This window comes from Grammomys surdaster, unplaced genomic scaffold, assembly GCF_004785775.1.
Source record: "Grammomys surdaster isolate TR1022 unplaced genomic scaffold, NIH_TR_1.0 125767, whole genome shotgun sequence".
Classification (NCBI taxonomy): Eukaryota; Metazoa; Chordata; class Mammalia; order Rodentia; family Muridae; genus Grammomys; species Grammomys surdaster.
The window spans coordinates 1,536,260-1,606,607 of record NW_021620598.1 but is presented as its reverse complement, the minus strand read 5'-3'; the positions used below and the strand labels follow the sequence as shown (position 1 = coordinate 1,606,607).

At 52.9% G+C, this 70,348-nt stretch overlaps 1 protein-coding gene across 1 annotated transcript; it reads left to right on the top strand.

The window, feature by feature from the left end:
- The first annotated feature begins 29,231 nt into the window (after positions 1–29,231).
- On the top strand, positions 29,232–46,461 carry Shisal1 (shisa like 1). The gene is made up of 4 exons (XM_028788776.1): positions 29,232–29,322; positions 32,475–32,688; positions 43,629–43,946; positions 46,392–46,461. Exons 1-4 carry the CDS (start codon positions 29,256–29,258, stop codon positions 46,459–46,461), a joined length of 669 nt encoding a protein of 222 aa, XP_028644609.1. The 5' UTR covers positions 29,232–29,255.
- Positions 46,462–70,348: the final 23,887 nt, after the last annotated feature.

Below are 70,348 nucleotides of genomic sequence, written 5' to 3'. Positions count from 1 at the left end.
GACAGAGCTGAGGCCTGATGCAGTCTTATCCTTTCTTGGGTGAACAGGGACCTCTAGTCATCTTGACTCTTGTTCTACATGTACTGCATGCACACTGGGGAATTGGGGCCCAGGGTTAGAACCCTTGAAGAGAAGGAAGAGACTGATGGTCCCTGGAAGGTGGGGCCACTCCCTGAAGGAAGTCTGGGGGGTTGGGGAGGGAGGAAGGAAGGGACGTGTCACAGCTGGGGAGCCAGCTGGTTCTTGCCCCCTGGGGCTGTGCCTCCCCCTCAGCCTTCCCCAGGAGGATTCCAGAGAGAGCAGGGTGGAAAGCCTTATGCCCCCAACTTCTAATTAAATGGCAGCGATTTTGACGTGGCAGGTGATCTTCTCGGGAAGCCTGGCTTTAAATTTAGCTTCCTCCCCAGCCAGCCCTTTGAAAAAGGCTGCACTCCACGGAGAGAGCATGAGTCATCGCCAGGCCGGCCCGCCTGCCGCCCGCCTGCCGCCCGCCTGCCGCTCGCCTGCCCGGTGAGCAGGTTGCTTTTGCGGGGGAGCAGGCCTCCCGAAGGCTGAGATGTAGTAAATAAGGCCGGAGGATGAGGGTGGAGCTGGGGTGCAGAGCAGGGCTCCCCACTGCAGGTGCCGAGATAGGGTGAGAGCAGCTGCCTGGTCAGCTGGGAAGAAACCAAGCCCACCTCCCAGCGCGGCTCCCCGTGGGGGAGGGGATTCAGCACAGATGTATTGATGACTCCTTACGTGACCCCTGAGCTGCCTGCCTCACCCCGTCCTCCCTGCTCTGGCAGTCTGTCTCTGCATATGCAAGGAGGAAGGAAGCTGAGAAAGGCTCCCCTTCCCCCTGACATCTCAGCACCCTTCCAGAGCCTGTGGTGGGTCCCTCGAGAGCTGGCAAGATGGTGCAGTGGGTAAAGGCCTTCCTACCAAGCCTGACAGACCCAGAGTTTAATCCCTGGGACCCTTATAGTGCGGTAGGAGAGAACCGACTCCTGAAAGTTGTCCTCTGACCTCCGCATGCGCACCATGGCGTGTAGGTGTGCACATATACAGATGCACATAGAAAAATAAACGAATAGAATGTAATAAAAAGAAGGGAAACAAACGGAGGCTGGGGTGTGGCTCGGTTGGAAGAGTGTGTGCCTAGCATACATACTTAGATTCCGTCCCCAGCAACACATAAACTGTGCAGTGGTGGTGCATGCCTATAATCCTGACTCTTGGGGAGTGGAGGCAGGAGGATCAGGAAGTTCAAGGTCACCCTTAGGAGTCTAAGCCCAGTCTGGGCCACTTAAGATCCTATCTAAAATAATAAGAAAGGAACAAAGAGAGAAAGAAAGGAAGGAAGGAAGGAAGGAAGGAAGGAAGGAAGGAAGGAAGAAAGAAAGAAAGAAAGAAAGAAAGAAAGAAAGAAAAGCTTGGAGTGGGGTTGAGTTTAAGATCTGAGATGAGGAGTTAACAGAGGTAGTTGAGGTGGCCTCTGGTACAGGCTGCAGCAATACAGTCACCACGGAAGGATACTGGGGTCAGCTGGCCTGAAGGTGTAGCAAGGGCCCTCTCCTTGAGCCCTCAGGGAAATATGGTCTCAGACACACCTTGATCCAGGGCAGTGTGACTTCAGAGCTGTGGGGCGTGGAATAGACTCGTTAGGCTGCCTAGCATGTGGTCATTGTTAAAGCAACCACAGGGCACCGGGATGCAGAGGCAACCACAACAACAACCACAACCACCACCACCACAACAACAACAATAAAAAGGACATGGGGTGGGGCCATGCAAAGACAAGGCCACCTCCCCCCACCCCCACCAGAGGACAAGAGGGCGTTGGCAAGACCAAAGACCCATTAAGCCAGCACTTGCTTGTTGGCCGACCAGGGCTGTTGTGATGCGGTCTGTCATTAATGTTCTCCTTGGTCCTGGTGTTCACCCTACTTTACAAACGAGGCTCAAGGAGACTAAGGGATTTTGTTCAGGGTAGGGACACCTGGGGAATGGGGTGCGGGCAGAATTGGGCCCTGTACCTGTGGAGAAAATATGTGTGTAAGAGGTGTGGGGGACCTCATGTGCCCATGCTTGCCTCAGTGTGGCTGGCACAGGCTGGCTGCAGAGGAAGTAGTCAAAGGAGTAGTCAAGGGCCTTGAGCTGTGTCCTGTGGAATTGGGCTGGCCAGAGGCAGGCCATCAGTGGTCACGAGCTACCATGTGCTCAGGTGCCTGCAACCATTACAACATGAGACTGCTTGGCTTCCGTGTTGGAGGGAGGGAGGGGACGCCTCCACCCAGAAGACACCATAGACAGATCCCTCTCACCAAGCCATCCTGCCTCGTACGTGGGGACACACACAGACGTGCCAAGCATGGAGGTCACATGGGAGCGCCAAGCAAAGTGAGATGCCCATTCATCCCACCTACCCCTTGTGTCTAAATATCTGTGGATACATCCCCACAGATACCGTGATCTACGCCATGACATTCGCCTAACACACACCACCCATGTACAGACAGAAAACAAGCTACCCACAGTCACAACACACACACACACACACACAAAGCAGGCTACATTTGGCTCCCTGCACATATCACATACACCATACACACGTCCCACGACACCTAACACCCCCGTCACACCAGACACCTAACACCCCACATACGAAAACATGCCACACCATGCCATGTAACACATATACAGATGAGACACACACACAAACATACAACACACAGGCACAACACACTGCACAATACCGGTGCCTAACGCACACGTATCAGATGTCACACAGGCATCCCACTTAGTGTACCCCATGCTATACCCCACTTCTCCCAGCCTGCCTTGCTCCCTTGCTGTCCACACTAGAGTGTCTCTGGTCTCCGCCTCCACTGCAGAGAGCTTGAGGCCAGGGTCTCAACAGGAGCCAGAGAGCCCAAACCTCACCTAACCCTGCTCCTACTAAGACCTGTAGTTGTCACAATCTGTCTGGTCCCCACACTGACACAGTGTAAGACAGAGGGCTCAGAGGAGCATCCTGCCGTCTTTGACTTCAGCTGAAGTAGGGTCTTCCTTAACTTCCTCTTTGGAAGGTTTGCGTCAGCAAGAAGGAACACAGACTTGCTCTGGTTTGTGTTCATGATCACACACACACACACACACACACACACACACACACACACACTTCTTGCCCTCCCCCAGTTACCAAGCAAGATCTGCCTCCCCTCTGGCCCTCTCAGAGCCTGGTCTTACCTATCCTGGCAGCTTTGGTGCCCTGGCCATTGACTTTCCCATGGGCAGCCTCAGCCTTAGATGAGTCCAGTAGGTCAGTTCAGGCTACATTCACAAAGGGAACCAGGGCCTGGATGCTGTGACAGATGGGAGCCACGGCCCCTTGGCCTGCAGAGGCTTGGGTGACAGGAAGCACTGGTTCTCCCCAGCTGGCACCTCCCTGAGCCCCTTACCCTCGAAAGCAGCAAAGAGCCAGGTAGGTTCCAGTATTCCGTGGGGTTCAAGAGTCTGCAGTGAAGAAGGGAGATGGTCTGTTCTGGAAGAATCTCTCCATGTCAGCGAGGCACCTGTGAAGAAGACAGAGATGCTTGGGTTTCAATTTGAGCTTTGATTCTGTCCCTTGTCAGCTGTGTGCCCCTGAGGTGCTTTCTCAATGTCTGTGAGCCTGGGTGTCTGTCTGCAGAGTGCAATGGAACCACTCAGTGCCATGACAGGAATTAAGTTCAGAGTATCAAGGGCTCAGCTGTTTTTCTTGAGGTCCCACTGAGGTCTCAAAAGTCAAAGGTGACCCCGAAATGTGGGTGTCAGCAGTTGGGCCTGGAGGGGTGGATCTTGGGGGGGGCGTCTGCCTTTCCAGATGCTCAAGGGTATTCTCCTTCAGTGAACAGTGAAGAAGCTCCATCCTGGCTGTCTCCTGGGATGAATGCAGGGTTGTCACATGCTCCCACAGGACTTTCTGAGGTTGTCCAGGCAATGAGGAAATATAGGCCCACAAGCTTGAGGGTGGAGTCCAGTACCTTCTTGCCCTGCAAGTCAGCAATGAAATAGGGGTGAAGTCAGAACTAGGGGAGTGCCGGGGAGAATGAGACATGGGGTGAGGGTTTAGACCCAGGTCTAGGAGGCTGGGGATGCAGGGCTTCCCCTCCCCACCCCACCCCCAGTGAAGTGCAGATCAAGCCTGCCCTCGCCTTGACTGCCTGCCTCAGAGGTGGCTGACAAGGATAGATCTCCCAGCCAGAGGCTGGGGAGGTGCACAGGGTGGGTGGGGCAGAATGTCCCTGGCTGCATGGGGCTGGGATCTGTCCACCTGGAAGGAAAGGCTACATCCCCTCAGGCAGTTGCTGGTGTCGGGAGTCTTTCGGAACAGGTACCGAGCTGGGGAGCAGGTGGAAAGGAGATGGGGTGGGGGGTGGATTGAAGAGAACCCTCTGGTGGAGGTTGAGAAGGAGGGATCAGGGAAGGGAGAAGGAAGAAACTGGAGAGGGAGGTGGGGGAAGACGGAGTGGGGAAGGAAAAAGTAAAAAGCTAGGAAGAAAGTGAAGGATGAGAAGAAAGAAAACGGAGGGTAAGGAGAAAGGCAGGAGAGAGAGATGGAGAAAAAACAAAGGCGGAGCAAAAGCAAGGTGGAGAAGGGACTGGGACGCGCGCGGAGGGGGGAAGAGAGAGAAAGAAAGGGAGAGAGAGAGAGAGAGAGAGAGAGAGAGAGAGAGAGAGAGAGAGAGAGAGAGAGCGAGCCGAGCCGGCGCGGGGCAGCAGAGGGCGCGGCGGCAGAGCTGAACGCGGCGCGGGACGCGCGTGGGGCTCAGCGGGCGGAGCGCGGCCGGAGCCCCGGAGCCCCACGCGCCCGCAGCCTGGCGGACAACTGTTGCGGCGGCGCGCGTGGGCAGCCCCGCGCCCCTGCAGGCGGCTCCCGCGGGCGCCGGCTCCCGGCTGCATAGCGAGGAGCGACCGGCGCGAGCACGAGGTGAGCGGGGCGCGGGGCTGCCGAGTCCACGCAGTGCTGCGGAGCGCGGGCGGGACGGCGTCGGGGGAGCGGGAGCGGGGCGAGGTGGTGGTCGCCAGGACCGGGCGACAGCGGGGAACAGCAGCGGGGCCGGACTGGGAGTCGCCGCGGAGCGCGGACGGCTGGGGAGCCAGTGCGCGTGGGGCAGGGCGCTGGAGCCGCGCTGGGAGACGCTTGGCTGCCCTGGGTTCCCATTCGGCGACATCGGGAACCCCGAGGCTCAGCTGCCGCCGCCTCCCAGGGCCGGATCCATAGTGATCCCGCGCCCGGGGCTGGGTGGCCCGGCAGCGGCCTCCGAAAAGCTCATTAGCGCCAGCTGTTGTCATAGCAACGAGACCCCAGCGTCTTCGGGTTCTATTTATTCTAATTATTATTATCATTATTAGTATTAGTATTTCTTACCCAGCCAGGGGGGAAATAAAGGAAAGGGGGGCAGCGCATCCTGGCGCCTCCAACTGTTCTCCTTGGAAGGAGCAGCGCCGACTGGCTGATGGGCCAAGCAGAGTCCGGTTCTTGACGGGGTCTCCCAGGCTAGGATCCCCGGGTGGGTGCTGAAGTGGGTGCTTACTGCCCCAGTCGGACCCCTGGGGCCATAGAGGGACCAGGAACCGGAGTTACATAATTTGTCCCGAGAGTATTTACATGTAAGCATCCTTGCCCCCCCCCCTCCACGACTTTTCTGTGTTTTCTGGTGCCCTGGGCTTGGTGGGTGCTTCTGCCAGGGAACCCCAGCCTCGCATAGGAAGAGAAAAGTGCTTTGCATGGGAAACTAGAAGGACCTCTCTTGAGGCTGTGTGACCTTGAGCAGGGCTCTCAACTCCTCTGAACCGGTCTCCTCACCTAAGATAGAAGGGGAGTGGTTCGCATCAGCAGAGGCTGCTGTAACCCAGGGCGTAGCTAGAAAGCAAGGCTAGTGAAGTTGCTATGGGCTGTGTGACCCCAGGCGGGTCTCTGGTTCCGTTTCTCAGGATGCTGTCTAAGATGCCTTGGCCACTGACACTCTGTGACTCTGACTGCAAGTTGGGATCCACCCAGAGCCAGGCAACCCAGAACTTCCCCCCTCTGTCCCTTTGTTCTCTTGCTTGATTTCAACTACCCCAAAGGTGCCTGGGAACCTTTGAGATTGTCTACTCCCGACTGCTGAGGGAGCTGATTGGAAATGTCCTTTGGAACCAGACTCTGAAACCAGACTTTGGTCCCTGGTATCAACTCAGGCTGATCAGAGCTGCCCAGAACCTAGGTTTTCCCCTAATGCTAAGACCTCCCTAGGACCGACCATCTTTCTTTCCTCTACACAGGGCTGCCTGCTGGGCCGCTGTCCTGGTGGAGGAAGAATCTGGAACAGAGCTGGATAGAAAGTTCTGTTACCCAACAGCCCCTGAGCCTCCAGGCTCAAGCTAAGGCAAAAGCATCTGATCAGAATTCCTTTTTAAATTTTGTTTTAGTTTAGTTTTTTGTTTTGTTTTGCTGAAACATGGTTTCACGTTGTAACACAGGATGGCCTAGAACTCATGATGTACCTTAGGATTGGTTCAAACTCACTGCCATCCTCCTCCTTCAGCTTCAAAAGGGTGGGTTTACACCGACAGGAGCCACTGCTGCTGGCCGGCCAGGGGGTAGAGGTGGGGTGAGGGGATGGTAGCGTTACCTTCACAGTCACTCTGAGTTCTTGTGCTGATTCAGGTTTCTGTCAGGGTGAGCACAAAGCTGGTAGACTGGGAGTGAGGGGGGCCATGTTTCTGGGGGCAGCCACCCTGCTGTCCTAGGCCATTCAGCTTGGAGCTTGTTGGAGCAACTGGGCAAGAGGAAGGGGCACGGCTGGGGTTGGGAGCATTTCTGCCTACTCAGCCTTTTATGGAGGCGAGAGAAAAGAAAGCGCTTGGGACCTGTCCAAGAGGAAAGCAGCTGAAGGCCACTCCCCCATCACCTGTCATCCCTCTGTCCATCCACTGCTCCCGCCCTGTCCATCTTTAGAGGCCCCCGTGCAGCGCCTGGGACTTGGTGGCTCTGGAGAAAGCAGCTGAAGAGAGGCCCTGCTGAGCCATTTGATCGTGGGGCACAAGAGGTGGGCACACGGTAGGGTTTCAAAAGTTGTGGATCAGTTAGAAGGGAGATAAGCTAACTCTCCACAGCAAAGTTGCAGACACCGAGGAGGGGACAGCCCCTCCTTGGCCAGGCTGGGAGGCTACACTACAGGATCAGGAGGTGGCTCAGGGGGGCCCTAGCAACCAACAGCTGACAACCGCATCTTAAGTCTAGGGATGGAGATAGGGCGTAGGGGGTGGTTAGTGAGGAAAGAAGCTTCCTAGTTCCAGAAGCTCCCACCGAGGAGCACAGAGAAGAGGTGCCCAAGAGGAAGGGCTGTGTCCCTCTAGCACAAATGTAGCCCTTGGCTGGCCCCACTCCTGCTGCCTGCTGCCTGGGGCCTGGCTTCTGGGGGGAAGGTGGGAGGTGGACTCTAGGCCTAGCTGTGTCAGCCACTGGTGCCTGCAGGAAGGGACTTCGCTGACACAGACTCTAAGCTGCGCCTGCAGCGATGGGATGCCGTGAGGCTGGCACACAGGACCATTGTTCAGAGCAAAGCCCAGCCTTGTGACTGGAGTCTTACGGATGCTCATCTAAGTCCTCAACGGTACCTTTTGCTGGTTCTTTTGTACAAATGGAGGACCTGTCTTGGGGGAGGCTGCTAGTGAGAGCTCAGCGTGTACCCTGCTCCTGAGGACAGGCCTGGAACTCAGCCTTCGACCCTCTGGGGGAGAGAGGAGTTGGCTTTACAGACGCTGTGTGACCACTTGAGGGGGTGGGGTAGGGTCTGGGGCATCTTCTTGCCAGCATTATCCTCTTGGCTTTCCTCAGGATGGTCTCAGAATATGACTCTTTTTGTGCTCGAAGATATTATCTTCCTGTACTCTACCTCTGTTAATTCGTCTTCCATTGCTATGGCAATCTCTAGGCATAGTGGGGGCTTATTTCTCAGCCACTGTCCTATACGGAAGGTTCCAGAAGCTCAGTGGCCGGGGTGAGTGAGGAGGTTGTCCTGCCTGTTCTGGGTCACACCTCCTTGGTGCATTGTGTGGCCCCTGCCCTGTAGGTGCTCCTCATAGGCCTGGTGGATGAGGTCATCTCTTTCTTCTCCTTCCCTTTCTGCCCTTCCCTCCTTCCAGCAAGCTCATCACATTCCAGGGACCGATTTTAAATGATACCCCCTTGGGATGGTGGCAGGAACCTTGGGCCTGCTCAGACTTACCCCTAAGAAGCTCCATCTAGAAACAGGGCCAGGTCCTCATTCAGCATTGGCTGTCTGAACAGACCATCTCCAACTGGGCCTTGGCTGTCCCAGCTGTCCCGGTCCTGTTTATTTTATCTCCACAGACACACTCGTCAGCCCACTCCCTTCCTTTGAGGATTTCCAGTGACTGTCTCTGGGGGTTTTGACTTAGCCTATCCCTGGCAGGTTGGAGACACCTGCCTTTGGAAAGTGCTGGACACACTGACAATTGGAGCTGGTGAACCCTGCCCTCCATAGCATATATTGGACATAGGTAGATATGGACACTGGAACTCTGAGTGGACAGGGGATGTCCCCAGGAGGTCCTTGAGGGCCAAGGTTATCTAGCTGGAGATGGTGGGTGTCACTCAGAGCTTGGGGGAGGGGTGCAGATGCTTCATAAAGTCCGAACTTTCACTGCAACCACCCCACTCTCCAGGCCACCTCCTGAGAGTCACCTCTGGAATCCCTTTTCTGTCCAAGGGAACACTCATCCATCTGTATTTTCAAGTAAGCCTCCATGAATAGGACATACAAGTTACCACGTGCCCAGCACCCAGCTCTCACCTTCCTGTGTGTGTGTGTGTGGGGGGGTGCTGAGTGCCCCTCAGCTTCCTGCCCAGCTGACCTCACCAGACATGGGTACACACACCTTGGAGATTAGAGAAATAGTCCTCACACGCTTCAAACGACACCTGTTTAACATCAAATTAAGTTCTATGAGCTTGTGAGAGAAAAAATTATTTTTGTGGTTCACACTTCCATGGAAAACAAGACCAATCGTGGTCTCTTAAAAGCCAGCTCCCTAATCTGCTTATTCCTGCCTGGCGGCCTCTTAGGAACAGGGAGAGGGTAGGCTGGAGGAGGGACATAGCTGCCCTGGCTGAGCGCCCTGCTCTGAGAGCCAGCCTGGGAAAGTTCAACTCCCGTGCCAGGTCCCAAAGCTCCTGGATGAACGAGGGGCTCGGGATAAAATGTCATTTTCTTAGACATCAGCACAAATTAAAGGCAGATCCCTTCCAGCATCTAGTCCACGCTACCAGGCATGCTTCAGCGGTGATGGGGACTGCTTCACAGAGGCTTGTGGGAAACCTGCAGCTGGAACCCAGCTGAGAACAAGCATAGTTAGCGTCCATTCACTCCCGGCTCCCAGAGCACCTTGCAAGCCTGCTCGCTCAGAGCCAGGCTCAGAGCGGCAGAGAGAATTTGACCCACTTGCCCGGCTGTGCTGGGTAGACTGGAGGCAGGAGAACAGAGGTACCTGAGGGGGGCCAGGAGGGCGGTTAGAAAAGGGAGCTTTGGCTGGCGTCTTGAAGGGTGTGCAGGAGTGAAAGGCAGAGTGTGCAGGCAGAGGAAGCAAAGGACATTTCTGGAAGGAATGCTGTATGTCCCACAGAGACCTGGCCCCAAAGTGACATCTTCAGGCTTGAATACATTCCTTTGTCACAATCTAGCCTGACATGTGTCTGTTTCCTAGACCTTTGTGCCCATTGTCACCTGTCACCTTCAGACAGCCTGAAGCAGATCTCTGATTCTCTAAGGAAAACTGAATCCTGAAAGCAAGAGAGGGAAGGTGACTGGTTATACTCAGATCCAGCATGACCCTGGACTGAGTGGGCTCTGTAAGGATTGGGGACAGCATACAGGCTGTTGTTGAAACTCATTACTAAACTGAAAAGCTCCAGACACTGGCTCTGGAGCCCTCCTTTCTGGGCTGTGGCAGGGCCTGGGGCTTCGGGATGTGGGGCCTGAGGCTGCCTGAGTCCTACTCTCTGCACACCTGGGAACAGGCTGATGTAGCCTTTGTGAATCGGCAGACAGGCTGGCATCCTCGCTACCCCCTGTACCCTCCTCCCCGCCCCCTGTCAGCACAGCAGGACGCCCCCATCAACTTGTTTGTTCCACTATGGTGTTTAGATAGTTCAGGCTTCTACGAGCAGGTCTGGGATGTGGCATTACTGGGTGTAACTGCCTGGAATTGGAGCCCTTTTGGGACTGAGCCCAGCTGCTGTGCTGGGGCCTGTCACCAAGGCAACGAGCCCTGGGAGTCACAGAGGCTGTACTGGGCTCCATTCTGGACAAGTGTCTCTTTTGCATGCTGCTCGCTGGGGGACCTTGGGTAAGTTATGTGGCCCTGCAGCCTCAGTTTCCTCTCCTGAAAAATGGGTGACTGTTTAGAATGCATTGGTTGTTGCCTTCAGTGCCTAGCCAGAGATTTCAGAAGCCCCATTCTGTGATGTAAACCAGTTACTCTGTTGCCATGGCTGCCTTGGCATTGAGGAGACCCAGAAGAAGCAACCCATGGTGCCTGGACCCCCGAAACAGGGGCATCCACAATGATAACTGGCATGTCATGGAAGGATATTGAAGCCCAGCATCATCCCTGTCCCAGCATAGTGGTGACTGCCCAGCAGGGGGGTGAAGAGGCAGTGAGGGACTGTGACTCTCTTCCAGCCCCACCCCTGCTAGCCAGCCAAGGGCCTTGCGCCTTCTTCTGAGCTCCAGTGTCTTCAAAGTCTGGTGGATCTGGGTGAGCATGGTAACAACTGTCACATGCATGCCGAGAGGATGGAGGCAGGGACTGTAGCATTCTGAGTACCCCACCAGTTCCATCGGTGGCTCCTCTGCCCCACCCCACCTCTGACTCTCTCTGATCCTCAGTTTCCTTGTCTTGGGGGGGGGTCTTGTGGGATTTAGATGAGTCTGGTCTACAGTAAACACAGTCATAGGATGACATAAATACCACAGAAGCAGGGGCAGGGCTAGCCTTCTTTATTCTGGAGAAGTCTTCTGCTTCTACTTAGACCCAGCAGGTTGGACAGGTTTGCTCTGACTGAAGGGAGATAGGGATGGCCAAGTGAATGGGTGGATGGATGGATGGATGGATGGATGAATGAATGAATCATGGCAGGAGAAGCACTACAGCTTCATGTCAGGGTAGCCCAGGGAAACTTCAAACAGCTAGTGCAGAGAGGCGGCACACCCTGTGTTTCTCCCTGTCACGATTTGTTCACTGGGTTGGTGATCCAGCTTGGGGCCAGGTGCCTTGGCGTCCCAGAGTTTGATCCTGCAGCTGGGCAGAGCCACACTCGGCTTCCTCCCTCCTTCCTCCTTCTTTCCTTCTTCCTCGTTGCCTTGGAGTGGCTCTGACTCGTTTCTCCCCATCACGCAAGAGGCCGCCTTGTGCTTGCTGTCTTTGCTCAGAGCCCTGGGAGCAGAAACAGTGTGTTCGAAGGGCACCTGCCGCCTGCAAGGGAACAAAATCAGAGGAGGAGCCTGGGCTCGGAGCTGCAGCGATGCGGGCAGGGGAGGCTCGAGAAAATCATGGCACAGCCGTGAGGACCACACAGCCCTCAATGCCAGTTCTGTTCAAGAGCCCAGGGGACAGAACAGAGATGGGATGGCAGAAACCAGTGATGCTGAAAGCCATCCACAGGGCTGGGCAGCCTAGCCAGCTACCCTGCGGCCCGATGGCTGGGAGAGCCCCTTCCTGACCACAGCCCTATTCTGCCACTCTGCAAGCAGCAGGTCCCAGCCAGTTCCCTCCTCCCGCCTGCAGGAGAATGCCTTGGTCAGCTAGCGAGGAAAGAATGGTCTCTGCCCTGGGCCCAGCCCTCAGGATGCTGGTGCTCCTTCACCTCTCTACCTCAGTTTCCTTCTCTGTAAAGTGGGTCCACATCAGACTGCTGAAGGCATAGTGTCCATTTATTACCTCCTGCTATCTAAATGCCTGGGACAGCAAGACAGGGTAACAAGCCCTGAGGAAGGACGGGCCTGTATGAGAGGTATGGAACCCTGCTCTGGGGAGTTCTGGCATTTCTGGGGTGTCTGACAAATGAGGAAAGGCTGGCACACTGAAGCCTGGTTCCAATGACTAGAAGCAGGACAGGGAAGCAGAACTGGGAGGGCCAGTTGTCCCACGTGTCATGGGTTCTTCTGATCTGACTGACCTCTAGGGCTTACCCAATGGAGTCAGAGCCTCTGGTGCAGATGGGACAGTCACCTTCTCTGCCCTGGGATGTGACTCTTTGTGAGGAAACTCCCAAATGTTGGGCATGACAGATATGGAGCAACTCTGTCTAGCAGAGGTAGGAGCATCAAGGAGGCCTGCCTGGAAGAGGTTGCAACCCAGGTGCTGGTGAGGCTAGAGAGGCAAATGGAGCACCAGTAAAGCATTGAGGAATGAGCTGGAGACTCTCTTAACACTGTGACCTGTCTATCCCTGAGCAACCATGGAAAGCTGAATGGAAGTACAGGCCATGGAACTCCTACCCCACCCATGCAGCACGGAGCTCTAGTTTCACCCTGGAGACTTAGAATGACACGAATACCCCTACCACCCACTGATGTGCCCAGAGCAGACATTACTAATCAACCTATCCAACATAGCAGGACAGGTGATTCAGTCCTCTGTGCAATAATGGTCTTGTTAGTCCCTAAGAAGGCACATATCTGCTGTGCCTGCTATGGACACTGGAACCACAGTGCTGGCATGGTCCTTTGTGTCTGTGGCTCAGTCCCACACCTACGGTGTTCTTCTGGACAAGGGAGTTGGAGGGTATGGCTCCATGGCCCCAGGTCTGGAGGGTCCTGTCCTTCCTAGGGCAACAGAGATAGCCCACTAGCGACATCATGTCATTATGGATCCCTAGGTAAGGGTGACCCTGTGGAATGCAGAGCCTTCCCTTCTGGAACCGGTCCCTCACCTGCAGGTCCCAGGTCCCAGGGTGAGCCCAGACAGCCTTGGGTGTCCATCTAAACCCTGGCTAACAGAGGAAGGGGAGAATGTCACCAGGAGAGAGACCAGCCAAAGGCGTGTGACTTCTCTCCTGAAATCCAAACAATCGGACAATCTGTTCGGGATCGATTTAGAAGCGGCAGAGTGAAAAAAAAAATCAGCAAATACAGTGTGAAAGCTATTTTCTCTCCCTCCGGCACGGCTGGGAAGCGGCTGGGCTGGAGTTTATTTGTAACCTGGCCAAGGCTAGCCAGGCCTCTCCCCTCCCTGTTGCCCACTCATGCCCCCCTGCCCACAGCCGCCTCCTCTACACCCACTTCCAGCTGGACACCCGGGGGGCTCTCTGAGTGACAGCAGTCTGCTTCAACCTCAGGAAGTCAACACTGGCAGAGGCCGCAGAGACAGCCATGGGCCTTGTGTTCCCCAGGCACCTGGTGGGGGTAGCTCCCAGAAAAAGCACGTCCCCTGCCCCTCCACTGACCCAAGGCCCTGCACACCAGGGCCTCAGGATGGCGCATGATCCCCAAGACTAGTCTGGCATGTTTTCTCAGGCCCTGGGCTGGGGCATACGTAGTAGCTGTTCCATAAATGGTTCTAATCTGAATGGTGAGTGGAAGGGCAGGGGGAGGGAAAGAAAGACAAAAAATGAAGCTTTGATTCAAGGATCTGCTTCTGGACACACTGTTCCTGGTAGAGGGTGGCGCCGAAGCCAGGTGAGTCTTTAGTGCCTCACCTCGGGGGGCCAAGAGGCAGGTCTTGAAGTTTTAGAGCCACCATGTCTATTACCCCCCCCATCCCCAGGTTATGTGGGGTATCTCATTCTTTATTACCCAATAGCTGGAATCTGAGCCACAAGCTAATTAAAGTGACCAAATAAAGAGCCAGAAAGTTGACACTGAGACCAAGAGGTCTCAAGGGCTGTTCTGGGCAATGGGAACACTCATGGTTTAAATGTCCCTGCTCTTTCTTTGGTCTTAGGGATGGGAGGGGACTCCTGGTGACCAAAGCTGGTTGGTTTGGGGACACAGGGACTGAGTTGATCTCCCTTAAACCACATCTTTTTTTCCTAAAGCCCAAAGCCATGAGCCAAGGCTCAGAAAGATTCTGGACTGTGGAGATCAGACAGGCTTAGGTCTCAGTTCCAGGAGCTCAGCTGCTGTGTGATCTTAGGTAAGCAGGCCTGTCTCTCTGGGCTTAGTTTTCTCTTCTGAAAACTGAGAACAGGGCCCTACTTTAGAATATTTAAGGTGCCAAGGTTTAGGGAGCTGTGCACACAGTAGGTGCTCAGGGCTGTCTTTCCCTCCTGGTTCCACTGTTAACTGGTCCCACTGGAAGCAGTTAAACCTCTACCTGACTCTAAGGATTCTAGTCTCTGGGGCAAGAAGGTGTTTCCCCAGACAATAGGATTAATGTAAGACCACAGGAAGCCTTTGGGCACCCAGTATCTGAGTTCCCACCCTGAGCCACTCAGGTGTCACATGGATGGGGGCTGGACTTGCTAGAGACTGTGTAGAGACACTCAGTGCCCAGAAGTCTGAGATGTGGCTCAGTTCCCATCTGCCACATGTCATCTGCTTCAGGATGTGTGGCCCTCCAAAAGTTGTGGTGTCTCCTCTGAGACTCATGAGTGGCCCTGGCTACTCCTTGCTTTCCTTGAGCACACAGGGGCCCAGCAGGGAGAGGGACAACTCCGAGATCAAAATCCACCCTCAAGCCTCCCCCCATCGGGCCAAAACTGGCACCCTACTTAAAAGATTAAGTCATGTGTGCAGGGTCATTCCTCCCAGGTTGGCTTCGCTTTGTCTTCAGTGGTTGTAGCTGTGGCCACCCTCTGCAGGCATGCCCCCCAACCCAGATCCCCCTTGTTGCTGATTCTCCTTGGGGTTTTTGCAGACCAAGCTTTTTCACAAAAGCCTCTGATCTTACCTCCCCGGTGGAGAGAACTTCTGAGCTGACGGTCTCCCAAAGCGATGCTAATTAGACTTCCAAAATGTTTATTGTTTACCCAAACATCAACTGAGACCACAAGACTGCAATTTTCTCTCCATAACCAGACCCTTTACAGTTGGGAAAGGGCAAACTTTCTAGGGTGGACCAGGGGGGGACCCGTTTCCCTCTGAGTGTGCGTGATGGGGCTCTTCCCCCCAGGTCCCCACCTAGGGTGTGAGCCTCCTAGGTAAACGTCTTTTTTTTTTTTTGGTTTACACGCCCTAAGTCACACTCCATCACTGAAGGAGGAGGAGGAGGTCAGGGCAGGAACTCAAGGCAGGAACCTGGAAACAGGAACGGAAGCAGAGGCCATGGAGGAACGGTGCTTATTGGCTTAGTCCTCATGGCTTGTTTTCTGCCCAGGGGAGGTCCTGCACACTATGAGCTGAGGGCTCCCCCATCAATCCCCATTCCAGAAAATTCACCACAGACATGCCCACGGGCCAATCTGATGGCAGCCTTCTCTCAGCTGATGGTTCTAGATAACTCTAGCTTGAGTGGAGTTGATGAAAATCCTAGGGTGAGCCCCCCCCCCATACACACAAATAAACTAGGTGAGTATCCCCAAAGCTGTGCGGGTTGTTGAATGGTCCCTTCTTGATCCCCTCTTGGCATCTTGGACAGTGGTGGGAAGGACAGGCCCAGTGGCCGTGGAGGAATGCTGTATTGTTGTGCTTGCCCTAGTGTGATTAGATCTCTCGGCTCCATTGGTGATGCAGGGTTGAGGCTGAGGAGACAGTGAAGGAGGAATTCGTAGCTGATGTGAGGGGGCAGAAGAGGGAGTCCATGGGACAGGAGTTCAGGGATCTGACCTAGGAGGAAGCACAAGCAGGAGAAGAAAGCCCTCGGGAGCTGGGTATCTCCCACTTCTAGGTGAGACAATCAGAGCTTTGGTCTGGTCCTGAGGGAAGCTCTCAACTAGAACCAGTGACTCCAGCCATGTCTGGGTAAGGAGACATAGGGGTCCCAGGCTCTACAGCCCACCCCCTCAGCCCAGTAATTCATCCTGGAGTGAAAGGCAGGACAGGGAGGCAGCAATCTGAGATAGAGGAGTTGGGGGTGGACTGATGAGGAATTCTTTTGAGGGCTTTGATGTATTTGGGGTTCCAGGGACTGCAGAGCTGCAAGCCAGCAGGGAGAGACTGTTGCCTGTTCAGATCTGGGCCAGTAAGAGCTCACATGTGCTCACCAAGGGGATCAAGAGTCACTCCTTGTAGCCCTTGAAAGTGCCTGATCCTCTCTGTGCCCGGCCATGCCTCTGAGAAGCCATCCTGGATGACAGTTAGTGAGAACAGGTAGGCTGGCCCACTGAGGGCCTGTCATAGGTCATTCCTGAAGCCACTGCCATCATTGAGGGGTGCATTCAAGTCTTGTCTAGCTCATGGTGGCTGTTTTTGGTGCCAATTTTGGGGACTGTGCTTGGGGACTCATTAATTTCAGCCACGGACCAGGTTGGGGGCAGATGTGTGAGTGGCTACAGTCCTCCAGGCCAGCTAAGAGACTGTGACTGTGACTGTCGCCTCTGTGGCGGTCCAATTTGCATAAATCTGAAGTTGATTGGCCTAGAGGCAACTTCACTTTATCACAGATGACAAGCCTCTGGTTGGAACAGCAGCCTCTGTCAATTAGCTGCCTTGGTGACTTGGTTTGTTACAGTTGGCATTGTTGCTCCTTCTGTCCCTCTCCCTGGATTCAGTGTGCTCCCGCCAGGGTACTCCAGCCTAGGGCAGCTTAACCCTGCCGACACTGGGAACTGTTAGCAAGTAGCCAGGTTCCTAGGCAGAAAGGGACAACCCAGAGCCTGCACTTCCAACCAGCTCCCAGGAGAAGGGAGCTTGCTGGGCCAGGGGTAGCCTGGGAACTTGCAAGCTTGGGCTGATTGTTTGTGTTAATAAAACTTTATTGAACATAGCACCTGCCTTTCACCAGCCCTGTCTACAGCCACTTCTTGACTATAGCACTGACAGAGACCTAGGTGATTGACCCTCTACAGGAAGTCGCCCAGCCTCTGATTAGACCATCAGTGTTGTATACCAGGTCTAGGAACAGTGATGTTGCCTTCCTGACCCATCCCCCAATATCTAACAGCCACACTCCAGGTACTGTGATCATCCATGTCTGGGGAACTGCTGTCCGTACTGTAACAAAACACCTGAGACAATCAACTTAAAACAAGGAAAGGTTGTTTGGACTCATCAGTTTGGACCATCAGCTCATGGTCAGTGGCCTTTTTGCTTTGGGCCTCTGGTAAAGCAGAGCATCACGGCAGGAATGTATGGTAGAGGAAATTCCTTTACTTTCTGACTGGAACAAAAGACAGTAAGAAGAAGAAGGGCTGGGGTCTCAGCAGCCCTTTCACGCATGTCCCCACTAGGCCCTATCTCTTAACTACCACCTCCCAATAGTGCCAAGCAAGAGAAAAATCCTCAGCACATAGACATTGAACGATGGAACCCAAGCACCATCCCATTAGACAGATGGGAACACAGAGGCTGTGAGAGGCTCCTCATTTGCCCAAGGTTCCAAGCTGGTAAGCCATGCTCATTGGCATCCATGACATACTTCCCTTGCCCCAGAGCACCAGCCAGCCAGCTGGCCGGTCACTCTCATCTCTTGCCAGTCTGGATCCAAACAAAAGCCTCTGCTAGGAATAGTCCCCCCGCCCCCCTCCCACTTCAGGCAGGTCTTAGAATGACCTATGTGGTCTCCCTAGGGACGTGGGCAAGGCATGTGATCCGGCACCAACAAGGGCTATTTTCTCCCTGCTTCTAACAATCTGCAGAACTGTATTTCTGCTCCCAGCGTCTGTCCAGGTATCCACCCCTGTGAGCTGTGAATTCATGGAAGGCCAAGAAGAAGACCAGATCACAGGCTTCTCCCTTCCCCTGAGCTAAGAGGGACTATTCACAGAGGAAGGAGTGAGCTCCCAAGAGGCCAAGTCTTCCTTGGCCATTCACTGGGACCACATAAGAGGTGACCTGGGCTCTGAGAGCAGAATCCCCATGTTAGGCCAAAGCACTGAGATATGAAGTCATTTGTTTCTGTTGGCCCTGGCTAATAGATGAGGAAACCCAGACATGGAGTCTCTGACCAAAGAGTCTCCCAAAGGACAGGGTTCTGGGTTCCCTTGAAGGAGGCTGGGGATCACTAGGAAACAAGTCCTTCTTGGGATAAGGGCATCTGAGCCCGGCCCCCAGGAAACACGACCTCAGTGAGGAGGATCCAGTGTCCCAGTGTGGCTGCCTGAGGAGGCATGATAATTTATATTTTATTTTTAAGCTTGAGTGTGTGTAACTGTGTAGGTCAGAGTTCAACATTGGTATTTTCCTCAATTGCTTTTCCATCTTAAGTTTTGAGACAGGGGTGGCAATGGAGGTGTCATTTGCTAACTCAGCCTGGTGCTCACCAATTCAGCTGTCTGCTGAGCTCCAGGGGTCCTCTCATCTCTTCCTCCTCAGTGTCAGGGTGACAGGCACCCACCGTTGCACTTGGCTTTTTACACAGGTGCTGGGTATCCAAAGTCAGGTCCTTGTGTTCATGTGCGTGACAAAGCACTTTATGCACTGAGCCGTCTCCCCAGCCCCGCTTTTGGTTTTTATGTAGGGATTTTCTCTATTGCTCTATATTTTATTTGAGGGACCTAGACCATGGAATTAGATCTGTTGCTGCCCTTGCTTCTAGCTCATTCCTACCTAAATCCATGTGTTGGCCTTGATAGTTTATCCATTTGTTGTTGGTCAGTGGTAGAGCAAATATCCCTGTCAGTCTTCACCAGGGCCAGCTGCCAGCTGCTGTGCGTCCCACAGAGCCCCCCATCCACCCTGGTAGGCCTTGTCACAGCCGGCTGTATTCCGATACATCTAGAAGATCTACAGCTTAGAGCTCTCTTCAGCCTTGTAAAAGAGCATGGATCTGAATTCGGTTTGGGGAATGTAAGCATCTCCTTTGGCTTAGCATGGCTGGGGTGGTCTGGGGTGTTCAGTGTGACCATTCTTTACTTTGAGGAGGTGCCTTGAGTCACCGTTTGATCTTTTGGCCTTCGGTCTATTTCCAGGTCTCTTTCTTATAAACAGTGCTACTGTGAGATCATTCTAGAACCTGGTGCCCCTGAACCAGTGGGGTCTCTGATCAGCCAAGGAGGGGTGAGAGCCATACCTGGGGTCTGGGTGGGTAGAGGGTGAAGGACCCAGGATGGGATATAGTAAGCCTCCCTAACAGGCTCCTCTCGGGGCTCTTTGCTCGGCTGGCATGCAACCGGTTTCTGTGAGGCTCTAAATCTGTCGAGGGGGGAAGAAGATGATCTTAAATGGGGTATCAACTTTGTACCATGGTCCTCAGAAGGCAGTGACAAAAGCAGCCGGGTGGCGCAAGTTCAGACAGGCAAAGGGACTCACACAGGGCAGCATAGCTAAGAAATGGCGGAGCTGAGAGTTGAACCTGTGTTCAGACTCCAAGCTCAGAGCCCTTCCCGCTCCTTGTCAGCCACTTAGGTTTGGGTCTCAGCTTTGTGACAAGATGACTGGGTATACCCTGCAGACCCTGTGCTCCCCTGTACACTGACAATCAGCACAGCACCCCTAGCCTTAAGGATGATGTAACCTGCCAGCCCCTACCACAGGGTTGTCACATGGGTGCCCTACATGGCACGCAGCCCTCTGGGCTGCCATGGTCCATCTGGATTATGGCTAGATAAGGACACACAGACCCATGTGTGCTGCCTGCCAAGACGGATAAAAAAGGTTTATCTCTGGCCTGGCTCAGGAGGGTGGATTCCAGGGGCAGCGGGAGGGAGTACAGGGAGCTGGCCTCCTTTATGGCCTGGCTCTAAATGCCACCCAGAAGCTGCAGTGCAGGCTGCTGTAGGAATACCAGCCCAGGGCAGGCCCGGGGGCTGAGCCACACAGATCCAGTCTAGGAGATGTTGTGAGGAGGGGCATGCAGGAACAGGGTTGACCTGTAAACTGGGATGCAGGGTCCAGGGTTGTCCCCAGCCTGGAGTACCTCAAAGGGCAGGGAAGGGTGTCTCTCCCTGCAGAGGGGACATACACAAGCCCCTCAGGCCTGGCCATGTCCTTGCTGTGTGATTTGGGGCTTGTGTTGACCCTCTCTGTGCCTCAGTGTCCTTATAGTAAGGATCTAGAATTGAAGGGGATGGGAAGAGAGAGCTAGGGGAGAGACCAGAGCCTGGTCCATGCTAGGGCTGCAGGCCTGAGGCAGGGGTAAGTTGAATGCTCCATAAACCAGCAGGACATGATTCAACCCTGGGCAGTGGGCTGGAGGGTGAGAGATGACAGTCATTATGGAATCAGGACAAGGACGGGCCAAGCCAATACAGAGTCAACCAGTGATAACCAACTGCCTAAGGTCCCAGACATCTCTCTGGGCTCCAGAGACATCTGTCCTTATCGCTGATGCTGAAGCTCCTTTTTTTCCTGCATGCCTCAGGGCAGTGAGGGGACAAGAGGGGCCCGTGCCATGGCACCCTAACTCCTATCTGTCTCCTCTTAGCCAAGATTCAGGGGGTTCACATGTGGGCTGAGCCCCAGCTAAAAGGCCTCAGAACCCCAGCACAGCTGGGGCATTTCACGGGGCTGCTCATCTGAGAACTGACTCTCACTGGGAGTGGATAAGGCCCCGTGGGACGGTGAGCCCAGAGTCTGGCCTATGTAGAGTATGATAAGGGGTCACCGGTGACAAGTTCCTAGCCTCTGCATCCCTGAGAGCAGACGGAGTCCTTTCAGCACACGCAAGGGGGGTGTGGTGGCAGGCTGGCAGACTGGAAGCCTCTTTTGCCTATACAAGGCCTGACCCAGCCTCTTGCCTTTGTTGGGGTTTAGGGGCCGATAGTGACTGGAGAGCCAGGAGAGAGACCAACGGCTGCAGGGGGATCGCAGGCAGTATATACAGGTGTTTCTGGCCCCCTGCCTTACAGAACTCTGCCAACAGGGAAAGTCTTATGGAAGTTTCCAGAAGAAGGTAAAGACAGTTGGGGTCTTAAGTGGGAGCCTGGGTAGTAGCCCTGTAGGGGAACATAGGCAGCTCACGGCCTGTCTATGTCCTAGCTCTGCCACACCTTACTTTGTGACTCTGAGCTTGTGCTGACCCTCTCTCAGCCTCAGTGCCCTGGTGGCAAGAGCCTAGCATGAAGGGTAGCTGGGAAGAGAGAGCCAGGTGAGAGACCAGGGCCTGGTGTGTGCCGAAAGCTACAGGTCTGAGGTGGGGTAAGTTGAATGCTTTGTGGACCAGCCCACCATGGTGATGGTGTTTGTGTGTAGGGGTCGGGGGGATCAAGTTCTGACCCAGACTTTGCACATCCTCGATTTCTGGAAAGTTGACCACCTTTAGAAGCCCTGACCCTAATGACAAGTGGCTTTAGACACTTGCACTGTTCCATGTGGTCCCCTCCCTACCCAGTGTCCAGGGATGGCTTTCTCTTCCTCTGTGTACAGCCAGTAAGCCAGCCAGGGTTGCTAGGCAGAACACAGTGGGGGCAAATCACGTCCCCAGGGGACAGTGGGCCATACCCACCTCCTGCCTCAGGACCTTTGCACAACTGGGCTCACTGCTGGCTGTGTGCCCCAGCATACAGACTCAGTCTCCTCTGGTCTGATTCTGGCCTGCTTACCTACCAGACCTCAGCTTTCAACCTAGACCAATCTGGAACCTCCCTCTGCTATCAAGAACCCTGTTTAGCCCCACTGCAGATTTCTGGTATCCAGGCTAGTCTCACACGCTGTGTGAAGGAGTGAATGAATGAATGAATGAATGAATGAATGAATCAGTCAATCATTGTCTCATCTCTTCCTTAATCCCTCTTATATCCATTAGGATGGGTAGGCTGCCCCACTGTGAGAGGAAACAGGCTCAGGGCCGTAGCTTCTCTCCCTGGTGAAGGCCCCTGACACCGAGGAGGTCTTGGAAGAGAAACCAGACCATGCTCCAACAGGCAGTGGGTATGCCTACCTCTCCTCCTGCCTATCTCTATAAGGGACATCCCTCAAGTCACACCTCTTCCCGAGAGCCTGGGCTTCCTGATGCTGGTCCCCCTCCTCTAAACAGCCGATTGCTGGGAGGCCTGAGGCAGAGGCTGGCCTTTACTGAAAAAGCCAAGGGTGATCTCAGTCAGAATCTTCTTTAACTGGAGCAGACGGATAGTGAGGTACAATGGGGAGCTGGTGGTGGCTCCCAAAGAGAAGAGCACCAGGCCTGGAAAGCCACAGTTATCTGTCGACACAGCCTACCTTCCTCGGGCCTTAGTTTCCTCACCTATGAAATGGGATGGCTGGCAGTGGGGACCTGCCTTAAACATCTAGCAAGCGGCATGCACAGAACCACTGATGGGTGGAGCGTGGGGAGCCTCTGGAAGGGGCAGCCCTGCTTGGGCTCAGAACTTGAACCCTCTAGAGCCTGGTTGGCTGTGAGGTAGGGAGCAGTCACTGGGGGAGAGGAACCTTAAATGGGGATAAAATCATCTCTGGAAGGGAGGGCCTAGGGAGACCAGAGGCAGTAATGCTGAGTTCTTCCCCAGTTAGACCCAAGTGTTCAGAGCCTTCACCTCTCCCTCACCTGACAGGGGCTCCTTGGGAAGACGGCTTCGTACACACTGGGGCTCTGGGGCCTATGCCAGTCCCATCACTCCAAGCCAAGTAGCTCGGCAGAAGGAGCTAGCCATTCTCACCATGCCTGTTTGGCCTTTCTTTTTCCTATCTAGAAGTTTCTAAAGCTTTGCCAATGTCCAGGCTGAGTGTCAGCAGGGTTCCTACTCTGCAGGGTAGGGGTGATATTTAGTGCCTGCTGTGTGCAAAATATATAGGTGTGTTAAGAATCTGGGAGACTGCCAGCCTGGAAAGCCTATCACCAGCAAGCATAGTAAAACGTAACTGACTGAGGAAAGCCTGAGCAAAACTGGGCAGTGAGTGCCAACCATGACCGGCATGGTCGGCACATGTTTGAGAGAGGGCAAGGAACCTCTCAGGACTTAATCGTTGCCTTTGGGAGCCGCTCCACCCATGAGCTCAGAGCTGCAGCTGATGTGTCTGATGCCCTGCTAGCTACAGCCCTTCTGTCTAGCCCCACTGTGATTCTCAAGGTGGGTGGCATGGGTCCAGTCACACACCAGGAAACAGATCAGTGAAGCAACTTGGGCCACCTCACCTAGCTAGTTCAGTGCCAAGGTATCCATACTGGTGCAGAGAGATCACATGCCGATTCAGTGTGAGTCCCTCTGTTGTTGGGGATGAACAGCTTCAGTCAGCTTTTACGGTGCACCACCCTACAGGTCTGGCACATCCCTAGGCCTCTCTGAGCTCTGACTTGTAAGTCTCATAAAAGGAGATTGGACAGATGGTGATGCACCCCCTTAATCCCAGCACTTGGGAGGCAGAGGCAGAAGCAGAACTCTGCGAGTTCAAGGCCAGCCTGGTCTACAAAGTAAGTTCCAGGACAGCTAGGGCTACATAGAGAAGCCTTGTGTATGGTTGGGGGAGGAGAAGATGACCTCAGCCAACTTAACATGAGTTTATAAGATACCTACTATGAGCCACACTCAGTGCCCCACAAGGCAAAGAGCCAAAGCAAACTCATCTCAAACAGGATGAACTGGGCTGGGACCAACAGTGATAGACACACAGTAGCTGTCCTAGGGTATGAGGGGCTAACCTGCCCCTCCCACTGAGGACCATGTGTCCTGGTGGCAGCTGGGTAAGTCACCTCTCCTGCCCCTTCCCCCATCCATACTCCGGCTAACACTGTGAGGGAGTGCACCTTTTTTTCTTCCTACTACCCAAAACAGATCAGAGGCCCACGCTTTGATCTGCCTTCAGACACTCAGTGACGTGTCCCAAGTCCCAGGTACATGTTGTCCTAAAAACCAAAACTCATGCACCTGACATCAGGCTGACTGCTGGGAATTTGAGTGACAACTATCCCTGGTGACACATATTCATAAGGCTGTCAGCGGGCTATTGGGCGTGGGGCATACATACACACGCCTCTGGGTTGTTTTGGGGGTGGATACATGTTTCCTAGGTTGTATATATGTCAAGGAGACATGAGGGCATATGCGCTTTCTTGATGTGTGTGTGTCTGAATGCATGTGGGCCTGACCCTGTCAGCCAGCTCTGCAGCCTCACATCCCGGTGTCTGGTGTACAGACCTAGGCTTGACACTTTTCTCCTGCCCTGTTATTCCCTCTACATGTACACAGGCTCTGCCACAGACAAGGATGGTGAGCCAAGGTGAGGGGGGAAGATGCTGTCCTAACACAGATGGGTCCTGTCAGCTGCCACCTGTGACCCCTCTTTGCGGCTCCTCTGTTCCCCTGTTTATGTCTGGCCATAGCACTGCTGTCCACAGGGAGACTTTGGAGACCTTGGAGAGCCTTGGCCTGGTGGAATTATTTATATGAACACTAATGTCACTACCGCTATTAGCACTGCCCAAGTTTAATCACTAGCTCAGCACATGACTGCTTTAATGCCTGTCCCTACCAGGCCCTTCATCCATGGCCATGAGACCGTGTCTATCAGGTTTGCTTAACGGCCAATGGCAGCTCACAGGATACCATGGCTACTTCAGAGGCAAGATGGTGTTGACCTATGCCACATAGGCAGATCTGATAGAGATGTCCCAGATGGTTCAGAAGAGAGTGACTGGGCATGGCAGGCTAGGACACAAGCAAGGCTCTGGACTTCCCTGAGGCCACTTGGAACCCAGAAAGCAGAGCAGTCCATCCTCTCCATAGCTCTCGGCTTCTTTGTGTGCGTTGAGGACTGGAGTTAACCGGGGCACTTTTCCTTGTGGCTCCCGTCTGCAGAGAAGAAGACCTCTGACCCCTCACTTCACTCTCAAGACAGGACACAAGCCACATGAACCACACAGCCCCTGCCCAGAGTAAGCATCTGGACAGTTAGGGTGGGAGCCATTTTGGGAGGCCCTTGAGGGGTGAGAATCAGGAAGGAAAGCTGCAAGTGGGCTCCACCCTTTGAACCTCTAGACCTGGCTGCAGGGTCGGGAGGGTGGCCTGGGGTTGGGAACTAGCAACTGTAAAAGTTCAGGGAAGACACAGCCCCTAAAGGCAGAAGTCCATGCAGCAGGCGGAATGGGTGGTTAGGCAGAGCCAAAGCCCCAGTATGGAGCAAGGCCTTGATTTCTAAAGTGGGTGAGTGGTCTGGCATGCTCTGTGGAATGGGGACCATGGCTGCCTGGGAGCTGTGTTGGTGGGTGGTACTTATGTGGAGAGTCAAAGGCAAGGACAGTGGCCGCAGCTGCATATGAGGGTTTGATGCTATGAGAAGAATCTTGGGGCAGCACAGTGATCCTGTAAGTTTGCACCATTTCAGCCTTTGCCCTAGGGCACATAAGATTGAAGGTGGCTCTCCCAGTCACCAGAGATGTGGTTACGAGAGGTGGCAAGGCCAGAAAGTAGCCCCAGGCAGAGTGGCTGGCCTTGAGGGCTCCACCCACAAGTCTGTCTGACCTCTGCCTCTATAGACCATCGGAATACCCTGCTCCTGCCTGGCAGGCTGGCGTCGGGACTAAAGACAGGCAGCAGGAAGCCACTGAAGTTGCTGGGTGTCCAGGCCATTGATGAGGTCCTCCAGTATCTCCCTCAGGTCCTGCTGTCCCTTGCTCAGCATGTCCTTGCCCTGCCGAGCCCTTATGATGGGAAAACAGATCCATTCTTGGCGGTGGGGTCTCTGTCTCACCAAGGTCTGTTTCTCTTCACATGCCCTTCTTCCTCCCCTCCCGGCCTCGCCAAATTCAGTGTTTAAAAATAACCCTGAACTCTGAGAGCAGCAGTCCCCAGCTGACCCACAGAGAGGGTGGGCCGTGGCAGTGCGTGCCGACCATGGTCCTGGACTCTGTCAAACCTCAGTCACTCTCAAATACTCAGGTCTTACTGTTGGTGACAGAGCTAAAATCTTAGGCAGTTGACCATTTTTTCCAAAGTACTGGAACACACAGGGAGAAATCTCAGATGAGCCTATGCCTTGCACTCCCAGGGAGACCTCTTGAGCCTCTACACTGTTTTGGCCCTTGGAGGTAGAATGTTCTTTGCCTCCTGTCTCAGGGCTGAATGTCTGTGTGAGATTGGGCAGTTCACTCTACCTCTCTGAGCCTTTGCTTCTTCTATGATGAACTGGTCTGTGGGTATTGGGTTGGTGTGGACATTAGCCAAGGTAATATAGTTGTGTGCAGGGTAGAGCATGTCCTGTGAAGACCCAGCCAGCATAAGGCAGCCACCTCTAGGGGTGTTACAGTCCTCAGAGGCAAGACAAACCTCTTTCAGTCCCTGTCCCTCTGCAGTGCAGTGAAATCCAGCAGGTGTCACTTTCTGCATGTCCCAGATCAGAACATCTGACTATGATACTCTCTCCTGACCAGGGGTGACAATCCTGGTAGACTTCTCTGAGGCCACACCCTGATGAGGGTTGAGCGTTCAGTTGAACCATGGAGCTGAAAACCATAGAGACCATTGCAGGCTGGGTCACAGTCAGACTCAGACATAGGGTCACTTACTATGGGTAGGAACTGCTGGGCCACAGGGTGGAGTATACACAGCTGTATCCTAGGATGGCATCATGTCACTGTCTTAGAGATGCCTGTAGATCTGAGGCTGGGATCCTATAGGGCCAGGATTCCCACAGGCCTGGGAACCCTAAGCTAAGCCCCCTTCTTGGGGCCCTGCAGTCAGGCCCTAGCCCAGGACCCTTCTGGCCTGACAGAGGAACCCAGGAACAAGCCCTCTAAAGTCCAACTTTGGACACCAGAAATCTCCCCACCCCCACACCTTGGACAGTGACTTCCACCTCAGTGTGCTCGGCACCAAACCCAGGGTCTGGTGTATCCTCAAAGTGCTGGGATACATGAGCGTAAGTCTCAGAGGAAGCCAGTGGCATACATTCCACAGAAAGCCTCACAGGCCATGGGTGCCGTTTCACTCTGGGAAGTAGAGTGTGTTCTGAGTTCATTTTGCCTCCTGTCTCTGTGGCCAGCAGAGGGAGGAGAGCCTAGCAGGGAGTAATTGATGTCAGGAAGAGATGGGGTCTCATGGGTCTGGGTTGAGGGGCAAGTTGAAATAAGGGCAGACTTCCTGGAGGGGGCTGTACTTCTGTGACCCCCCCAAGATAGCAGGAGTCACCCCAGTGCGAAGGACAGCCTCAACATCAGCCAATACACTGGGCCTTTGCAGGGACTGGAAACTGACCAGAGGACTGAGATGAGTATCTCATGCTCAAGCCCAGAAGCTCTGAGATTCAGTGCCCTCCAACACCCTTCCATACAGAGACAGAAGTGGTGCAGCCCCGCCTCTCAGGGCCTCTCATGCCTGGAGGTGGGGATGGGCATCTGGAGGCCCAGGCAGTCTTTGGAGGCCTTCCAGAGACTTCCCACCTTCCCTGCCCGAGTCTATAGTGTAAGGAGCCCTGAGGGGTGTGGGCATCTCAGAGGCACTTTTTTCTCGAAGTACATTTTTCAGAGCTGACCCTGTGGGTTTCCACATGGAAATCCTTTCCTAAATGTTCTCAAAAGCCTTAATCTCTGTTCTTCCTCCCAGGAGGGCCAGGGGCGGGAGGCCAAGCACAGAGCAATTAAGCTGCTTAGGGCTCTAGAGGAAATGGAAAGGCAAGTAGGGTACAGAGAAGTCCTCCCAAGGGCTAGAGGAGTCCTCCCCGAGGCTATAGGAGCCGTGCCACCATCAGGACTCAGTTCTGAGCTTTCGTCACATTTGTGTGAAAGTCAAGCTTGTCCTCTCCCTCGGACAAATTAAGCTGCCCAGGGTCAGCATCTGTCCCTGGAATTACACGTGTGTGTGCGCGTGCACACTCACACACACACACACACATACACACATACACACACACACACACACACACACACACACCTCAAGGTTCAGGCTACTAGGAGAAGTGGGGCTCTTCACATATATGCCTGGCCTAGAGCTAGTTGTCAACCTCCGAATTACCCCAGTGGCCGTCAGCCAACCCTGACTCTCTGATCCAGATGGAAGCAGAGTACAGTGCTCCCTTTGTGACCAGGTATCCCCTCTGTGACCAGATGGAGATTGTCTGAGGGCAGAAGGCTAAGCTTGGGTCTGGGACAGTGGGGGCTGAGAGGGGCACTTCTCTGTTGCCTGGGTGTGGCTCTTCCTGTGCTGAACTGTTCTATTGGCAGTGCACCTAGACATTGTCCCAGACTGTCCCTGGGAGGCTGATCTTTGCTCTGGAGACACCAGAACCCTGTGAAGGGGCTGTAGGCTGCCCTGAAGATGGCAGGGACTGAGGGGAGGGCATAATACAGTCAGGATATACCCCTTGCATCACGTAGGCTCTGGTCAGCAAGTCCTGGGTCCCTTTTTCTATGATATGACTCTTCTGGGCACTTTCCCTGAGAGATAATGAGGTAGATAATTCCATGTTTGTATTTCTGGGTCTGTTGTATTTTCACAAACACAACGGCTGACAAATTCTTCCATAGGGTAGATTGTTTCAGAGTCCCCTTTTCTGTCATTTATGCAATATGGAGAATCGAACCCAGGACCTTTCGCATGCCAGCCAAGCACTCTCCATTGCCTTCCTTTTTAAGGCTGAGCAATATTCCACTGTGTGTATATGCATGTGGTCTGTTTATCCCCTCTTGTCTGTGGAGAGTTAGGCTATTTTAGCTGCTGTAAACAAAAGCCTTGGTTATGGGGGCTGTGAGTGCACAGTGAAGCCTCTGCTGTGGTCAGAGTCTCCTAGCGCTGTCCTGGGAGTGCTGTCCGTGGTTCCTCTCTGGGATACACACCATCAGGAAAGGCTTATTTGGCTTGCTCTTTCTTTCGTTAGCTGCTGTGTCCCTGGTGCCTAGAAGGGTCTATTTGCAGAAAGGTAAATGGAAGTCACCGTCACCCTTAGAGACAGAGCACAGAGGCAAGGTCCCTAGCCCTGAGATGGCAGAGGTAGAAGACTTGTCGTCCTCCTCCTCCTGGACACTTTGGATGGATGGTGATTTCACCACCTGAGCCATCGGCATCCTTTGATTAAGTCTCATTTTGCCGTGAAAAGCAAAGGAGGTGCCGGGGCTGCTGGGGGAAGGTCACTCATTCCAGAGAGGAAATTGGATGGAGGAGTTTTTTATCCTCCATTCGCCCGCCCCGGCTCCTGCAAGCTCCTGCTGGCTGCTGCCTGTCTGCTGTCCCTCCTCTGCGGGTAACAAAGCAAGTGTGGGGAGACAGTTGCCGAGACTCTCTGTCTTATACAGGCAGCGCCGGACGGGTCAATGCCAGCCGGATGATGACCAGTTGTGGCCAGCGGTCCCGGAACGTGCTCGCAGTATTCTCTCTGTTGTTTCCTGCAGGTAAAACTTCTGTGGGGCTCGGGGGCTTGAGGGAGAGTGTGGGGGGTCCCTTCCAGGTTACAGCTGCTGCTGGGGCTCTGCATGTCAACAGGGCAAGGGTACCTCAGTCTACGGATGGTGTTTCCCAGCCCTGAGATAAAAAAAAGCTGAGGTCTGTTGGATGTTGGGGGAACAGTGGGGCTGCTAGGAACCTGCAATTCACGTTTGCTCCTCTAGTTCTGCAAGTCAAAACTAAGCCTGGAGATCACAGCTAGTGGAGGGGCCAGGATTCAGACCCAGGGCACTGTAGCCACACCCTCCTGGTACCTGGGCTGACACTGCATGCACGCTTGGACTCACAGAAACCAGATCCTCCATGTCTCCAAACTAGAGCTGAGCCAAGACCAGAGACAGCCCAGTATGGCCAGCCAGGACCTAGTCAGAGCCTGGCCCTTCACAAAGGCCCTCATGGCACTGGCTGTCTGTCTCACTCCTCACTCTTCATATCGTTCTGTTACTTTGTGTATTTTTCCAGGTCTCTGTGCATCTGTCTCTCTTATGCGCCCCTCTGTTTCTCTCATATATCTCTTTCATATGTCCCAGATCTCTTCCTCGTTCGCACGTCTCTCTGTCTCTATCTATTGTGTGTGGCTCTGTCTCTTCTCTCTGACCCTCCCCATGCCGTGGCCAAGCCATTGCTCGGGACTGGTGGCTTCCTTCCCTCATCCTTTGCTTGAGATGTAGTTTGGAGGGAAATTGTGATAGGACTCTCAGGAGAGCAGGGTAGAGGCCAAGCTGAGGCCAGAGTCTGGGGCCACCACCTCCCCAGCTCTTCCCATGTGATGGAGACCCTGGTCCCCACCTCCCCAGTTCCTTCCCATGTGATGGAGACCCTGGTCCCCACCTCCCTATCTCTTCCCATGTGATGGAGACCCTGGTCCCCACCTCCCCAGTTCCTTCCCATGTGAAGATGAACCTATGAAGGGAGGCCTGACTATGTGCTGCTATGTGCTGTGTCTTCGTAGCTCTTCCCTATATAATGGGGGGCCCTGGTCCTCACTTTCCCAGCTCTTACCCACGTGGTAGAGGGCCCTGGTTTTCATTCTGCTGGGTGTGAGGACCCAGTCATCTCTTATTGCCACTGGGGACAGGGACTCAGAGGAGACATGTGAGTGAGTGGTGGTCACACAACTGAACAAGAGCTGGCTCTGCCTGGGCCACCAGAGCTGGGGTTCATCATGCTTCACATAAGTGCTGGAGTGCTGGGGTTCACGAGAGCTGCAGGCAGTGAACCTGTACCCACTAGTGTTCAGAGCTCCTTGGAGCCCCACCGTAGGGGCTCCGATCCTTCTCCAAAGAGGGGAAAAGACAAGGGAGAGGTTTAATCCTAGTCCCCAGCCCAGGAATCCTCTGTCACTGGGGAAGTGGCAGGGTTTCCTGGTCACTAGCTAACGACTAAGGCCGGAGCATCCAGGGACAGCTATGGGCTTGTGAACTAGGTCCTGGGCAGGACCTGCCAGTCTCACCCCTATGTCCACAATTGCCTCTGCCAAGGCCTGACAGCCCCCTGCTATATGTGGCGTCTCACAGTCAAGAGGGCAGTCCTAAAGCTAGGCTTGGTCTTTCTGCTAGCACCCTAGGTGTGCCCAGAGTTCCTAGGTGCCCATGCTGAGAACACAGAGCCATAGCAGGGCTTCAAGCCATGCAAGAGTCATGGGAGTCATGGCTTGCTAGAATAGATCATGTCCCATGTTCCCTAAAGCTCTGTGCTATGGCAGGGCCAAAGAGCTTCCATTCTGACTAGCATGCTTGGTGGGTCAAGGCTCGGAGCCTTCCTTCTCTCTTCTGTTTGGTGGCAGTAGATGGACTCGGTGGTATGTCTCCCTGGGGCACCACACCAAGTGGTCTCTGTGTCCCTGGATAGGTTCTTCTCAAGATCGGGGTGCACTAGAGCCTAGAGAGTCACTACCTCCCCACTGCGTCCACAGGAGGAGAAAATATCCTTCAGGCAAGGGCCTTTGGAGCCAGCCTAGGCCCCAGCTCTCAGGGCGTCCGCCCCCTGCCAGCTGGCCCGCTGGGGTCCCCTGTGGTGGCACTGTGTGGGCTGCAATCTAATAACCTCTCAACCGACAGCGCTTCTTGTGGGAGCTCGAAGAAGCCAGGGCCTTTGTGCCTGCGACTTGCCTGTGCCAAGAAGCCCCTTTTCAGTGATACAAATTAGATACAGCAAGCCCTTTATGAAGATACTAATTAAACCAGAGACAGCCGCTCTGCTTTTCCATTGTTGCTGTGTTTGAATTCGGTCCTGTTTATCACTATCAGCTCATCCTGCTTTGAGGCAGAGAAGGCTGAATAGGGGCCTCGTTCTGTGGGCCAGGGAGAGAGGATCTCGGGCCAGCACAGCCGTCTCACTGTATGTGTGGAACCCAGAGGGGACCTTGCTCAAGTCAACAGCTTCTATAATGGAGTTACTACCTTCAATATAGGTGGACCCCAGGTCATACACTCCTTTGTCACCTGACACCCAGGAAAGCCTGGCTCACAAACCTGCTCTAGGGCAAACAGAGAGAGAGAGAACAGAAAAGAGGGAGAGAGAGAGAGAGAGAGAGAGAGAGAGAGAGAGAGAGAGAGAGAAGAGAGAGAGAGATAGAGAGAGAGAGAGAAAAAGAGAGAGAAGAGAGAGAGAGAGAGAGAGAGAGAGAGAGAGAGAGAGAGAGAGAGAGTTTGCAGAAGCTGGCTTTGAGTCCTGTGCCATCACCACTGACCAGCTCCTACCTAGTCCTTTAGGCCTTCCAGGCTCAGTGTCTCTACTTTCAAAGTAACATCACAAGCCTGCTAGGGTGACCATGTGGATTTAGTGAGGAGACCCCCGGTACACAGAATAGGTACCTAGTCACGATGGGCTGAGGTGTTGGAGGTGACCCACCTACAGGTGAGCTTCAAGGAGCCCCAAGGAATATCCAGCCTGAGGTATTAGTGCTGTTGTTGTGTCAGAGCTGGGGATCAGAGGTCCAGGAGGCTTTGGGGCAGAAGTGAGGCTTTTTCTGGACCCTGAAGAATTCCTAAGGAAGGGAGGGGCCAGTAGGACCCCAGAGCAGGCTCCCAGTACCTTCTGCTCATCACCTGTGGGCTGTCAAGTGGTCCCTGGCAAACCGGGTGTCTCTGTATTCCAGTCCTGTCCGCACATTTCCGGGTCTGTGAGCCTTACACAGACCACAAAGGCCGATACCACTTTGGCTTTCACTGCCCCCGGCTCTCGGACAACAAAACCTTCATCCTCTGCTGTCACCATAACAACACGGTCTTCAAATACTGCTGCAACGAGACGGAGTTCCAGGCGGTCATGCAGGCAAACCTCACGGCTGGCCCCGAGGGCTACATGCACAAGTGAGTACCAATCCCCCACCTCCCAACTGCTCTGGCCACTGGCCACTGCCCACTCCTGCCCTGGGGATGCTCCAGACAACACACGCCAGGAGGCAGGCCTAGAAAGAGCTTTACAAAGACTTGAGGCAACCTGGGTTCCTGTTCTGACTGCTCTTTGAGCTTTACAGCTCCCATCTGGGAAATGGGCATAGGGTGCCCACCAGGCGAGGCCTGCTACAGAGGTTGAGGTGGGTCATGTCGGTGAAGTTTGGAATTCCTCAGAACTATTTGATGTTTTTTCACTCAATAATATTAGTAATAGCATTGATGCTGAGTTCGATCCTTCAGAGGTAGTGAAAACACATCAAGATCAGATCTCCAAGAGGAATTTGCTGGCACAGAAGCAGAGGCTGTACTGCATGGGGCATGGCGGGTTAAAGTGGTACACAATTCTATTTGAACGGAGTTGACCTTCCTTTACTGTGTTGGGGGGGCGGGAGTCATTGCGTTTCTTGTGTGCTGGCTGTTGATGTGGTTTTGCCAATTTCTTTTCCTACTACATTTTTGGTGTTCTTCTAATTTTTAACAAGAAATCTTGATATATGACAGAAACATGATATAAATATTTTTCAGTGCGCGTCTTTCACTTTGAGGTGCTTTTTATGCATGCTCAGCAGTCTTGGGAATCACAGGATACCTATTTACTTTTTTGGCATCTAATGTTTGCCCTTTTGAGAAAGGCCTTTCCTTCTAAGAGCATTGAAAATTTCTCCTGACTTCTATTTTGTGTTTCAAATTCTTGCTTCCCAGTTTCTTATCTGTTGTTAGGGTCAGACTTATTCTAATGTAAATTATTCCAACAAGAACTGGGTTTTATTGTCTTTTGCATGCCGCGGACATCTTAGTTTCTTTTCCCATCACTGTGATAAGATACCCCGACTAGAGCAATCTACGGGAGAAGGACTCAGTTGGCTCACAGTTCCTGGGAACACAGTCCATCATGAGGGAGTAGACATGGGAGCAGGCAGGGGAAGTCCGGCAGAAAGAGAAGGAAGCTGGCTGGCCACATTGTACCTGGGAACAGGGAGTGAAGAGGATCTGGGTCCAGGTTCTAAGGACTGGAGGCCAGCCCTGGTGACTCACTTCTTCCAGCAAGTCTCCCTGTCCTAATGGTTCCACAGCCTTCCCCAACAGTGCCATCAGTTGGAGACCAGCGTCCAAGCATGTGAGCCTGTGGAGCCCCATGTTCCTGCTGACCTGTCTGCCTTCTTTCTGTCTGCTGATGTGACCTTCAAGCTCACCCTATGCTATAATGTGCCACACGTGAGCCCCAGGGCAGAGTATCACAGATCTATATAGCCTTTGCTGGTCCATGTCATATGGTAGTGTTACACTGTGTGAGCTGCTGACTTCTGCTCTGGTGTCATGTTTCTATGGTTTAATCGTCCCGGGCTCTTTAGACCCCAAGTTTTAGAACTTACTTATGTGATTCTCCCACTCTGCTGGCCCCATCAGAACAAAACCAAAAGGCCCTATTAGTATCCTCCACTGCAGTTAGCTTCACATAAGGACCAAGTTCTTTTGATACTGTTTCTTTTTCAGTTTTTGGTGTTGACTGCTTCCACTCAAAAACACACAGCCTGTTTACCCATTGATTCAAATTTCCTAGGCAAATGTTCCACCAATCGAGCTATCTCCAGCCTTTCAGATTTTCTTTTGTAATGCTTTTGGTTTTCTATGTAGGGAAGACGTGGGTGACGTCTGCGTTTGTTTCTAGCTTGTTCTTTTCACGTTGCTTTCAGAAATAGCCTCTTTTCCTTTTACCCTCCTGACTAGGGATGATCAAAAATTAGGAATCTTTATTCATGAATTCTGTCCTCAGTTTTTGTAACACGTTTCAATCGATGCTCTCCTGTTTCCAGTTATGCCACTTGGAAGAAATAACCCTATATCCCCTTTTCCTGGCTTGTGAGGCAGGGTGGTCCTGAACTTGCGAACTTCCGTGCAGCCTCCTGAGTCCTGATGCCAGCCTTACTTTCACATTTTGTGGCCTCGGGTTTTTGGTTGGTTGGTTGGTTGGTCTTTTCAGACAGGGTTTTTCTGTGTAGCTCTGGCTGTCCTGGAACTCTCTCTGTAGACCAAGCTGGCCTTGTACTCATAGAGATCCACCTGCCTCTGCCTCTCCAGTGCTGAGCTTAAAGGCATGCCCCCTCCCCCATCACCAACAACTGGCTTTTTGTTGTTCTTGGTTTTGCTTGCTTTTATTTGTTTGGTTGGTTTTCCTTTTCCAGCTGCTTAGGCTAGAGTCCCTAAAACATGCCAACGGTCAGGCATTCTTATTATCCCTGACATTATAGGAAGCTTCAGATCTTTCCCTGGAGGTTGAAGGATTTCCCATGGCAGGAACGATGGACTGGATGGGGGTATTATGGAGTGCCTATTGATAAGACGTGTGGTAGCGCTGGGAGCAACAGGGCCGAGGAGCTGAGCCTCTAGCTCTGTCTGCCTCTGGAGCTTGAGGCTTTGCTCCCAGGCTCTGCTCACTCTGGAGAAGGTGCCTCTTTTCTTTGGGTGGGCAGGAGATGCAGACTCTGACTATCATCCAAACCTCTCCTCCTCCCACCATGGCCAGCTCCTGAGAGCTCCTTTCTCAGATGCACGGTGCTTCCCCTGAATATCCTGCCATCTGCTAGGGCCTCTGAATAATCCTGTGTGTGAAGTGGCTCAGCAAGCCCCGTCCATCATAGCAGGGGCTGGAACCGAGCCTGGAATTTGGCCTAAGTCTTTTGAAAGATCACGGGCTATTTCCATGAAGGGGGAGGGTAGTGCCAGGACTGGGGTTGAGACTCAGAGTGCTACAGGTGCCCTGTGAAAGCCAGGCAGAAGCTGGGCCCCACAACTAGACTTCCTCGAGGTCTGGCACCTGGGGTCTGGGAGCCTCCGTTAGAAGCCCACAGGTTTCTATAATCTGCTCCCACAGGGTTTCCCACAAAGCAGGCACAGGGGCCTAGCTGTTGCTGCTGGCTGCCAATACCAAGGGCCTTCCCCCAGAGGGAGTGGGAACCGCGATGCTCCTCGGAAGCTTCGCTTGAGTTTTTAATCGTTGGCTTTCAGAAACACTCCCGGGGCAAGGCATCTGTGAGTCTCTGTGCTGTCTGCCCTGCCGTGCTGATCACAGGGAGATCCCACACGCACCCTGCTGACACCAGTGCCCCTTGACAGATGTGGGGCCTGCTGACTTAGGGCGTCCACCTTTGTAAGTGTCTAATCGTCTTCCTGATACTTCTTCTCCACGGTTGGGGATGTGAGGTGAGACAGCTGGAACCTGCTCCTCACCACCGAGCCAGCACCCCTTCTCAGGGAGCCGAGGCAGCCAGACCTAGAAGTAAAGCAGAGTAGACACAGGTGGGGATGAGTAATTCTGGGCAGAGTCCTCGAAGTGGAGGAGGGGACATAGATGAGACCGTGTTAGCCCTGGTCTCCCAGATGGAACAGGGCTTCCTAGGCAAGGTCAGGGCCTCCCAACCAGGGGTGGGGCTTCTCAGCCAGGGGCAGGGCTTTCTAGTGAGAGGTGGGGCCTCCCAACCAGGGGTGGGGCTTCTCAGCCAGGGGTGGGGCTTCCCAGCCAGAGGCAGGAAATCTCAATTGGTTGGGTTAGGAATTCTCTTCTGAAAGCTCTAAGCTGCATTTGTATCATAGAGCGAGTTATTGGCATGAGGACCCTGGGGACCTAATCAGTCCACAAAAGCCAGAATGTGGCTTAGAAGGGAATCAAGCTCCACAGAGGGGCAGTGGGATCCCTCTGTCCCGTTTCCAGGTTCAGGGGCTTTGTGGAGAGGACCCGGGCCCAGGGACCTGTAGCAGGGATTGGCTTCCAGGTGGACTCAGTTATAGAGGGGTGACGCGAGGTGAATCTTTGGGAGTTAGAAGTCAGGATGACAGCCTGAAAGATGGCCAAAGGAGGTCACTGTAGGGTGGGCTCACAATGTGGAGACCCCTCGTGGATTCACTACCATTTAGGGTCTTTGCCATACCAAAGTCATAGCTACCCTGGGTCTCCATCAGCCTCAGATTCTCTGGGAGGGAGAAAGGAGGGATCCAAAACATGTTGATGAGGTCCCTTGTCCTAGACCCCAGCAGGTTGACAAGAGTTGAGGCTGGGGACACAGACACCCTTGTTCTGTCATCCAGCCACAGGTCCAGAAAGCTGTCTGAAGCTAAGCTGTCCAGTCTCCACTGAGGCTGGAGATCCAGAGTCTCAGGCCTATCCTAATGGTTCAAGCCCGTTGTGACCCCCAGAGGGCCTTGTTCGGAGTGCAGGCTCCTCCCCCTCCATCACAGTGAGTCAGCAGGAGGTGGGCTGGTGACCTGGTCTTATTTATTTGTGTTTTTTGGATGAACGGAGTGTTGTGTGGCGACTCCGGCTGCCTGGCAGAAAAGCAAGCCACTGAACGAAAGGAGAATGCTTTGCCAATTCCACCACCGCAGCAAGATGCCTGCTTTCAGCCGAGCAGGCAGCCAGGGGCCAAATGAGGGACAGCCAGGCATCCTGCACCCCTCTCAGGCAGGCCTTGTCTCTGACAAGTCAGGGGAGACCTTTGCTCAGAGCTGCAGGAGAAAGCAATCAGCACCCTTTCTTTGTCTCTCTGTCTTTGTCTGTCTGTCTTTCTGTGTTTCTCTGTCTCTCTCTCGTGCCTGCATGCATGCCCTCTCTGTGTGGGTGTCTTGTGTCTGTTTCATTCTCTGTCTATGTCTGTCTTTCTCTCTCTCTCTCTCTCTCTCTTTCTCTCTCTCTCTCTGTTTCTTTGCCTCTGTCTCTCTCTGTCTCTCTCTGTCTGTGAATCTCTTAGTCTGTCTCTTTGTCTCTATCTCTCTGTGTGTGTGTGAATCTCTCTTTGAATCTGTCTGTCTCTGTCTCTCTGTCTCTGTCATTCTCTGTGTGTGAATCTCTCTTTGAATCTGTCTCTGACTCTGTCTCTCTCTGTGAATCTCTCTCTCTGTCTCTGTCTGTCTCTGTCTGTCTCTGTCTCTCTGTCTCTCTGTCTCTCTCTCTCTCTCTCTCTCTCTCTCTCTCTCTCTCTCTCTCTCTCTCCAGGGGCAGAATGCTAGACAGTGGCTAGGGAAGAGGAGCCTACAGGTGTGGAAATGTGTCTCCAAAAAACAAGCCAAACCAAACCAAACCAAACCAAAACAAAACAAAACAAAAAAACCGGAGCAGTTGGCGCTCCTGGGCCTCACAGATACGTCAAGGCCTTTTCTTCCTGGGCTCTGCCAAAGCCCTCCTTTCTCAGTGGTCATAGTGAAGCTTCCAGTGTGGAGTTATCAGTCTGAGTCCCAGCACCCTGGTGACCTCATGTGGCCTATCCTGTGACCTCCAGCTTTGAACTTTGATCCTGGCTACCCAGAGTAAGGTAGGAATCACTGAGTCACAGTCTCGCCAAGGCTTGTCAGGTGTAAAACCTCTTTATACAGTATCATTCTTGAAAGGACTTTCTAGAACTATCACAGTTTCTTGCCTGAACACCTCTTCCCCTAACCCTACAAATAGATACCGTCCCCCAGGACTTCCCTGCCATCCATACAGAGTTATTACATGTGAGCAAGTCCAATAGGCAGGTCTAAGACCCAGAGAGGGAAGAAGTATGCCTGAAACCACGCAGCTCACAAGGCCATAGCAATACCTACCCAGTTGTCACCTGGACCCAGCTGTACTGAGGTGACATCCTCATGGGACACTTGGAGCTCTGCACATGGAATGTCATGGCCCAGGCTGGTGTCATAGTCCCCATCCAGGGCAGGATGATCTGTGGCAGAGGAAAAGCCGCAAAAATGAAGTGCCACGTGGCTCTGGCCAGTGCTGACCGCATCACACCCAGTTCCACTCCAGCTCTGGAGAGAGGCATCTGCATGTCTGTTCAGGGACCGAGTCTGGGTGGGCCACTGGGTAGAACTGGCTCTGTGTGCAGCATCCTGCCTCCTGACCCTGTGGTCCTGCCCTTTGGTTAAGCCTATTAGCAGCAAGGCCAGAAGAGACAGCAGCTGACCCCACTGGAACATCTCCTGGCAAGAAAAGGGACATTTTTTATACAAGTGAGCTCTACTTCCCAAGTAACTAAACACAAGACCCATGCCACCCATGACTGCACCAGCCAACCTTTTCCTGGACGTGGGACCTTAGGTAAGGTCCCATGCTTGTCTGCACCTAGACCTACTGAGGCATCCTCAGTGATTTTAATTTGTGATTGTTTAGATACAGGGCCTCACTCTGTAGCCCAGGTTAGCCATGGACTAGAGATCCTTGTCCTTCAGTCTCCCGAGTGCTGGGATCACAGGTGTGCACCACCACACCCGGCTTCCTCTGTGCTTCACATGAGCCTGCCCTCATAGGTTTCTTCTCTACCTGTTTTGTTTGAGACAGGGTTCCATGTAGCCCAGGCTAGCTACCAACTCTCTATGAAGCCAAGGATGACCTCGAAGGCCTAATCTTCCTGCTTCTACCTTCCAAAAGCTGAGATTAAAGGCATGTGTACCTTTGATGTAGTACTGTGGATAAAATCCAGGGCTTCCTGCACCAGAAAACAAACAAACAAACAAACAAACAAACAAACCCTCTACAAGCTGAACTGTAGTTCCTGCCTCCAAAGTCTCTTCTTTTTTCTGGACCTCACAGTTACACCCCCAAAACAGGACACATACTCACTCCTACTTCAAGAAACTGAGGCTCATCTCCCTAAGACTAGTGGAAAGTGAATTTTGAAGAGCTGAATATAGGTCCCAGTGGCTCCCACCTGCTGAGCCTGAGTCTGCGTTGTAAGGCTGACAGGGCCAACGTCCACGATATTCTCTGTGTTCCTGCTTTATGGGTGAAGTCTGCACAGGGCTGTTTCCATTTTCACCTGCCCAGCCCAACTAGCAGGACAAGACTTCTGGAGCCAGGGTCCTCTTGCTCTGACTGATGGGCTGGGCCACTGCTCCCATGACTTCCGGGTTGGGAGGGGAGGGGGGGGATTTCCATCCAAGGCCCGGACAGGCTGCAGCTGTCTACTGATGGCTTCTCTGCTCCGCAGACACACTGCAAGTCCTCCAGTGGGAAGGTTCTATTATCGCTTTGGAAACCCCAAGAAAGCTGACTCACACAGACCTGCACACGGGCGCCTGCCACCGTCTGAGGCTGGGCGGTCACAGAAGCCCCGCCCCCGCCGCAGCATCTGTCTTTTATCTTTGCCCTCCACTCAGGCGTGGCCAAGGCCCCGGCATCTGGGTGCAGTTAATTTCCAGATTGCATATTTTAAATGGCATTTTAAGACTTAAAGACTCAAATCCTTGCAGCTGGCAGGCCTTGGAGAACATGGCCTGGGGGGCGGGGGTTGCAAGCTGTCATGGAGAGCTCTGTGGTCCTGGGACCCCACCCGCCACACACAGGGCATGTTCCCTGTAGGCAGCACCTTCTGCAGAATTGGGAATAAACAGACGGGCGGGGATACTGTCCGGCCACAAAGGCCTAAGGCCAAGCCCCACACACATAAAATAGCAACCTTTCATTAGAGAGCATGCTCAGACAAGAGGGGACAGGACTTGCTCTTCGTCCCTAATACAGGCGGAGCCAGGACAAGAGCGCAGAAGCTGGGGACTCCCTCTCTGGTGTCTGTTTTAGATTTGACCTTGGGATTTCCTGGGATTTAGCACACTCTGAGGTTGTAGGGACCTGACTCCAAACTCTTGGCCTGGGATGGAAATTCCTGCCCTCCTCCAACCGGAAGTCATGGGAGGATTGGTCCAGCTCATCAGACAGAGCAGGAAGACTCTGGCTGAAGCAGTCCAGCCCTGCTGGTTGGGTTGGCCGGGTGGGAATTGTGAATAGCCCTCTTCAGACTTCATCCATAAATCAGGAATCACAGAACATACTGTGGAAGCGGCCCTGTCAGCCTTACAACGGAGATGCGGGCTGAGTGGGTGGGAGCCACTGGAACCCAAATTCAAAAGTCGCTTTCCATAGTCTTAGGGAGATGAGCCTCAGTTTCCAATTCTGTGAAACACGAATGGCTTTAGTCACTGTGAGTGATGGCATGCGGCTGCCTATCTGGGGCTCATCTATAAAATGGGGTCCTCACTCTGTGCCCAGAGCACGGGGCACAGGGTCAGATCTGAAAGTGTCCCTGTTCATCATGGGCGTGGTGATCACACAACTATAGCACCTGGCCAGCGCCAGTCGGTATCATGGCACCTGTGTCCTGCCCATCCCCAGTTCTCACGGTGTCCGTACCACACGGGTGTGTTTGACATGCAAGGACAAGGTTGACTCCAACCTGCCTTAGAGCTGTCTCATGGGGGCGACTACAGTCTTACAAATGGCCACAGGGTGATCTCAGAAACCCAGAAACATTGTGACCCACATGAAGTTTAAGGAGGCTTCCTGATGACCACACTGCGACTTAGCGTCAGAATCAGCCGGGCACAGGAATCAGGCAGAGGTATGTCACAGGCGTGGGGATAGATCTCTAAGTCTCCTGTGGTAGCTTTGGAACTGCATATGTTGGGCTTCGCCAAGGTGCTCTGGGGAATTCAAATCTTCATACTGCTGTCACAATTGGGAAATCTTAGAGAAGTCTTTGGTCCCCCAGAGGTGACTCTCCCTACCCAATTTCCTCCTTAGACGTGACAGGTCTGTTTCCTTCCATCTTAGCACAGTGAGGGGCAGAGGGGTCCTTCAGCTGCCCCTTTCCCTGTGCTCACTTTTCTGGTGTTTCTAGCTTCACACAGGGCCACCACCCCTCCTGCTCTGGATGCCAAACAGCATCTGCAGAGAGCGGCCCTGTTCCCTCCCCGCCTCTTCAGCCCCCAGGCTGCTGCCATAGGAACCACCAGGAACAGCCTGGTTTTCAGAGCCCTGCCATGGGGGCTGCAAGAGAGAGAAATCTGGGGAGAGCTGGGTGCCTGGGACCAGAGCCCACCTAGACATCTGTTTCCCAAGCGACTCCAGTCTGTAAGTGAATTGGGCTCGTGGCCTTTTTCCTCTGGCAGGCATTCTCTTCTGTGCCCTGACACTTGCAGGCAAAGCCAGCGTCCATTAATAAAAGGCTCAGCGCTTGGCTGTCAGTCATTCACACCTTTGCATCGTAGTAGTTGGCAAAGAGATAAGGTTGCAGAAAGAAGCTAAGACTTCCTGGTTTAGCATTTGCTGGGTACTGAGCCCAAGTACTGACTGGTACTGAATTCTAAGCACCTGTCTTGAGGCTGCCAACCTCCATGTGCACAGTGTGGCAGAGCCTTACTAATAGCCCTTTTCCCCTAACCCCCACTGCCCTGACTCCCAAGACAAGTCTTCCGTTCAAGAAATTGGCCAACTGGGAAACACTCTCCTGAATAGAGAAAGAAAGTGGGCTTACTGGCTCTGCTTCTGCCCTGGCAGGGCTGGGCAGGAGGATAGCCACTATCTCATCACCAGAGTCCACAGCTGGAACTAGGGGTCAGCCTTGAAAGATAAGGAGGAGGACATCTTTAGTTGAGGAGAGACTTAAGACCTGGAGATGGGCGAGGCTTCTTATAGACCACACAGCACAGCAGACCCAGGAGAGCAGGCTAAGCTTGGCGCCTAGCTTATGCAGGCAGGAGCTCCAGGTCCTTCTGGAGTGGAGGTTTCCAGCTTGCCTCTTCTAGGCTGGTCAGCAGCCTCTTCTCAACACCCTGGCTGGCCCGTGCCCACTCAAGCAGATGCCCATGGCAGGGAACAGACTGAAGCGAGTGTCACTTGAGCAGTTAATAAACCAGTCCCTTTAAACATCCCATCCCTGACAAGTTCCAGGCAGCAACCCAGCTGCGGTGACAAACCTTGAGGCAGCCCACCCTAGGGGACCCCAACCTGGGGCAGGGGCATCGGGCACAGATATGCCAAGGTGATGGGGTTCATGGAGACTTTGGAGATTGGAGAAATCTCAAATGAGGGTGCCCCAAAACAGTGAGACAGAGGGGAAGGAGGTGGGGACGTGGGAAAGGCTACCTGGTAGAGGGCTTGGTACTGTGCAGGGGGTGGCCAGTTGTGTGCTTCAGTGCCCAGCAACATGTAAAGAGACAGCCGAGCTTACAATGGGTTGGGAGCATTTGAAATATTAAAATTTAAGGACTCTTGCCACCTCTGCCAGAAGACCGCAGCCTCTTTGGGAGAACAGAGGGGTGATGGAGTGGCCAAGGATGTGGTTTGGCTAGTAGGGTGTTTTCCTAGCACACACAAAGCCCCCAAGCTCCATTCCCGTGGCCTACAAGCCAAGCATGTGTCATCGAAACACTCTGGAAATGGAGGCAGGAGCACCAGAAATTCAAGGCTAGCTTTGGCTTACATAGCAAGCTCGAGGCCAGCCTGGGCTACATAAAGGCCTTGTCTTTAAAAAAAAAAATTAAAAAGTCACTGAGATTAAGATTTCTCTGTGGTCAGAAGGAAAAGATTATTGAGGGAGGGGCTGGGGTGAGGTGGGAGTGACAGACAACTGGGTAGGGAAGTCTGCAGAGGCTCTGAAGGTGTTGCACACCTGCAGGGGTGCCATGGGGTTCTGAGGCACATGGGGTGTGACTTGATTTACTGTTTCCTCAAAACCATGCAGGACTCCAGCATCTGCCCTTGGGAGTGAGGCCGGGAGGGATAGAACAGGAGTGTCCCACGGGCAGTTGTGACATGCACAAAGCCAGTAGGGAGCCTGGCATATACAAGGAGAAGTGGGGTGAGGTAGGGGCCCCGAGTCACGGGAAAAGCCAGAGCTCTTGTAGAATGCCTGTTAGGGATGGACCCAGGGAGTCTAGCCTAGAGCACGGGGCAGGTCCAGGGCAGTGGAAAATGGGGTTCGAGGCACAGGGCAGGTAGGGGTGGAGCCTAGTGCCTGTAGTATGTGTTTGTCAAGCTGTGGTGGATGCTGGCAGACGGGCCTGGGGCTTCTGGAAGTGTTGCTCAGTCTCTGCTTCTCTTTCCCCAGCAACTACACGGCATTGCTGGGAGTGTGGATCTACGGCTTCTTCGTGCTCATGCTTCTGGTCCTGGATCTACTCTATTATTCCGCCATGAACTACGATATTTGCAAGGTTTACCTGACGCGGTGGGGGATCCAGGGACGGTGGATGAAACAGGACCCCCGGCGGTGGGGGAACCCTGCTCGAGCCCCTCGGCCAGGACAGCCAGCCCCACAGCCACAACCTCCCCCTGGTGCCCTGCCGCAAGCCCCCCAGGCTGTGCACACACTGCGGGGAGATACGCACAGCCCACCCCTGATGACCTTCCAGAGCTCATCAGCCTGGTAAGTGTTTGCAACAGCAGCCTGGGTGGAGCAGACTCTATTACTACTGCTGCATTCGGACGGCAGGTGACCCGGCTATTTGCTGTCCTTACTGTTCGCCAAGGAGGGCTTAAAGCCACTCACGTGTGGCAGTACATATGTGTCTAGAGGAGAAGCCAGAAAAGATAGGTTGTCACTTGAGTTTCCCAACAGCCAAGGCAAAAGGGGAAGTTGGATGGCTTTTCAAGTTTTTGTGGTCTGGTCAAAGGAGAGAAAGCTTATCCGTGACTGGGAGAAGAATTTTCAGCGTGAGGTCAGGAAATGAGTCTAAATGTATCCTTTAGTTCCTTTGCCGTGCATACCTGGAGGTGACTCAGGCAGGCTGTCCCTCGGAAGCCAGGAGAGGGAAGGGTGCTCTCAAGGGATGTGACATATCAAAGGCTTGGCAGCTGTCGTCTCTGACCCCCTACTCCAGTATGATGTTGGGGTATGTGTGTGTATGTGGGGGGGTGGTAGCACTGCTGCCCAGAACTGAGGACTTTGAGAACAGGTATCTCATGAGGTCAGCTAGCTCAAGGACAGAGATAAGCAAGGCCTTGGCTCAGGGTCATGGGCCGGCGAGGTCTGCGGCCTGGGTGGTAACCATAGTTCTCAGATTCTGAACACAGGCATCCCAGGTGGTCACAGCCCAGAGCCCAGCCTGCAAGATCATCTTGAGCCTCTTGCTGGTGACCTGCACCTTCCAGCACAGTGACCCACCAGGCTCTGTGGGTGACTGGTCACCTATATCTTCCAGCACAGTGACCACTGGGCTCTGAAGGGAACTGGCCATCACACACTGGCCAGTTTTGTTATATCACCCTCTGACCGTCAATCCCTGTGAGAAGCCATGATGGTGTACCATTCCTTGGGTTATTCTGGGACTGCCTGATGCATAGTAGGCACACAGTGCACCTTAGCTGCTTCTCCTGGGAGATACAGGCGAGCTTGTTAGCCACTGCTGGAGCGGCTCCCAGGTAGCGACCTTTTTCAATAATGAATGGCGTGAATAATTAATCAGATGCACTCACAGCCTCTTGTGCTTAGGCAACGAGGACTTGCCTGTCTATCACGTAGGAGACAGCCACTGTCTGTACTTCCTTGGACGAGCCCTGGGCTGACTCCTATGGTAGGAGGTGAAGGTGTGGAGAGCCACCATTCAGGTGGAGAGCAAGACCCAGACCCAGGAAAAGCTGGACAGTGAGCAGTCTGTTTACTGTACCTAATCCCAAAGTATACATCTCATGTCTGTGTCACAGAACCCCCAGAGCCCACTGACTAAGAGGGCCTGGTGGGGTGCCTATGGGCACCCTGGTTTTAGTTGGACTGGGCCTCCTCCATCCTTTCCTTTGGGGTCCCCGCCTGTTGCCCAGGAGGGAGTTGAAAGTTAGTGTTCTGTACTCACAGATGGAGTGTTCGGCTGTCCCGAGGCCCACAGTGCCTGGAGCTGTACTAAGTCCCCGCCTCTGCTCCTGATGTCCGGGGTTACCTGCTGTGAGCTCTGTGTCTGTCTCAGTGTTCCCCTCTCCCACACTGGTTTTCATCAACATGGACATATTATGCACTTACTGTATGCCAAGTGCCATGCTGCACCTTTGGGATACAGGCGTAGAGGAGGTGGCAGGGGTGTGCCCAGAGCGTGGAGCTGTACAGAAGCTGGAGTTTACAGAGTCTGAGAGGAGGTGTCTACCTGGCCGTGTGGGACACACATACTGTGGAGCCCAACCGTCCCTGCCTCCTGGTTTCCTCTTCAGACTTGGGAAGTTGTGCCTGAGGCCACCCATTCAAACCATGGCGCAGAGGCCTGCATATTATGTGTTGTGGGGGAATGTTCTAGCCACTGGCCACATTCATATACCACCTCCCAGTTACTCTGTGTCCTTGGATGTGCTGTGACTTTGCCTGAGGCTTTGGGGTTTTTATTTTCCAGAGGAGAAACAAGGGGAGAGGGTTGGGCAGCCCTGTGGGACCTCTTCCTTTGTCATCCCGTGGTCCCCTGGGAGACTAGAGGGGCAGGGTCCAGGACTTCGGAGGACGTCTTCTGAGCTCAGCCCACGGCTTCTTCCCTCTTCAATCTGACTTGTGTAGACCTCTGCGTCTTGGCTATCTGACTCTCTGGCCTCTATGGCACACCACCTCCAGCAGAGGAGCCAGGTCATCAAGAAGGTAATGGTGGCAGACCCATATGTCACCTTGGGAGGCTCGAGGCCACGTGACCAGCTTGGCAGGGCAGGTCAAAGGCTCCTGCATGATGGAGATCCAGGCAGCTATGGGTGGTCTTGGCTTCCCAGGCTCTAGGGTACCCCTGCCCTGCTATAGGTGGAAACAGGAAAACTATGCCACCAGCCACTCAGTTAGAAGCAGGTCACTACCAGGCCCCTGGTTACCAGCTGGGGCATAAGTGACAGGTCCTGGGTGTCCCCTAAGTTGCCACTTCCGCAGCAATACTGAAGACCCCGGGGGCTGTGGCACAACCTTGGCCCCTCGGGTCCTGTGAACAGTCTCTTCGCTCATTACTCTGTTCATCTCCGTCTTAAGCAGTATGACTCTCTGACTGAAGGCAAAACCAGGTGCCACATTAAGCCGCCAGGCGTACGGAGCTTCAGCCAGCTCTGTGTCTCTGAGTTAGGGAGTAGTGGAGCCTGGGTGAGTTGGAGACTTGCTGCCTTCACTGAGTTTTATAGAGGAACTTTTATTCAGATTCTCAGACTCAGTCTCTGATCAGATGACCTGAGACTCCTCCGTTCCCTGCAGCTTCTGTGTCCTCCACACCTTGAATCTCTCCTGACCTTCCCCGGGGCTTTGCCTTCCTCAGGCAGAAGTACTCCAGCCTCCTCCTTGGCTGCAGACGATAGTGGTCACTGTCCCCAGACCAGCTTCTAGATTTCCTCTCCAGCCCTGTCCCCTGCTGATGGTCCCAGCAGCTTATTTTCCTGTGGTTTCTGGTAGTTCCAGGCTCTCAGCCCATGTCGGGGCTGCCTATGGCTCACAGCAGATGCTCAGTGAGTCCCTGCTGACAGTGCAGCGGGTTAGCCGGTGCACAGGCGTGGTGCAGGATCTGACTGAGCATGGTCACCTCCAGCCCAGTCCCCCAGGACCATCTGGAGGGAGCTGCTGGCGCCCTTCAAGCAGCTCAGCATATCTGCCTCTGCATCCTGTGACGGGTGGAGAGAGGTCAGTTGTCATGTTGGCCACCCCATCCTTGTCCTTGCAGTCACTGGCACACGTGTAGGGGAATATGCATGCACACACATACATGTATCTGCACACACGAACATGTGCTAGAACACACACACACACAAACACACCACTCTTCCAAGCTTCACTGGGACTTGGTATCTATTTTATCAGGGTCTCAAAGGTTAAATTGTCCTTACTTCATGGATGGGAAAACTGAGGCCTCGTGTGCACTTGGGCCACATGCGTGCCGATGGCAGAGCTGAAACACAACCTACTCAGGGAGCCACATCACCAAAAAGCTCACTCCAATATGTGTGGTGGTTCTCAAAGCTCCCTGGACACCCGTCCCCTCCTCCCCACCCCGGCCCCCGGGCACCTCGAAGTCAACTCTACTGAAGAGTCTCTTCTTCCCAGCAACAAGTGGGTTGGTTCACTGTTCTGTCACCTGCTAGGGCCTCTGAGCCTTGTGACTTTTCCATGTTGCCTCCCCTTCCTCCAGGAGGGAGTGTTTCAAACATCTGTATAGCCCATTTCCTGGGTCCCCTGCCCACCACTCTGCCACCTATATCTGTAGACAAGGAAACTGAGGCACATAGCTATTTGGTGACTGGCCCTTGGGTAGCCAGCAAGTCAGCGGTCAGCACTTGAACACAGGTGGACTGACTCCAGCCAGATTGGAAGAGTGCTTGACTGGGTGGCCATCTCTGTCTTGCCCACGCTGAGGCAAGAGTCTCCTGCCTGTCTTCCTGTCTCTATCCTTTGTGCCAGGCAGCAGAGTGACCCTTTTAAAACAGTATCAAAACCAGCTAATGGAATCAAAACCCTCTTCACTTGCTCACCCCACACTGTGGCCTCCCTGGCTCAGGGCCTCAGCTGCCACTCCCAACCTAACAAAGCGCTTCACCACTTCATCAAGTAACCTGTGGGGCTAGCTCCCTTCCTCCCAGCAGGTTCTAGCCCAGGGTCTCCTCCCAGACAGACTGTCCTCAGCCCTTACCTCCATCTCCTCTGTATCCCAACACCATTACACAGAGAGCTCCCTCCACACACTTTGCACCTGGCACTGTGTCTGGTTTCCTGTTTGCTGTCTGTCTGTCTGTCCCACTGGAAGGGAACCCTGGAAAGCAGGACTCTACAGAGCTCTGGCACTGAGAACAAACACCTAGCTCACGGTAGGCACACTCTGAGTGAATGGCCTGTGTCTCATGGGATGGTGTGTTGAAGGCTCCCCGTGAAGGTCAGCTCAGTGAATGAACCACAGAGTGCACAGCAGGCTGAGGCAGCAGAGTGTCACAGTGCCTATGGACAGGGCCACTGACTCTCCCCAGCAGCCCTACAGTGTGAGTGTCCTCAGGCCAATCCAAGAAACTGAGGCCCAGGGAGAATTCAGCATGGCTGATGTCTGAGCCCAGGGCCTGGCAGTGTAGGTCCCTTTCTGACTGGGACATCTACCTCCTGAGATTCCTGAGACACCTGGCTCAGGCTGAGTGTGTTGCCAGCTGGAGAGTGTGGCTTCCCAGCCTCACCCATTCCTGGAGAGACTCCAAGGCTCCCCTAAACCACAGGAAGTCCAGGGTTCCAAGTAGCCCCAGAAAAAGTGCTCTCTGGCTTGGGGCAGCCGTGGTCTGAACTCAGCTTGGGCTCCTGCTGTTCCAGCCTCTGCCTGAAGGCTGAAGAGACCTGATGGATCATACTGGTACATGCTCAGCCTAGGGGCCTGGGTTTAAGGTCTCTGTCCTTTCTCTTACACCAAGGTTGTTCCTATCACTCAAGGTCCCAGCAGAAGTAGTCACCCATCTGCCTACCCACCAGCCCACCTACCTGCCCATTCAATACCCACCTACCTGTCCACCTACCTGCCCATCCACCTACCTACCTACCCACCTACTAACCCACACACCCACCTTTCTGCCAACCACCCAACCAGCCAACCACCTGCCCCTCACCTGCCCTCTGGTCTATCTGTCTCCCAGCTAGCTCCTCCCCACCACAGGAGGCCAGGCAGTGCAGCCAAGCAGCCCAGCATGCTTATTCCCAGGTAATTTAACCCCTTCCTCTCCCCCATCTCCTGGTCAGACTCCAGCAAACTTGCAGGGCTGAGAGCAGCTGTCTCAGAACTGTACCTGAGTTCATACACAATCGTTTAGCTTCTTGGAACCTCAGTGTTTTCATAGGTGAAGTGGGTCTAAAGCAGATCCCTGAATAGACTCCTGGAGAGGATTCCAACAGGCCAGGTCTGGCCAGCTTCTCGGTGAACAAGAGTTATTATTATTGCTGTTATTTAATTAGTAACCGATGGCGAGGGGGAAGGCCACCAGGCCCCACCTGACTGATGTTTTGTTTCCTGCCGTCCCCTGTGCCTGCTTTTTTGCCCTCCCTGAAAGGCTGTGTGGGATTCTGCATTCAGTTTTATTCACAGTAAATTGGCCATTATCATGCGAATTTCCTTAATGTCTCTAAACATCATTTTAGCATCTACTGGGTTGTGAAGTTCCCTCGAGCTGGCATTCACTTAGTTCCCCACAGAGTGACATTTAAGATGGCTCACACTTTTCTTTTTTTCTTTTGCTGTGACAACTAACAGTGACAGTGGAGGGGGGGAGGGAGCAGGAAAACAAGGGGTGCACCAACACCTCACTGGCTCTGGCCTCTTCCTGAAGTGAGTTCCTTCCTCCAGGCGGACTCCAGGCAGGAGGAAGCCTGAGCTTGGGGTCACAGTCAGACAGTTCCATGCACAGCTGCAGGGTCTGGTGGCACTACAGATGGGCTCATGACTCAACTCTGGGGCGCCATCTCTTTAATTGTCATGGTGTTGCTATTAATCTGTTCTGTCCCCTGTCTCCGTGAGCCTCCCGTCTATTTTACTGTGCCCCTAAGACGGTTGATAATTGTCTCCGTTTCCATAAAGCAGCGTTTATTTCTCAAACCTTGGTTCCTTGGGGTTCTCCTCCACCCCCTCTTACTGTTTACTGAAGACATTTTTAATTAACTTTCAGTCAAGTTGCTTTTCTGGGAAAAAAAAAAAAAACAGGCTTGCCCTGGATGGCACAGCTCAGGGTTTCCAATGTGTGTCCCACATGCGATGGGGTTCCCTGTCCCATGCCAAGAGTGGCCAAGAAGAGAGTGGGAATTTGGGAGCCTCTTGTTAAATGGCAAACCAACCAATCAAACAAACAAATGGATAAGCTGATGACTGAATACACTGTGATGGACAGGGAGAGGGTGGCCCTTCAAACCTCCACACTTTTTGTTAAGTTTCCATGTTGACTGTGACTGTCTTCTGAGTTAGGGAATGTATGTACTGGTCCATGTTGTCTACCCAGGAGATATCTGCGGGATGGGCTGGCTGGCCTCTGGCATCCCTTCTGCATTTAGTAATGATGAGCTGGGGTGTTTGTACTTCAAAAGTAGGCAGCATATGCCTGCCCAGGATGCTGGGATTCAGCCAGTGTAGGGGGACTCTGGTGGCCCCTGAGGACAGAGTGTCCAGTGCTTGCCAACTCCTTCCTTGTCACTAGGCTTTCGGACTCCAGTGCTGAAATGTTGTCACCTCAAATAGCCTCACTTGCCCCTTGGCCTGTGACCTCTCTGGGGACAAACATGTCCCTTCTGTTCATGTTAAAAAATAACATGTCTGCAGGGTCACCCCCGGACAGGCAGCTGATGGCCAGCATATGGGGCCTACCAAAGTTCTAGAAAGACAGTTCCTCAACTCCAGTCCACTCCAGGGCACAGGAGACAGGGAAGAGTAGAATGTAAGACTGGCCACTGGTTCTGAACTGGCAATGTCTTTGGTCCTTGTTAGGGCAATCGTGGGCTCCTCTTTACCAGCCTCCCGGTCCCAGGCTGCTCCTATGCCAGCCTGGCTGGTGCCAAGGGTTCCACAGACATCACAGAACCCTCACTTGGACAACCAGTGCTTTTTGGAGGCTGCCTACAGGGGCCAAGGCCTGTGTTGAGGATTAGGACTCCAGGGACAAAGAAGGCCGAGCTGAGATCCTTCAGAAGCCACTGCCAACTCAGAGAAGGCCCACACTGACCTCCGCCTGCTTTGCTTGGAAAAATCAATGCCTTCCGTCAAGGGCAGGGAAGCCATGTTGAAGACCATTTCAGGGTGACCTCGATGGAGCAGGGAGGTCACAGGTGCCTCTTCCAGCCTCAGTTCCCAGCAGACTGTAGGTCTAAAAGACCAGCAGCCACTCGGCAGGCTGGGGGGTGGGGGCAGCTCTTGGTCTGCATTCCCGTGTCTTTGAGTAAGCCTCTACTTGCCCACATGGGGAAAGCAGGGACTTGGAGTGAGTGCAGACAGGTATGCTGGGAGCTTGGGGGCTCGGCAATATGGCATCCATTCCTCAGCTGGCCTCCCTCACACAGGCCTGTACCCTGGTGTAGGGACCGAAGTGACTCAACCCACATACTTGTACGGAGCGTTCACTAAAGTGTCCTAACACAGAAATCGTGTAAATAGACATCCCAGACTGATGAGTCATTAACAAAGAGGCATTTCACAAAGGCCAGGAATGACCCTCCATGAGGGGAGGGGACATCTCTCCACATCCATGACAGAATCCCTATTACCACCCTCTGAGCCCCAGCAACCTACTCATGAGAAGGACCGCAAGAAAGCCCACACCCACCTGTCTCCTCCCACTGATGTGAGTTGGAAGGAGGGTCACTGCCCCATCCCCCACCCCAGCTAGAAGTAGAGGACATCTTATGCCATTGCTCCTTCAGCCACACAGGGGAAGGGATCTGGGGTTGAATTTGTTGCCATCGGCTTCATCCCGGGGTCTTTGTACTCCAGGGTCTACTTCCTCAGTCACTCCGGCTGCCATTGGCTGGGGTTCAGAAAGACTCAGCGGCTGGAGCTAGGTGGTATGGATCTGAGTGGGAAGAGCCAGGATGCACAGCGAGGCCAGGCCCACAGCCTCCATTACTCAACACCCCCCCCAGTAAGTGACCACCTGACACTCTACTGGAAACTTATGGAGACAAGAGCGTCCTCCAATCCAGGGACCCTTGGCTCCTACATAACAGGGGTCGGGCCTTGCTTCCACTGCCCCTCCTCCCGTGATCTCCCGACCTGAGCTGCCCAAGGGCCTCTCTAGGCATTTCCTGACCAGTGCCCCCACAGTGAAGGAATTTGACTCCCCCATAAGACACCTTATTCCGTAGGATGGGGTCAGGGGTCAGAGGGTATCCGGAGGGCTAGTTGACACTCAGAGAAGCACTTCCAAGTCTCCCTCTTGTAATCACTGTGTCCCTGTACCGCTTCTGTGTTTCCAAGGACGCGCGTCTTCGTTGCCTGGCAGAGCTCCAGTCCAGATGGGTCCCGATCAATACATGCATGTAATGGACCGATACTCTGTCTTCCTAAAAGCCATTAGTCAGTCGATGGCAATAGTGTGTCTCCCAGCTGACAGCAGGAGGAGGGGGCAGAGCTCTTTGTGGTGCCTGGAGACGAGAGCACAGAGTCCATTAGTCTGAGAAATCTGAGCCTCCGGGTGGGGGTTGGGGAGGCCAAGTACCACAATGGGCAGGTGGAGCCCAGGAGAGCAGTGGCTGAGGCCAGGCCGGGTGGGGGCTGCAAGGTCTGTTCTGGAGTGGATGGGACCTAAAAGAGGTGAGTGCAGGGCAGGCAAGAGGGCACAGCGATTCCAGAGAGACTTGGGCACGGCATGTAGGTCAGTGTACTGAAGACTGGGCACTCTGGGTCTCAGGAGAGAAGAGGAAGTGGGGGATAGATCCTAAGTATCCAGGACAGGCCACAGGTGAAAAAGAGGAATGAGATGCCCAAAGGACAGGCGGGTCTCCAGCAGGCATGGAGGCCCAGCAGGGAGGCTGGGTAGGTTACCACCCGTGAAAGATGGCTTCTCTCTGGCTGTTTTGGCAGCAGTGAACAAGGATAAGGTGTGTGTGTGTGTGTGTGTGTGTGTGTGTGTGTCTGTTCTGTGTCTATGTGTCTGTCTTTCTGTATGTGTCTGTCTTTCTGTGTGTCTGTGTTTCTATGCGTCTTTCTGGGTGTGTCTGTCTCTGTGTGTCTGTCTGTGTTGTCTGTGTGTCTGTATTTGTGTATGTGTGTGTCTGTCTTTCTGTGTGTATGTATGTCTGTGTATGTGTGTGTTCTGTGTCTGTGTGTGTGTCTGTCTTTCTGTGTGTGTCTATGTGTGTGTGTTCTGTGTCTCTGTGTGTGTGTATGAGACTGTCTTTCTGTGTGTGTCTGTATGTCTGTATGTGTGTGTGTGTATCTGTATGTGTGTGTTCTCTGATTCATGATTGAAAGTGAACCAGCATGTGAGTGTGTTATGAGGTTCATGTGACATAGTATGTCCTTGTGTACCATGCAGGAAGTGAATGTGTTCACATGCTGCGCTTGGGTTTGACCCTGGATGGAACGTCTCTCCGTACCGCACCCCTGTGAGGGGGTGGTAGGAGGGTGTCCTAGTTTGGTTTCTGTTGTTGTGAAAAAACACTGACCAGAAGCATCTTGGGGAGGGAAGAGTTTATTTGGCTTACAGGTTCCATCTACGGAAGCCGAAGCAGGGACTCAAGGCAGAAGGTTAAAGCAGAGACTACAGGAGAATGTTCTTTAGTGGCTTGCTCCTAGCTTGCTTACCTAGCTTTCGTATACAGCTCAGGCTCATCTGCCTAGAGGTGACACTGCCCACAGTGGGCTGGGCCTACCGCCAACAATTAGCAATCAAGAAAATGTCCAACAGACATGCCCACAGGCTGCTCTGATCTGGGCATTTCTTCAGCTGAGAGTCCTCCTTCCCAGGCAACTCTAGGTTTGTGTGAAGTTGACTGCTGAAGCTAACCGTGGTAGAGGGTCTGTGCCGGGCCTGGGTGACTAACAGGTTAGATTGCAGAAACCAGCAACATGTCCCAGTTTGTACCCAGGTTTAAAAGAACGCAAGTGAGACCAGAAGGACAGACTGCCATGGATAATCAGGGACCAGGATGACACCCTAGGGGCCATAGACTATTCCACAAGACATAGGGCTGCACACTGGGCTGCAGACTGGGCTGAGGATGCACAATAGACCTGATCCCAGCATTTAGTACTGCTCTCAGCCATAGCAAACTCCTATTCATCCCTCAGAACCTTGCTGAGGGCATTTCTTTGACGGAGTGATACTTCTGCAGACGCACTCTCCCTGTGTCCGCTGCAGTAAGAGCCCTAGCCACTTGGTCTGAACCCTGCCCAGGAGGAGAACAGGGCATACCTGAATCATCAGAGCACATAAGGCCAGGGCAGAGTCCTGGGGCAGGGGTGGGCACCCTATTCTTCTCTCCACCCCTTCTTGCTGTTCGACTGTGAGCAGCCGTGACCCTCCATGTCTCGGTTCCACCTTTCCACGAGCCTCCTGACCTTCCCGGGCTGCCAGAGATGCTAATGGGACAAGAGTGGATAAGTGGTTTGAAACCTTTGATGCGGGAGATGAAGGAGTCGTGATTCCCGTGGGGTGGGAGGTAGGCAGTTCCAGACAGAGGCCTTTCGAGGGGAGGGCGGCACTGAGAGGTGGGTGATGTAGAACACGGGTTTCCTGTTAGAGCGGTTCCATCCATTATTGACCAGCGTGACATTAAAAATTAACGGCCAGGATGTGTGTGTTAAAAGGCATGAGCCTCCCACAGCCAAGAGAGAAAGGCGACAGGGAGGAGGGTAGCAGGAAGGACTAGAATAAGAGCGCTCTGGAGCGCACAACCCACCTGTAGCCCCACTCCCAAGCCATGCTGCCCGCTACCCTGTGCCAAAGAAATGCCTGGCCCATCCCCAAAAAGGCTCCCTGGCCAGTCGGACAAGGGCATTCCTTCAGCTTCCAGACAGCTTCCCTCTGATGGAAAGAACAGGGATCATGTTAAAAGTCTTTGTTTTGAAACAGAGTTTCATGTAGCCCAGGCTGGCCCTGGACTTCTGATCCTCCTGCCTTCCCATACCCACTTTATGATGTCCTGGGCATGGAACACGGACTTTCATGCATGCTAGGCTAGCCCTCCACCGACCCATCCACATCTTGATCTCACACAGTAAATTCTTCACAGTAGCACAGCGTCCTCAGGCGGAGTCACTGGGCCCTCTCTGCTGACAGCATCATCATTTGTGAGGACACCCCATTTCTCAGGGAGCCAGACCCCGAGTGAGGAGAAGGAAAGGGATGCTACCTTACTCACTGCATGGTGGGAGTTCTTCCTGCCATTTAATGCTACGGTAGTTCTGAAAGGTTGTGAGCACAGCCAAGGTCAGACAGCGAAGGAGAAGTTGGTCCCAAGAGGCCTCTATGTCCCAGCACAGATGCGTGCAAGCCAGAGTCACTCTCCTGCACACCACCCTCACAAATTGTCTCTTATGCACTGAGGCCACAGCCAGTATCTCTCCTGATGGGTCACACACACACACACACACACAGACACACACACACACACACACGCCTGTTCCCCTCTGGAGCCTGTGTTGGAACCAATGGGTTACCCTACCTACCTCTTGCTGCTTGAACTTGGGCCTGGAAGCCTTCTTGCTCCAGGAGCTTGTGGCCGCTGACTTGGAACTCTTTGAGTGAAGGTGGCACCGGCCGCTGGCTTCTGCAGGTCACTCCTGTCCTTCAGAGGCTCTCCCTGCTTACATAGTACCCATGCTGAGCCCTGCTGACAGATCTGAGGGAGAAGGCTCGTGGAAGCGGGTGATAACAGCTGGGAGGAAGGGAGGTGAAGGCTTGTCCTGGGGGTTAGCCAGGACCTGGTTCACACCGCTAGTGGCCAAGCCAGTCCTCCCTGACGACCCAAGACTCACTCACAACAAAGAAGGGACACAACACAGAGGTGCAGGGAGGTTGGGTGCAGAGGCAAGCTACAGAGTCCTACAGTACAGACAGAGTTGAGGGACACACCCCAGAGTCATGGCACCCTGGAACCCAGGGACTCCAGAACCAAGATACCCCAGAGCCATGGCATGTCTGACCCTAACATCAAGTTGGCATTTCTCCTCCTCAGGAGGCTATGAGGGGATGTTTCGAGGCCCTCGCTGGCCCACAGCCCTACCCACGGCAGCTGCTGTCTGACCTGTTTCTTTAAAAAAAAAAATTTTTTTTAATTTTATGTGTATGGATGCTTAGCCTAAGTCTGTGTACCATTTGCAAGGTTGTTTCTTGATTAGGCTAGAAGAGGGAGTTAGATGCCCTGGAATTGGTGTTACAGGCAATTATGAACTCCCATGTAGGTACTGGGAATCATATCTGGGCCCTCTGCAAGAGCAGCCAACTTCTGCTGAGACCTTTCATCTCTAACCCTGTCCTCTTTGGGCACACCTCTTGTTAGGATCCTGAGCAGAATTCCCAGCACCAAGCTCCCTGACTTGTAAGGTAGAACCACAGTTCCTGGGGATGGGGGCAGGGGACCTGTTTAGAGGCCTTGCCTGCATCTATCTACTCAGGGTATGGCGGTCATGGTGTATGCAAGCTCAGCTCTCCTGCAGCTTAAGGGTGGGTGTTGGCCTCCTCACATCTTCATCCAGCCCCAGTGAGAGCCTGTGGCATCTCAATGTGTTTTTTTGCATCATGGCAGGAGTAGCGCCTCCTACTGGAGACCTGCCACTTGCCAGGACCACATCTGATGCCAGGCTGCCACTATGCCCTGGGACTGCATCCGCTGCCACCACCACCCCACGGCTCTCCCAGCATCCCTGCCTTCTGCTCCCTTGTAAAACTTGCTTAACGCTGTCCCAACCGTAGGGTTGCTGGGAGAACACCCCAGGAAATGTGTCATGGTCCTGCCCTGGCTCGGCATCCAGCCGACGCTAAGTGGCTGTGAGCTATTGTCATCCCAGGAGCCGTGTCCACACTTCACCTGCAGTTAGGCAGAAGGCTTTTATCTCTCCTTTGCTTTTATTGTTCCAGACTCGCCTGGCATTCTGGAAGCGTTCATTACTATTCAAATTGCCAGGTGCTCTATCTCATTTCAACCAGGCTCCAGATGCTGGCCTAGCCTGCCTGTCAGCTGCACAGCTTCTCCTCTCATGCCCCAGCCCCTTGTCTGGCTCAAGTGCAGATTGGAGACAGTGTTGCCCAGTGGTTAGTGGCACAGGCCAGATTCCAAACCCTAGTGCTGGCTGGACATTGACCCTGGGCAAGTCAACGGTCCCCTTAGAGCCCAAGTCCTTTCCTAGTAAAATTTGAAAGTGAGCTATTGAGGATGGAGAGTACAGGGGAGAGCACTCTGAGAAAGCCTAGCCTGGAAGTGCCAGCACTGCCCAGCCCTAACTTGTCTTTCTCAGAATTTACTAGAATCCCAGGGCCCTGGGATGGAGTTCAAGGGCCTTCATCTAGAGTCGAGGTCTGTAGTAACTATTTTCTCTCCTACCAGATCTGCTATAGCTTTCTGGATGTCTTCAACCAGGTTGGCTATCCCCTAACCAACTTTCTGCTCAGGCCCCATTGACCAAAGGACCAGGCCACGTCTCCCAGGACCCAATTTTTTAATGCACATAGCAGGGAATCCCCTGATCCTGTTTGGGGGTCCTTGTAGTCTGTCTCAGCTCAGAGTCCTGGAGGGAGGCAGTGACCTGTGACTTAGTCCCGTGATCCCAGCACCAACTCAAACAGGCTACAGAAGACACCATTAAGACAGGCTTCCAAAAGTCACTTGGGAGACAGTGGCATCAGCCCTGAGTGAAAGAGTGTGGCTGCCACTGGGCCTAGTTCTTCTGGGGCTGGAGCCAGTGAGGGTTTGGGGGCCAGCAAGATGTATAGTGAACAGGCACTTCTGTGGGACAGGAGCCAGCAACCAGTCAGGGACAGTTTCTTCATCCTGGGCTCTGTGTGACCAGCTGTGATCACTAAGAAAGTTTCTTCCAGAAAGTTAGGGCAAGGCCAGGCATCCTACCACGCGTGATCTCTGTTGTGGCTAATGCCCAGCCTAGGCATGTCACTGTGGTCAACCATCTGCTGTGAAAAAGTCCTGCAGGCCTGGGGTGACAACTAGTGGGTGCCTGAGGAAGACAAGTTAGGGCTGAGCATTAAATATGCTGTGGATATTTGATATTTGATATATGATATTAAGTAACTTACTTGCCCAGGGTCACGTAGCATTTCTGAACCCAGGACTGCTTGATAGACAGTAAAGCCCAGGCCCCTCTGCAGGGATGTAAGATTCGGGGTAATATGTTACTGAGGCCTGTGGGAGGCATGGAAGCTTAGATAAGGGACACCCAGTGAGGCTTCTTAATGGATGTGTAGGAGTTTCCCAGGTGAAAACAGGGAGGACATGTCTAGCGTGTGGAACGTATCCTCGGATTTCTGGAGGGACTTTCAGAGTAAAGGCCACAAACTTGGAAGAGGAATAGAGTCCAATAAGGAGAGGCCCCCAAAGTCCCAGCTCAGATATCAGGACTGAACCCATTGAGGAAGCCAATATAGAATGGGTTCTTCCAAACTTTATTGATTTTTAAAACATTTCATTATGTACAAGATACTATTTTAAATGCAGTCAGGTGGTGGGGAATAGGACTACCTGACTTCGGTCAGTAAAGTGCTTGCCATTCAAACAGGAGGGCCAGAGTTCTGTCCTCAGCACCCACGTTAAAAACCCAGGTGTGCAACGATATTCTGCTGTACCCGTAGATGAAAGCCTGGCATGTTCATCATCAGAGAGGCTTCATCTGGAAACTGGGGGCGGGAGGAGAGATACCCACAGCCAGACATTAGATAGAGCTCGGGGAATCCTGCAGAAGAGGAGGAGGAAGGATTGTAGAAGTCAGAGGAGTTGAGGACACCAGGAGAACGAGGCCCACAGAATCAACTCAGCAGGGCTCATAAGGGCTTGCAGAGACTGAACTGACAATCAGGGAGCCTGTATGAGTCTGATCTGGGTCCTCTGCAGATATACTATGGTTGTATAGCTTGGTGTTCTTGTGAGACTCCTAACAGTGGGAGCGGAGAGCTGTTTCTGACTCTATTGCCTGTTCTTGGGACCCTGCTTCTCCTATTGGATTGCCTCATCCAGCCCTTACACGAGGGTTTGTGCCTAGTCTTAACGTAACTTGACATGCTGTGTTCAGTTGATATCCCTGGGAAGCCTGACCTTTTCTGAAGGGAAACAGAGGAGGGGTAGATTTGGGGGAGATGGGAGTGGGGGCAGGGAGGGACTGGGAGGAGAGGCAGGAGGGGAAACTGAGGCTGGGATGTGATATATGAGAGAAGAATGAATTAGAAAAAGAAAGAAATAGGTATAAATTGCGAATCAGACAAAAAAAGAAAAAAGAAGAGAGAGAGAGAGAGAGAGAGAGAGAGAGAGAGAGAGACCTATATTGAGGCATGAGACTGTTGAAAATCGAGTCCTGCATCAATGGCCAGGCCAGCAGTTCAAGTAGAGAGCCCTGAGGAGCAGAGGCCCTGAGGCGGAGGTACCCAGACACTGCAGAAGTAAGATGGTCCTGGCATGTTTGAACCGTTTTGAAAGTGGGCTCAGTGGGCCTGGCAATGGATTGTACATCATGGAGATGAACAGCAGAAAGGGGGCAAGGGTGGAGCTGCAGGGATTAGAGAGGCCGGAACGGAGGGAGGAAGGAGCCGGTCTAACTTTAGAGGGATAGGTAGGAGTTTAGTGTGGGGCCTGATAAAGGCAAGATGCCTGGGAACCATGGGGAGGGGGTCCAAGAGGAGGCTGAGACCTCCATGCTGAGGTCTCATTCAGCCTGTATCAGTCCCATGTAGGTCACTGTTTGTGGGACTGCCTAAGGGTATCTTGGTTCTTGGTTGGGCATGGGCCTGGAACCTCGAGACTCCAAGGGAGAAACGGCAGGTGTTCGGCCATGTCCCCAGAACCCAGGGTCCTGACATGCAGTCTAGTCTCCATAGACCTACATTGTTCAGTCAGGTAGGCCATTACAGCCCCTCCCAAAGTGCACAGGTAGAGGGTGTGACTATAGGCCTCAGGCCCTAGAGAGATTTACATACTAATGAAGGCCAGAGGGCAGAGCCAATTAAGCATTCTTCCCCAGAACCTCCCCCTTTCTCCCTCCCTATTTAACTCAGATCTGCCCTGAGTTTCAGGGGGGTACATCCAGATCCATCTACCATCTGCCATGAAAATAAACCCTTTTGGAACCAAGGACTTTCTCATATCATTGGGGCCTGCCGTCGCCAAAGCTTCCAGCCTTTGGAACTCCAGACCTTTCTCCTGTTTGTGGGACTCACTGGTGTAGAAAGCCTCCGGGACTCCACCGCAGCTTTTTTTCCCACAACTGTTAAGCCCCTGGAAGGAGACCAAGAAGTTTACAACCAGACCCGGACCTGGGGCAAACTCAGCATCCTGGCCACTCTGGTTGCTGGTTGAGTCCCCGCCACCCCCAGGTGTGGGAGTCAGTGCCTCTGAGCTGGGACAGCCTTCAGCTGTGACCCCTATTGTTGCACAGATGACCTAGTGAGGGTTCTGCTCACCCTGTGAGTGACTAGAGGGACTGAGTGACATCACTGGATTAGGGCGCAGGCATCTGTCCCATGGGTGTAGACCCTTCCATCTGATGTGGAATTGGAGCGTCCCTGATGTGTGCTCCTTTGAGCCCTCTCTGAGCTTGGCCCATGAAGTGAGTGAGGAATTGTAAAGAAATAGGCCTCTCCAGGCAGTCTGGGCTCTGATCTGCCCATTGCCTACTGTAGATGCCTTTGCCTTTGACAATCTCATTGCATATGTCTCCTTTCTGAGAGGCAGTTATGTCATGGTGGCTTTCTCATAAAGCTGGGGCGAGTAGAACACTGTCTCTTGGGTCTGGCCTGGTTGGTTGGTTGGTTGGTTGGTTGGTTGGTTGGTTCGTTGGTTCACTCAGTTTAACCTGTGGTCTATGTGTGCTGTCCCTGTGGGGACATCATGGCCCTGCGGGGTTCAGTGTAGCCAAACCAATGCCAAGCCCGGCTTACGGAAAGACACATTGTAAATGACCTGGGCTGTCAGCGGCTGCCACAGAGAGAGCTGAGGGAGTCATGGTTTAACCTTGGCAGCCAACAGGTACCACTGTGGGAGAACGGACAGAGCATGCTGGGAGACAGTGTGTGTCTCCAGTGTCCATAGTGACTGATAATGACAGATCACATGACATGAAGACCAGGAGGCCCTGAGCCAGGCCTCGGCAAGCCAGGGACCACTACAGGGCAGTTAGGGTTCCAGATGAGGGCGTGGCAATCAGGGGCACTGTGTGTCAGTTTGCTCAATACTGTGACAAGACAGCTGACAAACTTGAGAGCAGAAGGGTTTATTCCTTCATAGTGAGAAAGGCATGGCGAGGGGAGTGAAAGGTGGCTGGTTAGGCCACATCTAGTAAGGAAAAAGAGAGAGGGAGGGCAGGTCCTGTTCATCTCACCTTTGCTTTTTAGCCACCTAGGACCCCACCTATAGAATTGTGCCACTCACATTCAGGGCATCTGTTCCTACCTCAGTGAAGGTCATCTAGAAGCTTCCACACAGACAGGACCAGAGGGTTGTCTTCTAGGTCATTCGAGAGTCTATGAAGTTCCCAATGGGTGTTAACCATTACACATACCCAAGGGATGAGTGTCAGCTCCAGCTGGGTCTGAAGGCAAGAGACCAATATCCCAGCCTAGAGACATTCGGCAGAGGTGATCTCCCCTCCTAAGCCTCTGTGGAAGGGACAGCTGGCCACAGTGACAAGCCCCTCCCCCTTCACTCATCTCCCATTCAAACACTAACCTCATCAGAGTTTCCTTTGAGAGGCAGAGCCTCAGTGAAACTAGGTAACTGGGGTTGGCCTCCACTTCCTGTCTGCTGTCTGCCTCTGGATCCTCCCAGATCTGAGCCAGAAGGATCCTGCTCCTGTGGGCTGCATCCCAGAGCTGTTCATCTGCCACAACCGTCTCTGCCACGATGGACTGTACCCTCAAACCACAGACCCAGATAAATCTGCCATGTTCTAAGTTGCTTCTTTTTAGGAATGCGGTCACTGTGGGGAACAAGGAACCCCACTCATAATAACCACTAATGATTGAGTAGCAAAGACAGTTAGTTTATTTTGACTTCGTAAATTCGGACAGCAAAGGACTGTTTCTATAGCTCTGAACCCATGCCCTTCCCCCTTTCCTCACTGGCTGAGTAATCAGTACACTGGCACATGTCACCATCTGTCACCCACAAAGTTGATGCATGGACATCTTACATCTTGGTTATTTCAAAGCCTATGGGGTCCATGGCTTCGTTGCATCTTTGAGTCATTAGGCAAGTTTGTCAATTAGCAATTTTTTATTTTTTTTACTCTAAACTTTTAGCCTGGAAGAGGAAGCTAGATGAACAGGCATTAGCAGGTCCAGTATTTCTTGACCGTGCGTAGCTGATCCCAGGATCCAGATGGTCCATTTTCATGTTTTACTTCTCACAGTCACTGAAAAAGGAAAAGTAACATTAACCTGTGATGGTTAATTGTTGACTTGACACACCCAGGAAGTGGGAAGGTGGGCTGAAGAATCGCCTCCATCGTACTGGCTTGTTGCCCTGTCTGTGAAGCATTGTGTTGATGGTCTATTGGTGTAGGATGGCCCAGCCTACTGTAAGTGATATCTATCCTAGGCAGGGGCCCATGTGCTGAGTAAGGAAGGTAGCTGGAGGAGAGCCTGGAGCAGCCACCCACCCGTATTCTATCTGTCTCAAGTTCCTACCTTAAGTTCATGCCTTGGCTTTATTCCATGAGGAACTGTAACCTGTAAGCTAGAGATGAAGATGTCTGGGAGGGTTGGCCATCAGGGACCTGCGCAGCAGCAGCCTCAGAAACCAGAAAGAATCAGGAGAAAGGGCAGTAGCATCCTAGAGTGGGAGGTATCACTGAGGCAACACCACTAGGCCAGCACCAGGGTTAATAGTTGCTGACCACAGAGTTAACAGCATTGGGGACTATAGAGAGTCAGACTAGTTGGAGAATGGAGTTGGACCGGAAGCACACGGTCTTCCTTTCCCAACTACCATTATCCCTTTTGTCTCTCCCCACTTCCTATGTGTTGGAATCCCCAGCTGATCACATGGTCCTTTGCTCTCCAAAGAGCCAACAGCTAGATTTGCTTATGAGAATCATCTTTGCACTAGTGTTTCGGTTTTAATCTCTTTCTTGCTTCCTGTGACTTCCTCAGTTCTGTTTGCTTTGTTTGCTTTTTGTCCTGTCTCTTTGAGTCTGGTGATCCACTTGTGTTTTTGTGTTTCTGAAGGGTTTATCTAAGGCTATAAAGTCACCTCTCAGTACAACCTTGGCTACACCGCTCCGATTTGGAGATGTTATTTTCACTTTTGACCACTTTTGAAAGTCCCATTTTTCTTACCTGGTGTTTTATAATTTTTATTTCTCACTCTCTCTCTCATTTTTTTAAAAAAAGATGTATTTATTTATTTTACATATGAGTACACTGTTACTCTCGTCAGACACACCAGAAGAGGGCATTGGATCCCATTACAGATGGTTGTGAGCCACCATGTGGGTGCTGGGAATTGAACTCAAGACCTCTAGAAGAGCAGCCAGTGCTCTTAATTGCTGAGCCCATTCTCCAGCCCCCTCACACTTTTTGAGTCAGGAGTTATTTTAGAGAGTTTATAAAGTTTTTGGCCGTAGACTTGATTTTGTTTTGTTGTTTTTCTCGGGCATGTGTGGCCATGTGTATGTGTGTGTGTGTGTGTGTGTGTGTGTGTGTGTGTGTGTGCATATGCATGTGGAAGTTATAGGATAAAACCATGCATCTTCCCTCATCACTTTCCGCCTTACTCTTTGAGACAGGGTCTCTCACTGAATCTGAAGCTCGCCCATTTGGCTAGACCCTTTGGCCAGCAAGCCGAAGGCTTCTCCTGTCTGTCTCCTCAGGTCTTGGATTACATGAGTGTGCCATGGCACCTAGGTTTTTCCGTGGGTGCTGGGGCTCTGAACTCAGGTTCTTATGCTTGCATGGCAAGTATAGCCCCAGCTAAGCCCCAACTGTTTGTTTGTTTGAGTCTTGCTGTGTAGTCCAGGCTGATCTCAAACTGTGTTCTGAAAGCCGAGATTATAAGTGTGTATCCTTATACACCTCTTACACCTGACTTGTGTTGTTTGTTCAAATTCTGTTGTATTATGACCAGATAATGTTTTAATTTTGCTTTTGAAATTTAGACACTTTTTCAACAACACTTGAATAAAGGGTAGATTCTGTTGAATATACACACATGTGTAAGGGGTGTGTGTGTGTGTGTGTGTGTGTGTGTGTGTGTGTGAGAGAGAGAGAGAGAGAGAGAGAGAGAGAGAGAAAGAGACACTCCCTTATGTAAATTGGCCACTCCATGTGTAATGGAGGAAGAACTGGGGGTACCAATGATAGCCCATCTGCCTCTCTTTCCCAGCTGTTCCTTTGAAACAAATACCAAGGCTGTGTTGTGTAGTGCACAGGGATTCACGAGTGTTGGACTTTGATGGTAACTGGCCCTCCATCCTCACAATTGCCCGTGCTTCTCTTATTCTCTCTGCTTCTCCCCTCACCACCACCCCCCAAACACCCATTTTGTTTTAGGTAGCCTAGAATTCCTACCACACCTAGTTCACTCAGTGCTGAATCGGGAAAGCATTCAGCAGGGTTTGCCCAGTTAACCCAACTTCACCTTTGCCTGCTGTTCCGACCATGACCCTCCGTTCCCCCTGGTTTGCAACTGTGTATCACCATGCATGCTTTCTTCTCAAATAAGGTAGAGTACCCGGAGCAGAACTTACCATCTGACCGTTCTGAAGTGTGGGCTCAGCTGCTTGAAGTGTGGGCCTTTCTGAGTCACTTGGCCTGAAGTGAAATGTCTCTGCAATCCCCACTAAGCGTCTTTTTCTTTTTTAGCTAGTTCGTACGGCCCATTAATGTCTACTGCTGCAGCAAACACACTCAGTCCCATTTCCGTCGTCCTGGTTTATGATACATTTTTGCCTTTATAGCTTTGGTGGGGGCTGTCAATTTCCCCCATATGGCCTGGGTTTTCTTTGTTTTATTTTCCGTATAAATGTCTTCTGATCACTCGGAAAGCTGTGTTTGGATGCCATGGTTACCTCCATAATTATAATGGGAAGTGATGGGCTTAATCATTTATTTCTTGATACGGTGTTTCTTTTCTCCCCACAGTGAACAATGTCAGTTCTCGCTGACTTAGCCTTCTTCTCCTGTTGTCTCCTGATCACCGTTTTCTTTTGTCCTCACATCTTCACACTTGTAATTTGACTTATACTTCTGAAGAATCCTTCAGACCCCCAACTCTAAATGAGTCAGACCTCGTTTATCTAACCCGCCTCCTCCTCACCTCGTTCCTCCTACGATCTGTTATTTATACCACGTCCCTGTTTTCATTCCCGTTCTCCTGTGTTCTTGTCAGAACCCTTGGGCTTTTTCAAACATACTCCTAGAGCGAGAGCCTCCTCTATGCCCCCTCACGTGCCCAAGCTTGTCTGCTGGTGATTTATTTAAGAAGGGTTCATGGGGACAGTAATTCAAGAACACATCAAGCAAATCTTTCTGCTGACCTCGTGCTTGAAAGATGATTCCCTTGTCCAGGCTCTAAATTGCTTGGTTCCTTCATGCGTTTAACAAATATTTATTGGGTCCTACTGTATGCTAGTTGCCATTCTAGGCCCTGGAAGTACGGGATAAGGAAACAGCTAACCACCTTGGCCCTCTTGTAACTGGGTAGACTTATTTGACTTCCCTGTTCCAGTCAACCTGTCATGTGGTTACCCGCAAAGGTCTCTGGGAAGTCAGGGATCTGTAATTGGGTAGCTGCTTTTTCATTGTTGTTTGGGCTTGTTTTTTTATTATTATTATTACATTCATTTCATTATTTTGTATGTGTGTGTGTGTGTGTGTGTCTGTGTCTGTGTGTGTGTGTGTGTGTATGTGTGTGTACACTACAGTCATGTGTGAAGGTCAGAGAATAACTTTTGAGAGGCGATTCTCCCTTTTACCATGTGGGTTATCAGGCTTGAGGGCAAGCACCTTTACCACTGAGCCAGCTCACTGGCCTTGGGTAGTTGTCCTTAGCATGGTGATCTGTGGCACAGACATAGATAAGTTTGTCCGTGCTCCCTGTTGTCCTGCCTGCAGTCTGGCTCAGTCACGGCCCTCAGGCCTCAGGCCTCAGGCCTCTCTTACCTCCTTGCCCTTACACACTGGTCTTCTGGTTCATCTCCGGTCCAGGAAAGCCTTGGATTCCTTTCCTTGACTTTATCTGGCCCAAAGCCATGGAGACCCATCCAAAGGTGTGAGTCCAAAAGGCATAATGGTATGTTTAAAATTCATATGAATGGCATCTGTCTCTGTTTTGAACAATTGTTAGCTCATGACACAAGGATCTATTTTCACCCAAATCAGAGTACTTTGGAAAGCTAAAGAGTATTTAAAAAAAAAATATGCTCAATGACAGGTGTTCACTGGAACTGTTTCAAGCCAAGATACATAGTCAAGCTGTGGGAGACGAACGTCATCAGTCTTATAAGTTGATCTGGTGGCTTCAAGAGTGAGAACTGTGTTTACCTTTGCAATCCTTGCTTTAATAAGAAGCCTGCTGGTTCTGCTGGATTTCGCAGATAGACTGTATACAGTTAGTTGTGATTCGGGTTTTCATATACAAGTCCTGGCATTTGTATATATGTTTTTCTTATTGCACAGACCAGGAGCTTTAGTGTCCCATGGAACCGCAGCGTCACAGACTTTCTTGTGTCCAAAGAACAAATGCTATACGTTCTTGGCTTTTTCCTCACTCTAACACTTGGTACTTCTTTCTTCCACTCTCTCCAGAAAACCCTTTTGCTGTGCCTCAGGATGGAGGAGGCTAAACCCAGAGCACCTGGTGCAGCCTCCAAGAGCAGCTTTGACCAAGACACCAGGGAGAGCCGGGGCAGTGGCGTGGTAACAAAAGAGGAAATACCACCTGTGCCCAGAACCCCCTTCCGTGAACTTCTGAGATTAGGAGCAAACTCAGGGTCCGGGGACAGGGTGCAGGAAAGGGGCTCTGAGCCACCTGTCTGCAAGCAATAGTTCTCTCTGGGGCTGGTGGCTTCTGAGAAGAGACTCGGTGTGGACTGAGGTGACCAACACTAAGCTGCCCTGGCTGATGCCAGCCAGAGGGATTTGGGGCCGTGGGTTGTACCATGGTCCAAACACTGACGTTTCCCCTGCCTCCACTCCCTCCAATAGCGGCCCCCTTAGGCCTATCCGTGTCGGAATATTGAACTTGAGTGTATGCGTGCACGTGTGTGATCAGGGTGTTTCTATATGTTCAGTCAGTTAGCTTTTAATTGAGCCCCATGGCCACTGGCTGCAGGTTCTCCGATGAGCACAAGTTGCCATGTGGCTGAGGAGTCATGCCCCTGTCCTTGTCTGAGGCTCAGGCCTCTTGCTGTGGCCAGCAACTGTGAGCCGGTGGAGTCGGGAGGCACAGGGCCCAGCCTTCCTGTGCCACAGACAGTGGAGACTGGAGCATACCAGGGACAGTTGGTTCTGATGGAATCTGTTCCCATAGCAGCAGTACAGAGGAAGGAAGCATCTTAACTGGCTTTGGGCGGCCTAGGTTGCATGTGCTGTGTGTGCCATCACAGCTCCTGGGAGGTGGGGGTGCTAATGTCATTGGAGACAGTGCAGCTTGGGGAAGGGTGCCACATTCATATGACAGGAAGCAATCAGCTCCATAGTTTGTCCCCGGGATGTGAGGAACCCGAGTCCAGATTTTGATTCCCAGGGTGTAACCGACTCGATAACCCAGGCCCCCAGTGTGGTCACTGGAGCACGTGCCTGACTTTTTCCCAGTGAGTGCAGCACCGTCCCAGCTCAGGTCCCCCACCATCAATGTCAGAGCCTCACCCACAAGCTCGCACTAGCCACATGCCTGCTGTGCACCAGGCCAGGCAGTGATAAGGTCCAGAGGAGAGTAGGAGCTGTGCTTTGCCCTGGGGTGCCACACCTTGAAGGGAGGAATCCACACAGTCAGAATGATGGGTCCTGTGGAAACCCAGAGCAGAGGGTTCTATGAATCTGTCCACTTAAAATGGAGGTTTCCAAGTAAGCCTGGGTGCCTATAACATCGGCCCAAAGAGCTCGTCATCTCTGCTTCAAACTCACACAAAGAGAAGGACATCCCCCAGAAGTGACCCTGTAAATCTCCAGAGGCCACATTGCCAATGTAGACACGGCTATCTCATCCCTATAAAGGAGGCCAAAGTGTCCATGTCCTCAGCCCTGTGGCCCATTCTTCCTGAAGCTGCATCCTTGCTTGGTCAGTGCTGTCCCCACAGGGTTGGTGACCTTCCCTCCCCCACACTGCGGAGAACAGTAAGCAAAGGGCAGCAAGGAGGGACGAGACAGCGTGGAGGTGCCCGTGAGGACCACAGAGGTATAGCGTGGAGGCCCAGTGGGGCTTGGGTGGTCAGAGATGTTTAAGCCAGGGTCTAAATGGGATCTAGATAAGAAGAGTGTGCCCAGGCAAGTGGCAGCCAATCCAAAGGCCACATGCCTGTCAGGTTCCTAGAAGTAAACAATCCAGGATGGCCAGGAGTGGCCTAGGTGAAGGGATGGATCCACACTCGGATCTCTGTGGTCACCGGAATGGCGTACACACACAGTGCTTCCCCACCGAGAGTGCTGAGTTCTAGGTCATAAAGCTCTTCCCACCCTGGCTGGCTCTTCATTCTTCAACCCAAGTGAGGGAGGGATGGCCCCATTTGCAGACATGGAAGCTGTTACTCTGATGGCCCTAGAGGCCTATTGGGCCCGCTGGCCTCTGTCTCAGGTAGACTGCTTCTCTCAGATGCACGACTGTGTTCTGCACACACCCTGGAGAGTCTATGCTTGGATCTTGATTAAAGATGGGCGTGGATCCTTGCCCATATCCTAGGGTATAGGGCAGCCATCATCCTGGAGGGGTCTTAGCATTGGACTGGCTGGATCAGGCCATACTTAAAGCCCCTAGGCAGAGCCTCTGCAGGGAAAGGGATCCTGGGGCTCATGAGATAAAGATTCTGATAGCACATGAGCAGAGTGATCACAGGCCCTCCTGCCTCAGTTTCCCCAGAACTGAGAGGAAGGAGTCATACCAGGTGTTGCGGCAACTTCTGGTTTTGGGTGTCTCTGGGTGACAGTCTTGCAGGTGCTCGCACAGGTCTCAGAGCTACTCCCTCTGTGAAGCCTCCTTCCTCAGACACAGGAAGGGTCATGGCCATGCAGACAGAGGGTACTGGATGGGCATGGAGATCCCCATTAGAGGCCTCTTAGGGAATAGCTGAAGGTCCCCATGAAGTTTCTGGTTGGGATCTGCTGGGATGCATCTCTCATGTACACGTGTCTGAGGATAAGAGTCCAGGACATAGGAGCACTCCTATCCCCAGAGGACAACATAGCCTTTGACTTAGCAGGCTCTGGGCATTGTGCTCCTTCCCGGCTGGTTGACCCTGGCTCACCCACCACCCAACCTCTCTGAGCCTCCTCTCTTCACTTGGCAAACAGGGGTCAGAGGTCAGGGTCTTACCCAATGCTGCCTCCAGAGCTACTGGAAGCAGGAGCTATGTCCAGGTGGGTGTGAGCGCCCAAGTGGGCTGTAGGACCCCAGGTGGCCATGATGAAAATCTGTCCCCTGCCCATGGTGTCTGTGGGTGACAGATGTGCCAATTAGTAGCATGTCCTGAAAGGACACAGAGTAGAGACAAGGTCCCGGACAGTTGTTGAGCTGTGTCTCTGCTGAGCCTCCCATTGCTGTCTCCGCCAGCTGCATCTGTCCTGTCTTCCCGTGAGCCTCGGGCTACAGTACACGCCTGCAGCAACAAGTAGCCACAGGAAGCAGAGAAGCTGCAGACACTGTGTGCTCACGGAGGGGCATGGAATATCCTCATGGCTGCCTGGCCTTTTCCCAGTGGGAACTCTGTGTCCCTAGTGGTCAGTGTTATATCCTGTCATCTGTGTGCTCTGGAGCCTCCATGCAGAACTCTTCCCTGATTGGCTGGACTCACCAAGTAAATGGCTTGCTCATCCCGTGTGGGAGTGGCCAAGCATCTGAAGGTGACTATAACCAGTGTGCAACAGGCCTTAATCCAAACAGGAGCACACACACACGCACACGCACACACAAACATGCATACCCAGGAATCACACACATGTATACACACACATACGCATGCACCCACACATGTGAACATAACTTATACTTGTTCATGTGTCCACACATGCAAATGTACACAC

Coding starts and splice junctions, on each gene's coding strand:
- Shisal1 (XM_028788776.1), top strand. CDS start 29,256: ATGATGACCAGTTGTGGCCAGCGGTCCCGGAACGTGCTCGCAGTATTC. Junction 29,323..32,474: donor CTCTCTGTTGTTTCCTGCAG/GTAAAACTTCTG, acceptor TCTGTATTCCAG/TCCTGTCCGCACATTTCCGG. Junction 43,947..46,391: donor TTCCAGAGCTCATCAGCCTG/GTAAGTGTTTGC, acceptor GTGTCCCCTAAG/TTGCCACTTCCGCAGCAATA.